The sequence below is a fragment of the Lycium barbarum genome, chromosome 7 (assembly GCF_019175385.1).
Source record: "Lycium barbarum isolate Lr01 chromosome 7, ASM1917538v2, whole genome shotgun sequence".
Taxonomy (NCBI): domain Eukaryota; kingdom Viridiplantae; phylum Streptophyta; class Magnoliopsida; order Solanales; family Solanaceae; genus Lycium; species Lycium barbarum.
In genome coordinates, this window is record NC_083343.1 from 16,221,719 (window position 1) to 16,286,035 (window position 64,317).

The 64,317-nt window shown below is 36.1% G+C and overlaps 4 protein-coding genes across 4 annotated transcripts; 3 read left to right on the forward strand and 1 right to left on the reverse strand.

Moving 5' to 3' along the window:
• Positions 1-15,812: 15,812 nt before the first annotated feature.
• On the reverse strand, positions 15,813-17,421 carry LOC132601327 (uncharacterized). The gene is made up of 2 exons (XM_060314426.1): positions 17,237-17,421; positions 15,813-16,773 (listed from the first exon to the last, which is right to left on the reverse strand). The coding sequence occupies exons 1-2, from the start codon at positions 17,419-17,421 to the stop codon at positions 15,813-15,815; spliced, it is 1,146 nt and encodes a 381-aa protein (XP_060170409.1).
• An 18,425-nt stretch (positions 17,422-35,846) lies between these two features.
• On the forward strand, positions 35,847-38,183 carry LOC132601328 (uncharacterized). The gene is made up of 4 exons (XM_060314427.1): positions 35,847-36,877; positions 36,952-37,260; positions 37,328-37,451; positions 37,542-38,183. Exons 1-4 carry the CDS (start codon positions 35,847-35,849, stop codon positions 38,181-38,183), a joined length of 2,106 nt encoding a protein of 701 aa, XP_060170410.1.
• A 256-nt stretch (positions 38,184-38,439) lies between these two features.
• On the forward strand, positions 38,440-42,769 carry LOC132602177 (uncharacterized). The gene is made up of 7 exons (XM_060315160.1): positions 38,440-38,845; positions 39,462-39,703; positions 40,140-40,364; positions 40,450-40,542; positions 40,638-40,739; positions 41,230-41,622; positions 42,466-42,769. Exons 1-7 carry the CDS (start codon positions 38,818-38,820, stop codon positions 42,547-42,549), a joined length of 1,167 nt encoding a protein of 388 aa, XP_060171143.1. The 5' UTR covers positions 38,440-38,817; the 3' UTR covers positions 42,550-42,769.
• A 616-nt stretch (positions 42,770-43,385) lies between these two features.
• Positions 43,386-48,992, forward strand: LOC132601329 (uncharacterized). The gene is made up of 14 exons (XM_060314428.1): positions 43,386-43,580; positions 43,622-43,714; positions 44,221-45,045; positions 45,227-45,682; positions 45,768-45,881; positions 45,975-46,100; positions 46,388-46,576; positions 46,888-47,073; positions 47,172-47,381; positions 47,503-47,663; positions 47,750-47,888; positions 47,983-48,281; positions 48,368-48,598; positions 48,770-48,992. Exons 1-14 carry the CDS (start codon positions 43,386-43,388, stop codon positions 48,990-48,992), a joined length of 3,447 nt encoding a protein of 1,148 aa, XP_060170411.1.
• Positions 48,993-64,317: the final 15,325 nt, after the last annotated feature.

Below are 64,317 nucleotides of genomic sequence, written 5' to 3' on the forward strand. Positions count from 1 at the left end.
ATCACCCGCTTATAGTCATGAGAGATTCATGTTCGCCTTAAGCTGACATTAGTCTATTCACGACGCAACAACATGAATTTGCCGAGGTGTAACACAACTGGAAAGGAAAACAAGGCTGAGGATAGTAATCATAATAGTGATGAGGGTATCATGTCAAAGAATCAAGATATAATGATCAGCACTAACAAGTTTGATGTCCTATCAATAATTAATGAGGAGGAAGAATCCAGCAAAGTGAATAATGCAACAGAAGTGTTTAATGCCAATGTGGAAAATGATATTCGAAAAAGTGGTGTGGATCAGGTAGTACAAACTCCTAAGTTAAGCACTAGGGATTGGGCGAAAAAGAACTTTAATTAGGTGGTAAGCATCTCTGAAAGATCACCAACTGGTACTGATGAACAGAAGAAAAGTGGAAGGGCTAATGAAAGCTCTTCATTTGATATAATTGCAGTGGTAAAGGAGGAGGCAACTAAAATTGTCTCAGGGGCAAGTGAGGAGGAGATTGGAAAGGATTTTCAAGAAGTTGAAGATATTGCTCATTTGGGGAGTAAGGATGATGAGGTTGAAGTATAAGTCAACTGCCAATACCAAAAGAAGTATCAGATGACATGATACTAATTTGCCAGGAGGATCAAGTGCCAGCATACGATGTTATGGAACCCTCAAGACTTGATCTAGTCCTATATCAAGAGAAAGAGAGTGAAGAAATGGGTAATGAGCTAGTGGTAATTGATGAATGCAAGATAGAAGTTCATGTTGTTAATGAAGGAAAAGAGATCATAGGACTGGAAAATAATACTCATGAGGATCATATTGTAGACTATGCCAGAGATGAAGAAACAACAGATGCAAAGAAGAAGAGCATTGTTAATACACATGATGCAGCAGAGAACTCTCAGGGAAGCGAAATTGATAAAGCCTTTTCTTAAGGTAGTTATCCACTTGACACATAAGGCAAAGTTTTGAAGGAGGATACTGAAATGCTGGTGATGAAGGAAAATAATCAAATGATGCATGTGACTAAAAAAGTATCTCCCACTAAAGAATTTCATGCTTTAGTGTCTCATGATCTTAGTAGTATGGGTAAAATTAATGAAGAAGAGCTATTGAAAAATCAATCAGGCAAGAATACAGACCTCAACAAGATGGAAGAAGAGGATATATTGCAGCACAAGAATGAAATATCTAAAGCTGCTGATTTGATTCATAAAGAAGTCAACAAGTCTAAGAAGATCAAGAAGACCAAGAATGGTGGTGAAATTGGATCTTCTAAGATCCAAGGTAAGAAGACTCAAACAAGATCCAAAGGTGATGGGGAGGTGCAACCAACTAGGATTCTCCAAAGAGAAATGTTACTAACAAATATAATTTCCAATGATGAAGTCCTTCTATTGGAATATTAGATCAGTGAATACTCAGAAGGCTTTCCATAGAGTTCAAATGCTGCACAAACATCATAAGTTTGTCCTCGTAGCTTTATTGGAGCCCTTTCAACAATCAAGGCAAATTGAAATATATAAAAGGAAATTGGGTATGCTATATGGTAAACATAATTGTAATAACAAGAATTGGTATTTTATTGCTGATGGAATTGATGTGGAAGTATTAATGGACGCTGAACAACAAGTGACTATTAAGCTTCTATTTCAGGAAAGTGGTAAGCAACTAATCTCCACAATGGCTTATGCAAAGTGTGATTCTGATGCAACATTAGAGTTCTGGGATAATATATACTCCTTAGCAAGCTCTATGAATTTACCATGGATGATTGCTGGGGATTTTAATGTTATTATGAATGAAGAAGAAAAAATAGGTGGTTTACCTATTTATCCATCAGAATAGGAAGACTTTGCTTTTTGTGTAAACTCTTGTGACTTAACTGAAGTAAAGTTTAGAAGGAGTCATTTTACTTGGTGGAATGGAAGAGCTAGGCCAGATTGCATATTCAAAAGATTGGATAGGCTTCTAGTTAATCAGCAGTATCAGGACTGGTTTACTAACTTGAGCATGGAATATCTATCAAGAACAGGTTCAGACCATGCTCCACTCTTGCTTTCAGCAGGAGAGTAGGCTCAACAGTTTCAGAAGCATTTTAGATTTTTGAAGTTCTGGTTGGATCATGAGTCTTTCATGGATGCAGTGGATCAACATTGGAGAACTGAGTTTATAGGAGATCCATTTATTACATTTAAGCTAAAAATGAAGAGTTTAAAGGCTGCTTTGTCTAGGTGGAGTAAAGAAACATTTGGAGACTTGTTCAAATAGCTGACAATTAGAGAAGATATTGTGAAGATCAAGGAGCAACCATTTGAGGAAGAACCATCAGAAGAGAATAGAATGGTGTTGCAGAGGTCACAGGCTGAATTCAAAAGGTATCTGCACTTTGAGAAAGAGTTTTGGAGATAAAAATCAGGTATCCAATGGCATTCAGATGGAGACAGGAATACAAGATATTTTCATTGTTTTGTAAAAGGAAGATGAAAGAGGTTGTTGCTTACAAGAATACAAAATGCAGATGGTGAATGGATGGACAATTTGGATGATATTGCTACTGAAGTCATTTCATTTTATCAAAATCAATTTTCTCAGGAAAGTGGTGGAGTTGATTCAAATTTATTGGATCACATTCCTGAGAGAATCTCATAGGAACAAAACAACTTTTTGTGTGCTAAACCAACTCTTGAAGAGGTGAAAAATGTTGTTTTTGCATTATCAGCTGATAGTGCTTGTGGACCAGATGGTTTTTCTGGAGTTTTCAAAGGTGTTGGAATATAGTTGGTGCTGATGTGTATAATGTGATCAGTAGTTTCTATGAGGGACAAACTCTACCAAAGTCAGTAACTCATACAAATCTGGTCCTCTTGCCTAAGAAAGAAATTATCAACACTTTCTCAAACCTGAGGCCAATCAGCCTCAGCAATTTCATAAACAAGATTATTTCTAGACTATTACATGATAAGCTAGAGGTGATTCTGCCATCTCTAATATCTACAAATCAGTCTGGATTTGTGAAGGGTAGAAATATCATTGAAAATGTGTTGCTTACTCAAGAATTGGTGGCTGATATCAGAAAGAGAGGGAAACCTGCTAATGTCATCATTAAGCTAGATATGGCAAAGGCTTATGATAGACTTTCTTGGAGGTTCCTTGTCCATGTTCTCAGAAATATGGGATTTGCAGAAGAGTATGTACACATGATATGGAGATTGATTGCTGATAACTGGTATTCCATTCTTATTAATGGACAATCTTTTGGTTTTTTCCATTCTACAAGATGGGTCAAACAGAGAGATCCTCTATCTCCTGCTCTTTTTATTCTAGCTGCTGAGGTACTGTCTATGGGTCTTAATTCATTATTTGAAAAAGACAGTTTTAGAAGATATGGTATGCCAAAGTGGAGTGCAAAGTTGAATCATCTGTCTTATGCATATGATACTATCATATTTGCATATGCTGATAAAACATCCTTGGAGATGATTATGTCCATTTTGCATGATTATGAAAGAGAATCTGGACAAAAAATTAATGCAGACAAGAGCTTTTTTTATATGCATAAGAAGGTGGCTAATGAGCTGAATCAGGAGGTACAACAAATAACAGGCTTCAATAAAGGTGACTTCCTATTTACTTATTTGGGATGTCCTATCTTTCATGCTAGAAGGCAGAAGTTGTTCTATAAAGATATGATGAATAAAGTGAAGGACATGTTGCAGGCTTGGAGAGGTAAACCACTGTTATTTGGAGGGAAAGCCGTATTGATCTCAAGTGTTTTACAAAGCATCCCCATTTAGCTAATGTCTTCTATGGTGCCCCCAAAATGTGTCATTAAGGATCTGCACAAGTTATTTAATAGATTCTTTTGAAAAACTAAGGAAGAAGGAAGAAGTAAGCAATGGTCAGCATGGGAAAATGTATGTTATCCTAAGAATGAGGGAGGATTAGGCTTCAGATCTTTACATGATATATCCAAAGCTTTGTTTGCTAAACTTTGGTGGAGATTCAGAACAAGCAGTACACTGTGGTCCAATTTCATGTGCAACAAATATTGTAAAAGGTTTAGGCCAACTGTGGTTCAGTGGAAAGAGGGATCTCAGACTTGGAAGATGATGCTGCAAGCTAGAGATGAAATGAAACATGGTATTTGGTGGGAACCCAAGAATGGATCTTCTTCAATCTAGTTTGATAATTGGTATAAATTAGGTGATTTTCATGATCTGATACCTAATCATTATCAGAATGAAGTTTTAGGAGATGAGCTTGAAGAGTTGATGAGTGAAAATCAATGGAACTATGCAAAGTAACAAGAGGTGTTACCAATAGATATTGTTGATCATGTTAGAATGGAACTGGGACATTTTGTGAGAACAAATGAGATAGATAAGCCATGGTGGATGTTCACAAGTTCTGGTAAGTTTACAGTTAAAAGTGCATGGGAGGAGTTGAGAAATAGAAAGCAGATATCAACTGTTTGTGACAACTTCTGGATTAAAGGCTTGCCATACAAAATCTCATTTTTCCTATGGAGAGTTTGGTATTGGAAGTTACCTATAGATGAAGTGTTGATGAGAATGAGAATCAGCATAGCCTCAAGGTGTTGGTGTTGTCAGAATCAGCAGGAAACCATGGATCATATTTTCATTATAGGTCCTTTTGCAACTATAATATGGCATTATTTCTCAACTACAACAGGTGTCCTAGGCCCTTTCCTATAGGTTAAGCTGACAATCTTGTGCTGGTGGAACTTTCAAACTACTGCAAGATTGAAGCCTCTATATCAAGCAATTTCTGCATTGGTTTTATGGCAAATTTGGAAGAGCAGGAACACTAGAAGGCATGGAGGGGCTGTTTCTCAGAACAAGGTCATACATTAGGTCAACAGAAACATATATATGCTAGCAAGGAAGAGACATCCTTGCCTGCAGAACATGCCTAAATGCTGGCCTAGGATAGTTGAATTACTAGAGAACTACAGGCTGCCATTAATATATAAACAAGTGAAGTGGACATTTCCAGATAGAGGATGCTTCAAATGCAACACTGATGGTGCTTCTAAAGGGAATCCAGGACCAAGTTCAGCAGCCTTTTGTGTTAGAGATAGTGCAGGAGAGTTTATATATGCTATGGCAAGGATATTAACTGAGACTACTAATCTAGTTGCTGAAGTTTTGGCCATTAAAGAGGGAATCAAGTACTGTGTTCTACATGAGTTATTGCTTGTTATAGTGGAAACTGATCCCCTTAAAATGCAAAAGGTTTTGGATGGTATTTGGGAGGTGCCATGGAACATTGCTTTGCCAGTGAGGAGTATACAAAGATGGAGGAAGGACACAGAGGTTTCAGTGGTGCATGTGTTCAGAGAAGGAAACAGTGTGGCAGATTATTTTACTAACCTAGTTTTTTATTTTGCAGGTACAATTCAATACAATCAGTTTCAAGATATTCCAACTCATGGAAGAAGATTGATCAATATGGACAAAAGCCAACTTCTAAACTTCAGAGTTAGATCAACAACAAAACAGGCTTCATACAGCAATCAGGACAACAGCAGCACAGGACATCAATAAAGATAGGGAAGGGGATACAACTGGAAATAACCTTGGTTTATTCTACCACAAAACACTGATATTACTAGTTGGGAATTCATCAATGTGGAATCAGATGCAACAAGTAATAAGCAGGAGGTTCATCAGCAGCTTCTGTGACTAATTTTAGAATATATGCTAGTTAAGATCATGCATCTATAAGACTGGAACTAAACTCTACTTCATCCAGGATGACCTGAAGATAAATTCAAGAGATTTGATTCATTCCACTTGTGAGACTTGAGAGTGTGAAAGATGGATACAAATCAAGGTCCCTGGTTTGCTTTAGTATGATGAAGGTTCCAGTAGTGTTAATGTGGTGATCATAGCTAGTTTTCAGCTTTCTAGATAGTTTCTTTTCTTTGCAATTCTTCTGTAAATATTTGCTGCAATAAATTCCTGCCATTTTAGGTGGTTTTTATAAAAAAAATAGAAAAGAAAAATCTAAGAGTGAATAAGTTAAAACCCTCTTCAAAAGCTACATGAACATGACTCTCCAAAAGCTCCTTCAAAGAGTTCCAAGTGCAGTACACTTGGAAAAAAGAAAGTGTGAATTAATCCCTCCCCCCCCCCCCCCCCCCCAAAAAAAAAAAAAAAACTATTACTTATAATTTAGTCAGTTTCATACCTAAACTATCGGGTATTCACAAATCTCCCTTCCGCCTGAACTTTCATGAACTTGAGTTGACTCTTTTTAAGACTGTTTTCATCTCTTCACGCGTCTCTCAACAAGATATACCAAATATTTTGCCATATATTCAACCTGGTAGGGGTGGGCATAGTACGGTGTTAAAAATTTCTATTTTCGATTTTTAAAAGTACTATACCATTACCATACCAAATTACATTAATTCGGTATAGTTCGGTTCAAAGTTCGATTTGGGTATTTTGCAGTACGGTAAATCGATAATCATAGTTTGTTCGACTACGACTTACGTATACTCACATAATAGAATTATGGCTTCAATTTTTCAAGGAACATTTAAATTATATCATAATAACACCATGCACCTGTAGAAATATTCAAAAGAAAGTACTATAAGCAATTTCCTTAGTTAATCAATTACACAACAAAGACATCTCAATCAAGATAGAGTAGTCAAAGTTCCAACGTCTAAACAACTAGTTTTGTACTAATACTATTTTATGCATTCGCCTTAATAAGTCGTAAAACACTATACATTTTCTAATTGAGGTTGATGCGTATAGTTAAATGAGATAACATATTTTATGTGGTTAATTTAACTACCTAGTGGACGTTGAGAGCACGGGCAAAAGTTTTTCCAGAATTCCAATCGAAAGTGTTTAATTGAAACACTTTATCATGGGTTCTGGTGCTCAACTGGAACAAGCAGTAGTTCGAATGTCTAAATGAAATTTGCTGACAAGTTTAAGGGGCTACCTACATATTAATTAAGTCATAAATAAAAGATACGTTTTACCTTCATTATAGAAATTAATACAAAGTTGGAAGAATCTTCCCTGAATCAAAGTAAGAACATAATTGTGCGTAAGTGTACCTAGATGATTTGATTTGGAACAATTCAAAGGTATTATCACTTCTCACAATTTATACTTTAGAAGAAGAACAAGTTGTTATCATGGCAATAAAAGCTTTTGGCAAGGCAAAAGCATTACTTTTGGCATCCATTAAGTGAGTGAAAATAGTTCTTGAATAGTAATCAATAATAATTAGAATACATTGATCTATCATATGTAGAAGAATGATAAAGACCCAGGTACTGAATCATATACAATTGTCAGAAAATGGTAATCTTGTCTATCTTGCCAAAGGGCGAAGAGAATAATTATTTGTGAGAAATTGATTCCAAATACATATATATCTGTTGTTTGCCCTTAAATTCGTAATTTAGAGTAACAATTAATTTGTTTAGTGGCTTATGGAAAAGCAGGTTAAGGCCAACCAATCATTGAAATAGATAGTGCTAACTCACTAAGTGGAAAACAATGTTAAATCAAAGGCCAATCTAGGATTCCTAGAGCATAGGGTGTACCACTAAAAGAAAGAAGGAAAAAATGTGTTTAGTGGTAATTAGTCCCTAGTAATCTAGGTAAGTAACTCAACATAGCCAAGTGCATCATATAGAGAGACCATGGGTTCACGCGCCCCGTGTAATACCTATAAATTCTCCCCTGTATAAAATAATATGCAAGTAATAATAAACAAAGTAATCGAACAAGGCAAAGTAAGTAATGGTTATTGAGATAACTCGGAGCTATTGACAGGCTCCGATATATAATCGCTAAACGAGCTTTAGAACTCGAGAGCTAGAGGACAACAATGGATCCAAATTGTAATAGTATTTAGTGATGAGAAATCAGATGAGATATAAGTGAGGGGAAGAGACGCTTTTATACCCTAAGCTTAAGTAATGTTCTCCCGCATTTACATGCCCTATTCCATTGAACAATATATATATATATATATATATATATATATATATATATATATGCACATCTCCCATGTAGTTGAGATCCTTTAGGGAGAATCTTGGATTCGTTGGGGTCGGTTATCACTAAGACTTATCTTGACCAGCCACTTTTGTGAAGTGGTCATGAATCTCCGAGTTCTGGCAAGCTTGCATTGTAGCTTCGGACCTTCAACAAGAATGGCCAGTCTCCTACGTCAAGTTCGTAAGTCGAGATCGAAATTGCTATTGCTGAGCCACGCACGGTATGCTTTTATCTTCCACGTGTCAACTCTGGTTCACAGAGCTGTTCAGTCTGATTTTCCTCATACAGATAGTTCCCCACTTTATGGGCACTCAATGAATTATATCCGGGAAATGAAAAAGTTTTCCTGCTTTTGGCAGCAAAAGGAACGAAAAGACCTCTGATGACTTTGAAGTTATACATGCATCAGTGTCATAATTACCATCCTCGAATTTTCAACGACATCCTTTCAATCATCAATTAAGGCATGTGTCATCCTGTGATTGCTTTCGAAAAGAGTCACTAGCCAATTGACTAGTCCTTATTTGGTTACAAAAGGAGTTCTGAGAGCATCTTTCCTTGAGTTACATTCTTTCCTATCAGAGTAAGCGGACCAGAAACACCATTTCTTCTTCACAACATTCTTCTTCCAAATCTCCACCAAATAGCCTACTATCGTCGCCTCCTGACGTGGAACGATTTGAGAAGGAAACCCCAACACTGGCACATCGAAGGGGAAAATCCCTATATGCAGACCTTCGTATGAGGTTGAAAAAAAAGTCCTTGTGGCCGATATCCTGTCACGACCCAACCCCGTGGGTCACGACTGGTACCCTAGCTGGGTACCCGTACATACCTACTTAACCGAATTTCGTATCATACAGATTTTTTTTTTCTTTTCAAACAGATGTTACAGAAGTAGGCCGATACAGATACGGCACGCGCGCAAACATATATATACTTGAACATACAGAAATTTACAGATAAGCCGATAAGGCTAACATACGAATAATGTCATACAATCGTACGTACCTACCTGAACAGATGTAACCCGTAACCCACACATCTATCTACAGGCCTCTAACATACATACAGAATCATATGACGGGACAGGGCCCTGCCGTACCCAGAATTTCCATACATACAGAACATACAGATACCAGAAGATGTATATACCGAAGTACATGCTCCGAATCAAAAGGAGCTCTTCAAGATAGCAGAACCTGTGCCCTAGACTGGCGGCGGGTCACCGAGTACGTCTGTACCTGCGGGCATGTAACGCAGCCCCCGAAGAACCGGGGGTCAGTACAAAAATGTACCGAGTATGTAAAGCAGAAATATATGAAACAAAATCATGATCTGGACCGGAAGCGTAGAAATATACTAGACGGGCTCATAAGCCGGACAGACAGGGTCATAGTCCCGACAGACGGACAGAATCATGGTCCAGACAGACAGAATCAGAATCCCTACCGATATACAGAATCAGAATCCATACGGACATACAGAATCGGAATCCATACGGACATACAGAATCGGAATCCATACGGACATACAGAATCATAACCAGTCGGACAGACAATCCGTACGGACAGACAGAGTCATAGCCAGTCGGACAGATAATCCGGACGGACAGACAGAATCATAACCAGTCGGACAGACAATCCGGACGGACAGACAGAATCATAACCAGTCGGACAGATAATCCGGACGGATAGATAGAATCATAGCCAGTCGGACAGATAATCCAGACGGACAGACAGAATCATAACCAGTCGGACAGACAATCCGGACGGACAGACAGAATCATAACCAGTCGGACAGATAATCCGGACGGACAGACAAAATCATAGCCAGTCGGACAGATAATCCGGACGGACAGACAGAATCATAACCAGTCGGACAGACAATCCGGACGGACAGACAGAGTCATAGCCAGTCGGACAGATAATCCGGACGGACAGACAGAAGCGTAACCCGTCGGTTAGATAATCCAGATGGACAGACAGAGTCATAGCCAGTCGGACAGATAATCCGGACGGACAGACAGGAGCGTAACCCGTCGGTCAGATAATCCAGACGGACAGACACAAGCGTAACCCGTCGGTCAGATAATCCTGACGGACAGACAGAATCATAAATCATACAGACAGACAGAATCACACATAGGGTACAGGAACGTGGTCGCCACTCCTGCCATTGGCACCACAATACGTCAGATATCAGAAATTATTCTCCGATCTCCGTCACACATCATAACATAACCACGGTACCCCTGGCGGACAGATAACACAGCACCCCGAGCCCGGACACATCATACTTCGTAATTTATCCTCGGTAACCAGGGACGTACATATAACACAGTACCCCGGAACCGGACACATCATACTTCGGAATTCACATATGGGGCTCGGCGGCCCATCCGCACGATATACATACCGGCCCGGGATCCGGTGAAAGGAATCATAGCACATGCACGAACTGATTAATGAAAAACCACATACGTACAGATCGTCGTACAGATTCAACGGAACAGAAATAGGCCAACTGGCAGATCGAATCAAAGTATTCAGATAGTTTTCAAACTACGCACCTACACGTCACTTGGGGAGGCACGACAGATCATAACCCGAACTAGATTTTCAGATATCAAAACCATATTGTGAGATTTATATAAAAACAGTCATATTGTGTTCAAAATGATAGTTCAGATGTTGCCTGTGAAAAACGGACGGAAATGAGGCAATTTATATCATTCACGGGGTATCGGGGCTCCGTGGGCCCACCTCGGACCAACTCGAGGCAAGATACATAAATTACTGATAAAAGACTTTATGAGGTCACCCATAATCATTCGGAAGTATTTCGACTCCGTTTAGGAAGGTTTCGTACAAAAGCATACTTTAAAGATATTTTATAAGGACATGGTTTCAATCTTACTGAAGGAATTGGAGCAGATTTCCATATCGAATTCCGAGGAACGGAGTCATATTTAAGGCTCGCGGCCGAGCCTATTATGTTCAGAACATGCCTAAGAATGAAGGGAAATGCTTTACATACCTTAGCTGCGTCTTACGCTTGTCCAAATTCAATTCCTGTTTCGCTTAAAATCTACAAATGGTAACATTTACCAATTGTCAATAGTAAGACTTTTAGCATTCTTTAATTCACTATTTGTCTACAGAAATTTGGGCAGCATCTCCCCTGCTTATATGCCTAGCCCGAATTTTTAATTCAGCAGTCAACAACAACAACAACAATACCAACATCAATTATAATGTTTTCAACTCCAAAATATCTCATAAAACAGCCCACACGCTGTTTTCCAACTTTCATAACTAATTAACTCAGTATACAATTATTTAATCGCGTATTCTTCGTAAATAAACTAGTATTAGCACAAATAGTAAGAGATTCATACCTTTCTCCCCTTAATATTGCTTAATCTCCACTTTTCCACGCTAAATTTAGGCCACCACACACTGTTATTTGATTCTGCACCAATAATTATACGCTACCCGGACTGAAATTTGGGATTTTATACCTGGTTTGGGCAAAATTTGGTTTGGGGAGTTGGGGAGAACTCACCAGATTTTTGGAGAGTTTTTGGGGTGTTTCCTTCGTGTTTTCAACTGAAAATGAGGGGGGGTTTCCCCCTTTTGATAACGTTTAGAAGCTGCCAGAAGCAGCTGGAAAAATACTCATCGCGATCGCGCCCCCTCTGGGCGCGTTCGCGCAGGGTTAAAATTTATGACTGGATGTTCGTTCAGTAAAACGGTCATAACTTTTGATCCCGATATCGTATGGGGGCCCACGACCTATGGATGGAAAGATAATTCAATTATCTACAACTTTTATTTCTGGGCGTTTTCCCAAATTACAAACTTATAATACCGGTTTTGCCCCTAGAAGTCAGATCATCCGAAAATGCTTCCTTAAATTGTCCTTTTGGAGGGCTTCCACTTTGATTTGGCCCAAGGGTCCTTCTTGAGTTGTGTTTAACTTCACATATGTGATTCATATAATTTGTCACATGTCCCAAAAAAAATCTTGACGTGTGGGCCCCACCTCAGCTTACAAATAATTCGACGTTCGAAAATGCAGGATATAACATATCCTTCCTTGGACCCTTTTTTTCTCCGATGATTTTCATGGCGAAAGTCATGGTAAGTTAATTGAGGAGTATAAATCTTTGATACAAAGAGCTCCTTGTGTTAGGCTGGACTGTTATTGGGATGATGATGTGGGCATTAGTGCTATGCTTGGAAGATCCAGGATTTTCACTGAGGGGGTTCGAAAAACAAAAATGTAGTGCCCGAGCTTTGGACTTGGAACTTTAAGATGAATTTTGAACACCCTAAACCACTTTACCAACCTCTTTTCTTGTTTTTAAGGTGTTTAAAATCTATATATGGAAATAAAAAATGAAAATATACCCCATATATATGGTGTAATTTTTTGCCAAGGGTGTTTGGGTGAACACCCTCGGCGGGCCCTAGATCTGCCCCTGTGCATGAAGGCACCCGGATTACCCATCACGTTATGGTTTCTAATTGATTTACACACACCCTATTACTATCGACTTTAAGCTTCCGGTTCCCAAAGTTATAAAGGTGTTTTGCAAGCGTTACCGAATTTTCTTGGCTCAGCTTGATCCTCAAGTTTGGCGATTGATAGTGTGCATCCAGTTTGATATTAGTTGTAAATTAATCCGGAACAATAGTTTGATATTTTACCAAGAAGTGTGCTTTTTTGTGCAGTAATGAAACACTTAGGGGTCGTTTGGTACTTTGGAAAAGCAATTTTGAGGACAAAAGTACTTTTTTTTAATTAATAAATAAAAATGAACCTCAATGAAAGAGTACAAGCAAGGGGGGCTAGGCCTTACCTTACAAATCCTAATGAGGTAACATACCTCTACTAATTAACAAGCGTGAAGAAAATAAGAGCTAGAAAAAACTAGGTATTCTATGATCAACACAGAGTTTATAATACACTCTATGATGATGTGACAAATGACGATATTGAAGTAATGCAAAAATATCAAAGTCAAGAATTAACTTGAGTTGTCAACCTCAAACTTCAATTTACATATGTATGAACTGAAAAAGATAGATTGCCCGTCTAAAGTAACCTATAGTATATTTCTTTTGTCTTCTTCGTCAAATCTGTCCAACAACACTTGATAGTTTATCAGTTCTTGCATTTATTGGATCTAGTTAAAGTTGTTGACATTGTCGTATGATTTTGTTTTGCTAATCGCATCGGTAGGTGCCTTGGAACAAATTCCTCAGTCACCTTACCGTCCCTACTATGTTGTCTTCCACATGTCTTCTTTTTGCTTTTGTTGCTTCAACTTCTTCGTTGCCTCGGTGAGAGATCCCCATCCTTGGCCACCTTATCAAAGCATATGTCCAGCATATCATCCTCATCGAATATGTCAGTGCCCAAGTCAATATCATAAGCTGTACTTGAACTACGTCCTGAACCTACAGCTCGTGGCTCTTTGCTAATACTCCCATATCCTTGGTGGTAATGTCCAAGCTCTTTTTAGAGTTATTAATCGCATCCAGTGTATCCATATCATGAGAAAGAAGAGAATGAAGTATATCTCTATTAGCCAAACTTACTTTTGTAGCATTTAAATTAGAAGAAGTATGATGAGTTATGAGTTTTGATGATCAACATATGCATTAGGGACCAGGTCCTTGATCAGGTCCCCTGGGCACTGTACGAATGTGATAACTGTAAAGTTGTGGCATTGTTCCGACTTGCAGAGACACAACAGGACATACGGATCATTGCAATGTCTCTATCTATGTCACATGCTCGTCACTTGGCCCCCTATATAAACAACATGTTAGCATTTGTTTGACCTAGCAACTCAAAACGCAAACTCAAAATAGATATGGCTCAGCCCAATAGAACTTCTGGACATCACTCAAGAACTTTTTCTTTTGGTGGAAATTCAAATCCTCAGGCATGATGTCACTAGCATGATAGTTTGTAAAGTCGACATACCATAGAATCATATCATATGACCCCGCCATCACTTGCTCATCCGGGAATGATTCATTTATTTTAAGACCATCCAATGGACGCCCACCCTCTTCAAAGGGAGACAAATGGCCCGCCACTTGATTTTCACAACCTTTTCTATCTTTGACTTTAAAGTCAAATTCTTACAAGAGAAGGACCCAACGTATCAACCTCGGTTTATCATCTTTCTTTGTCATGAGGTAACATAGAGCCGCATGGTCGGTGTGAACATCACATGGGTTCCTAACAAGTAAGCCTGAAACTTCTCGAAAGCAAACACGATAGCAAGCAACTCTTGCTTGGTGACCGTGTAATTCATTTGGGCACCATTTAGAGTCTTGCTTGCATAGTAAATAGGGTGGAAGATCTTATCACAATTTTGACCAAGCACAGGCCCCATGGAAAATCCGCTTGCATCACACATCAACTCAAAGGGTTGAGATCAATTCGGAGAAATGATGATAGGAGCCGATGTGAGTCTTTCTTTCAAGCCCTCAAATGCCTTCAAGCAAGCATCATCAAATATAAAATTTAACTCCTTCTCTAGCAACTTGCATAGAGGGTTGGCTATTTTTGAGAAATCCTTGAAGAATCTTCTATAAAAAACGGCATGCCTAAGGAAGCTACGAATGCCTTTTACGGAGATTGGGGGAGGAAGCTTGACAATAACCTCAATTTTAGCTTGACCAACCTCAAGCCCCTTTTCCGAAATCTTGTGCCCCAAGACAATCCCTTCTCTCACCATGAAGTGACACTTCTCCCAATTTAGAACCAAGTTCGTCTCTTCACATCTTTTCAATACTTGGGCAAGATTCTCCAAGCATTCATCAAAGGAGTGCCCCACTATGGAAAATTCGTCCATGAAGATTTCAATGGACTCGTCAACCATGTCGGAGAAAATAGACATCATGCAATGTTGAAAGGTTGCGGCTGCATTACATAGCCCAAAGGGCATCCTCTTAAAAGCAAAGGTCCCATAAGGACAAGTGAAAGTGGTTTTCTTTTGATCCTCGGGGGCAATGGTGATTTGGTTGTACCCGGAATAGCCATCAAGAAAGAAATAATAATCCCTTCCGCAAGCTTATCAAGCATTTGATTCATGAATGGCATTGGGAAGTGGTCCTTTTTTGTCCACTTGTTCAACTTCCGATAATCCATGCAAACCCGCCATCCGGTGACTGTGCGAGTGGGAATCAATTCATTTTTGGCATTTGCAACCACAGTGATTCCACCCTTTTTGGGCACGCATTGAACCGGACTAACCCAAAAGCTATCTGATATAGGGTAAACAACACCGGCATCTAACCACTTGATGATTTCAATCTTCACAATCTCTTGCATAGGTAGATTCAACCTCCTTTGATGTTCAAAACTTGGCTCACATTCTTCATCAAGTTAAATTTTATGAGTACAAATACCGGGCAGAATTCCTTGGATATCCGCAATGCACCAACCAATAGCTTTTCTCGTTGCTCATTCGTCAATCGGGCAGAAATAATCACGGGAAATATGTTGTTAGGACCAAGGAATTCATACCTCAAGTGTGAAGGAAGAGGTTTGAGTTCCAAAGTAGGAGGCTCAATAATAGAGGGCTTTGTGGGAGGAGTTGCTCGGTTTTCTAAATCAAGATCAAGCTTCTTTGGATTGTAGTGGTTGACCCCAACACAATCAATGCATTAACCGTCTCCTCGAACTCTTCTTCATCTTCCCCCTAATAGTTCATTATCACCACCGCTAATATATCACCCACATGCTCATGCTTAACGGTTGTATCCATGGCTCAATTGTATCAGTAACCGACACAACACTCATATCCGCTGGTTTTTTCATTGACTTGCAAATATAGATGGTGACTTCTTCATCATTTATTCTAAATTTTAGGTCACGCCTCTCCACATCTACAAGAGTACTCCCCATGGCCAAGAAAGGTCTCCCCAAGATTATGGGCACCTCGAAATCAACTTCACAATCTAAGATCACAAAATCGGTCGGAAAAATGAATCGATCAACTCTCACAAGCACATCATAGAGGATACCAACCGATCTCTTCACGGTTCTATCCGCCATTAGTAATCTCATTGTCATGGGTCGGGGAGTGCCCAAACCCAACTTGTTGAAAATAGCAAGTGGCATTAAGTTAATACTTGCTCCAAGATCACATAGTGCTTTGCCAAATTTATACATGCCAATTGTGCAAAAGATGGTGAAAGCTCCCGGATCTTCTTTCTTTTGAACCAAGGCCTTTGTCATAATAGAGCTACAATGATGTATAACTCCCACCGTTTCAAAACTAGCATGTCTCCTCTTAGTTACAAGATCCTTCATGAATTTGGCATAATCGGGCATTTGTTTAAGTACTTCCACCAAGGGCATGTTAATTGAAAGCCCTTTCAATCTCTCGATAAACTTGAGAAATTTTCCATCGTCTGTTTTCTTTGCCAATCGTTGAGGGAATGGAGGAGGAGGCTTCAGAATGAGCGGTGAAGTCCTTGGCACCTCCTCTACCGCTTCCTCGCCTTTTGAAGCTTCATTAATTTCCGGACCGTCTTCAATAATAATGGGCTTTTCAATACTAGCCTGCTTCTTCTTTGGAATCACTTTTTCTTCAACAACGATGGGTTCTTCAACCATTTTCTCATTATCAACCACCATATCATCTTTCACCAATGCCTCTTCCCCAATTGTCTTGCCACTCCTAGTAGTGATTACATTGCATTTATGAGCACCATCATTCCTTGGATTTCCAACCGTGTCACTAGGGAGTGTCCCTTTTTGCCTTTGGTTGAGGATAGCCAAGATTTGGCCAAATTGAGACTCCAATTGTTTAATGGAGGTGGAGTGAGAACTTACAACTTGCCCCTTTTATTTCACTTTATCTCTCATCTCCTTTCAAAAGATGTCGGTGGATTTCACTTTCTTCAACACTCTTGACAATATATCTTCGATTTTTTAACTAGCGGGGTCGCTAGTAGGCGGTTGACTAGAGTTTTGTTGATTCCCCTTTGGAGGGACATAAGGATTTGAACTCCGATGATTGTTGTAGTTGCTGTTGTAACCCCCTTAGTTGTTATCGCGATTATCTCTCCAACTTGAATTACCTTGATCCTTGTTCCAACCTTGATTCCCTTGACCTTGCCGCCAAGATCCTTGATTAGGACCTTGGTAGTTTAGTCGGGAACCCTCCCTTTGATTGTTTGATATAACTTGCCTCTTCCTCATACATTTGGAAACATTGCTCATCCGGAGAACCCCCTTCACAAGATCCTACTGCATTCACCGTTTTGCTTCCACCACTCATGACATGTTTTGTAAGAAGGTCCATTTGGGTGACAAGTTTTTCCATGGATTCATCTCTCTTCCTCTTCCTGAATCATCTCACGAGTGAGCATATTTTTGGAGGAACTTCCTCCACCTACTTCTAACTCCCTAGTATGCCATGCTTCATTAGTTTCGGTCAATTTATCCAACAATTCACAAACTGTGACATAAGAATTATCCATAATAGATCCTTTCGTAATGTTGTTTGCCACAGATTTGTTGACCGAGTCCAAAGACCTATAAAATGTTTATAGGAGCACACTATCGGGTAACCCATGCTTGGGACAGCCTTTGACTTTCTTTTTAAAACGAATCCAAGTTTTATGGAGGGCCTCATTAGGAAGTTGACGAAAGTTGTTGATTTCGTCACAGAGTTGCAACATCCGAGATGGAGGGAAGAACTTCTTGAGGAATACTTTGGTCAATTCCTCCCAAGTAGTGATGGACCCAGACGGAAGATCATCTAACCAAGCTGTGGCTTCCCCAGTTAGGGAGTATGGGAAGAGTCGTAGCTTGACTGCTTCAATTGAGACGCCCGGATGCACATTGGTAGAGCATACCCCAAGAAAGTTCTTAAGGTGCCTATTCGGGTCATCTTTGGGTAGAATGGCGAATAGACCCATAGTGTTGAGCAAGTGTAGCATGGTGTTGATCACATGGAAACTCGAGTTTCCAATTAGAGGCGGGGGTTGAATTGCGGCTGCATAGCCAGCCCCCGCCGCCTCCTCGACGGCTGCCACCGGAGGTGGAGGTTGAATAGGATCACCATTCTCATCCATATTGCCTGCACAACACACAACAACAAAAGAAAATAAGAAGAGAAATAAAGACTAAAAGTAAAGTTTTACACTAGTTAGTAAATTTCTAGACCGTACTCCCCGGCAACGGTGCCAAAATTTGATCCGCCCAAATTACACCTTTAAAATAGAAATAAGGGGTCGTTGTCAAATATAGAACCCAATCGAATCCCACAGAGAATATAATGAAGAAATAAACTCGTTAAGTGTAACGCTTGACTAATAGTCAATATTTCTAGGGACGGGAATGTACAAAGAGTTTGGTTTTAATATTTGTCATTATCATTGGTAAGAGAATGCTTGGTTTTAAATTAACAATAACTGAAGGCACTGAGGTTGTGGTTCCAATGGAAAGTAATACAACTGGGTATTAATCCAACTCCTTTATATGTGTAGATGTAATTAAATATGGGATACAAGAGCTTACAAAAGTTTCTCAACCAAATTGTTAAAGATCATTACTAAGCTTTCTCAAGCCTTAGAATGTAGAAAATATGAACACCCATTTTATCTCAAGTAACTCTCTTATCTCTAGCTCAAGTTATTAGATGAGGTTTATAAGCCTCAAATCCTTGCTATTTACTCTTTTCCTAACCTCCCCTTTCTTTCTCAAGCAAAGGAAAAGTAAATAGGCACAAATAATGTTGTACACAATTAAATGGCATTAAAGAATGAAGAGTGGATGGAAGAACATCATCACACATAAATGGAAGTTGAATGCAAAAACTCAATTACATAACTAACACATTTGGTCCCACAACCTTAGCTAAATGATTTAGCTACTCATACTCATTAAATAAAAGTAGTAGCAAAGAGAATATTCATTTAGCTTACAATAATGTTAATGAAGAAGATGATAAAAAGATGGAGAATCTTCTTAAAAACTCCCACAATAAATGATATTCAAAGCCTTCTCTATGCTAAAAGACAACTGAAAAGTGAAAAGTGAAAAGTGGAGAATATTCAATAATTTGCACAGAGCACTAGGTACAAGTATTTATAGAGGGAGGAAAAAAAGTCAAATTTTGGACAAAATCATGACTTGCGATCCGAATTTGCAATCGCAACTTAAGTTTGCGACCGCAGAACACTCAGCAAAGCTTCTTGGTCCTTCTGAAGATGCGGCCGCAACTTGATTTTGCTGTGCCGCATCTGCTTCGCAAGTTCAGGCATGAAGCTTGGCTTACTGGGAGTTCGGGCCTCCAAGATGCGACCGCAACTCCGAAGTTGCAGTGCCGCATCCTCATCGCAAGTTGATGATCCTTTCTTTGCTCACTATCATTTTTCTGGGCAAAAGATGCCGCCGTAAACTCAATTTGCGATGCCGCATATTTGCCGCAACTTTATACTCTTTTGTTCTTTTTGTTCCATTTTGTCCATCTTTTGTCCTTGACTCACAAAAACCTAAAAACACGTGAAAACACATGAAAACACGAACAAACACTTGAAAAGACTATTCAAAAAGTATAAGTAGTGCATGTAAAAAGCCCTAAAATCCATGACTTATCACTAATCCTACTTCTCTCCATAATGATAATACAAGTGTCATTCACATTGCAACTAATCCTATTTATCATGAGAGGACCAAACACATCCAAGTAGACTGTCAGTATATGCGAGAAGCTGTAGGTAATAGTGTCATTACTCTTCCACACGTTTCCAATGATCTTCAAATAGCTAATGCATTTACAAAATCCATAGCACGACGACGTCATCAATTTCTAGTAGGCAAATTGATGCTTCTTGATCCACCAGCATCAATTTGAGGGGGGATATTTAGCGTGATGGACATGATATTGTGAATATTGGAAACATAAATAGAGATACTCAAGATATATGAAAATTTACTTAGAGATATTTTATATTTATTGTAGAATATTGTGTAGCATTAACTAGAGAATATTACGTAGAATATTTGGCAGGATTTACATTAAGTGTAGGACATTTTACTTCCTTTTATATCTTATTCCTCTTGTGTATAAATACCTATGTAGTCTGATGTATTAGATCAACAAATTGAGATAGTCATTCTTCAGTTTCTCTCTTGTTTTCCTCTGTTCTTGACAATTCGAATTCTCACCAACAATGTGAAAGTTCAGATAGATAGCTAACTAACTGAGCTACTAAGATCCCTACTTATATTGAGTTTTGGTTTATGGGATACTTTAATTTTCATAAAGATTCTGCAGCAGGCAATCTCGCTAGCTCAAGTATTCAAAGAAAATTCTTTCCTTATTCCTTATTCTGTTCTATTGTAAAATACCCCTGTATGTAGTACATCACTGCACAGATGATGAACAAGGGGTTAATGGTCTCTGATCTTTACATTCTTTGTCACATAATATATGAATGCTCATTTTGCCTTCTTTGTGTAGCTTTCTACTTGGAATAAGTAATTCTATGTCTCAATTGACAGTTTATTGACTATATCAACCTTGAATTAAAGGGATACATCATTAATTATCTCACAATTTAAAAAGAAAGTATCATATTATTATAAAAGTGGAACTCCAAGTTGAATTACCAAAATGTCCTTATAATGTTCATGAACATTTGTGCCCTTCACAAACCACCAATTAAATACGTTAAAATGCAGAGATATTAAGAGTCTGTTTGGAAAGCCACCTGGTAATTGGAATTAGTGTAATTATGTCACAACCCAAATTCTCAAGTCGTTATGGCACTAGCCCTACCATGCTAGTAAGCCAACAGAAGCAATTACATGCCTTTATTAAGTGGAAAACTAAAAGCGGAAATAAATCATACAAGTCAATTTTCAAGTCTTAAACAATCTTAAATAACATACTTAGAAGTTATTACACTTATCCCCAAAATCTGATGCCACTCGCATACAAGGACTACTAAGGAGTACAAATAGTCTGAAATACATAAATGGAACTATCTGGAATGAGGAAGATAGAAAGTAAATGATAGAGGAGAGTCTGGAGTTGTCCAGAACCATGGTGCTCACCCCGATCTCTCAGCAAAGGCTCTAACGAGCAGCTTGGTAGTCACACACTCCATTAGTACCGGGGACCGAATCTGCACACAAAAAGGTGCAACAAGTATAGCGTGAGTACAATAATCAACGGGTACTCAACAACATCGTTGAGCGACCCAGTCCAGAACGGAGATGAGGGTTGGTTTACTATACCACAACCACACTAGTCTGCCATTAGTCCAAGATACATGATAATCATACTTTAACAGTTAAACTCACAAAGCAGGTAGAAATCAAGATAAGGCAAGTCAGATACAAATATTCACAACAACGACATAAAGAATGAATGAATGTGATGTAAATCATGCAATGCCTTTATTCCACTTCCCGATATAAACACGCTCGAATGTCAATGAATCGTGACCCATGGGGGGCTCATGAGGCCCATATACCACCGCTCCGAAAAGTCCTCGGATCACGATTTCCACATATCATGTCTCAATAACCTGTCTCTTAGCCGACCGAACCCATTTTTCAACGGAACGCGCTAAAGCATCATCACTCGTCCGAAACTAGATCCCTTCGGACTCACAATCATATCCTCAAATAGTATGCATAAAATACGTGTAAAGTATGAATATGGAATACATCAAGTCAAGAACAAGTATATAAGCATGAAATCCATTCTTAAGTTCTCAATATCATAAAGGCTTCACCTTTTTACTTCCCTTTCATTCCAACGAGGATATATGAGTGATATGCACACAAACTGATAAGACGGACAATAATAATGAGAGACATAAAATACGGGCATCAGACTCCAATCACAGATCCAAAGGATCGTACTAATCTATCAGCTAGTGCCCAAAGCATGGCATTCAGACCAACTATGCAATTGAAAGTGCGCAAATGCCCTTATCATGATGACCGATATCCGATATAGCTGTTCGTCACCTCACAAGTATCAGAACCCCCTTAATTAATCCATGACCCTCTTATAGATTTATTTTAGCCAACCACACGTTCAAGAAAGAGTGCAAGGTCTCAACTTGCCTGGAATGCCGAATCTCGAATCACAACACCCTTTTGCCGTTCCAAATGATCTCCGGATGATCAAAGTCAATTCAAGTATGAATTATACGTTAGAATACGAGTCCATTAATACCCATATTGCTACATAAATCCAAATCCCCAAATTAAGCCCTAAAATTAGGATTCCGAAGCCAAAAGGGCAAAACAGTAAATTGAACCTAGAATCATGTTTCACAAACTTAATATAACTCATAAACGAAAAATCATCCATTAATAATCACTAATTCATGCTCAATTACCAAAACCCCCAATTCTTAGGTTGGGTTCCGAAACCCCTCAATTTCCTCTTTAATTCAAGCAATCTAATCATGGGTTATGAATCTAAATTATGGGAATAATCAAAATATCAAGTTAGAGAACTTACCCAATGGTTTTCTCCTTGAAATCTCCTCAATCTCTGTAAAAAATGCTATCAAGACTTAAGGGTTTAAAATGGAATGCCTAGGGATGAAAGACACGAAAACATATTTTGTTCAGCGATTTCTCGCTCCTGCACACTAAACCTTGCACATGTGCACTCACTTCGATGGAAAAAACCTCGCCGAGGCGTGACCTCAATAAATATCTCAGGCCGCTGCAGTGGAACTTCCCTTGCAGCTGCGACCTGGCTCCTGCGGAAAAGCCTTCGCAGAACCAGGTCAAGTCACCCCAACCTCGCTCATGTGGGCCTCCTCTCGCTAGGGCTATTCCCCATAGGCGGAGCCCCCTTCGCCGAAGCGAATACACCAGAACCAGCAAAATCTGGTTTTGACTCTCATACCCCCAAAATCCCGAGACTCTCCTGGACCCTCTCCGATACAAACCAAATATGCAGACATAATCGCGCTACGAACTCACTCGCTCACTCGGAATTCCCAAAAGAGGTCTCGTTGACCAAGTCAACCCCGAACGACCAAAATTCAACTTTCCAACCAAATGATCAAAATGCGCCCGAGTCCCTCGGGAACCGACCCAGCCTATATTCGACATTCCGGAGCTGATGAAACTGACAAAATCCCCAAAATGACATAATTACCCCCCGATGATGCCTAAAGTCAACTTAACAATTAAAGATTCTTTAACTTAGCAAATTTTCCAACTTAAGGTAGTTCGACCACTGCGGGAATTATGCCAAGCACGCCCACTACACAACAAACTAGAAGAAGCAATGAGGCAGGTCCACAAGGTTAAAATAAGCAAAAATAGGAAAATAACCAAAACGACCTAATGGGTCGTTACAAATTACTAGGGTAGTAACTACGTAGCCTAGTAATTGCACAGTATTGTAATCAATGTTTTAAAAGGCGTTTTCGGGGCGAGCCCTAGGGTGGGGCATACCAAAAATGCCCCGGGGCGAAAGTCCCAAAAGGAGTACGCCCAGCAATTCGGGGCGTACGCCCGGGCGTTTGGGGCTAGTTTTTTTTATTGGGCCGTGTTGGGGTGTAAGCCCAGAAAACTTCTTCAAACTAAAATAAAATTTGTTAAATAAGTCCTTAGTATGATGCCCAAATTCTCAAAAGTCAACATGTAATTACTCAAATGTTTTAAGAAGGAACTGAAACATTAAATTTAAAAGTCAAGACCTTTTTTTATTGCTAGAATGCCTAATATATGCTCTTTTGCAATTATTTATCTTGTCTTCTACTATCTCAAAAAAGTAACGAGCAGTCACTTGTACTTGTAAGTAGCATATAATAAATTGTTCTAATTAGTTTCTTTTGTGGGGGTGGAGCATATATATCACTTATTTATAGTTTTCTTCAAATTTTTATGCTATTTCACCTATTTAAAAGTATTTATTATAATTATATCATTTTATAAAATACTAAAAATTAAAACCCCATGGGGCTTACGCCCCATGCCTTTTAAAACACTGATTGTAATTACAACGATCTATTTGTTTGTCATCACGTAATTACAGTGTAATTACAAGCGTACTGTTTGGTTGCACAAGTGTAATTACACAGTTAGTTTAATATAAAAAAATTAATTATCAGGACTTAAAAATTAATATTTGAAAAATATGTGCCTTTATGAATTATATTAAATATGTATGCAACAACAGATTATTTCTTAAAAATATATTAATTAATAATCATATAATTGTAACTAATATTGTAAAACATAATCGATATATATTTTTCAAATTAGTAATATTTTAGTTTTGATTAATTATAAAAATTACAAGCGGCCTTTCGTGAGAACATCATAGATTGAATGTTTACAAAAAATTTAATTTTTTAAAATATAATACCAAAACATTATTCAAATGTTTGACAAAAAAAATCTATCAATTGTAAGTGAAAAATAAACATCATGCAATGTGAAATTAAAAGTCATTAGTACTAAAGCAAATAAATTAAAATCGAAAATGTAATCTAAATTCAAAATCCAAAAAAAAAAAAAGTTTAACATAATACTCTTATGTCAAATTCAACGTTACATAAGTTCCAACGTTACTAAGTAAATACGATGTAAAAGAAAGGGAGAAAATATAAGTCTATAACCTCATTCACAACGAAAACTTACTTTAATAACATCACTCATTAAATGTCAAGTTTGTTAATGATTCATTCTTTCTAATACTAAGAGGCGTAGTTTTAAAAGTTAGGATAATAATACAGTTATGCTAAATGAATAAAAAAATAAAAAAATAAAAAAAAAATACGAGAAATTACATGGAATCACAAGAAGTAAAGGTTGGGAATGAGAAGAAAAGGAAATAAATGATCAATAATATAAAAAGAAAAATATATTTTAAAATTAAAATTTAAAATAGTATTAATAAAAATAAATTTAAAAAGAAAAGAAATTAAAATAAAATAAAAGAAAAAAGAAAGAAACTAAAAATAACCATGTAATTACGGGGTGTAATTACCCCCAATTCTCAGCCCCCGCCCCCCCCCCCCCCCCCCCCCCCCCCCCCAAAAAAAAAAAAAAAACCATGAGAATTGGAGAGTGTAATTACCCTCTCTCAATTACACTCAATTACCACCTAACCAAGTAATTACTTGGTCAAACAAACATGCTCAGCTGTGTAATTACACCCAATTACACTCAATTCCAATTACTTGGGTGACTTTCCAAACAGGCCTTAAGAATATGCCAAAAAAAAAAAAAAAAAAAAAACCGGATTCATCAGAATGCATATGAACAATCATTCTTCATTAATATACATTAATGATATAATACAGAATCTGTGAACCGTTAGGATTAATTAGCAAATTAAAGAGGATATGAAAGTTGATGTACTCTTCAAATTCTCTTTAGTTTTATACATCATTCTTCATTAATATACATTAATGATGTAATAAATAATCTATGAAACGTTAGGATTATTAGCAAATTAAAGAGGATATGAAAGTTGACGTTCTCTTCAAATTCTCTTTATTTTTAGGGATAATTTCGGAGACCTCCCCTCAGGTTTTGCTCCTTTTCACTCACCTCCCTTGTGGTTTACGATATTACAGTTGCCTCCCTTTTTTTTTTTTTTTTTTGTAACAATTCTATTAACCTATTTATTAAAAATGTTAAAAATTACAAACTGACTGGTTTGCCCTTCTATATACTTTCATTTAATTAATCTTGTATATTTATTTTATTTCAAAAATATTGTCAAACCTCATGTCTGTAATTTTAAGAAGTTTTTTTAAGTCAGATTAATGTCCCAAATACTCGAAAAAAAATCAAAGAAACGCCAATAAAGATTATCTATCAAATTTCTTCAACGATATCCCGTAGCCAGAAAAGAAGTATGAATTTTAATAGGGAAGACTTGCATACTCATGGCCATGGGCACTGCATTTGGAGTATACTTGTATCTAAACTATAACGTTCAAAACCTCAACAAACTCATTGATGTTACCTTTGTTAAGGCCAAAAATATTGAACAAACATATATCTTGCAAACCCAGTAATGTTACTTAACAAGATTTAGCTCTATGAAAATTAACTCAAGTGCAGATTCATGCAAAATCTATTGGGGAAATTCTAATACTTTCTTCTTTTCTTCTTTTTTTTCTTTATGCCTGTGGGTAAGGTGTTAGATTTTGGTTTGTTTAGAGTTATAATTTCTGTGGAATCGATATGATTTCTTCTTTTAATTAGTCCTAGTGTTGTTAAAATTAAACATTCAAGGATAATATTTTGACTTCGTCATTGATCAATTCGATTTCTCTAGAATTTTGTTTTGTGTAGAAGACTAAAAAGGAAGAAGAACATGGATGATGGAACTTTATGTTTGCGGGAAAAAATTGAGGAGGATTCTGGATTTCCAAAAGAAGGAAATTAGGTTTTACTCTTAAAAAATTGTGAAAAGAGATTCATTAAAACTAATTAATGTGAAGAGTTAAAGTTTAGAAAAGGGCACATCTGTCAATTTTTAATTTTTAACATTATTAATAAATAGGTTAATAGAATCGTTACAAAAAAAAAAAACAAAATAAGGGAGGTAACCGTAATATCGTAAACCACAAGGGAGGTGAGTGAAGCAGAGCAAAACCTGAGGGAGGTCTCCGAAATTATCCCTTATTTTTATATATAATTTCAGAAAGACAAATTAGTTTCTGCCAGATTTGAACTACGCCACTCAAACCACCTCGTCTACCGGCCTGCAGAAAGATATGTCAATCCACAGATGTTAATTGAATGATTTGGAGTTTTCGTTAGAGAATGCAAAAAGCTCCCTATTGGGATGAATCAAGAAAAAAGTGATGGGATTAACATATGTTTAGAGGTTAAATTTATTATTCCTTTCGGCAAATGAAATTGGCTTGTTGGTATAAAATTTGGTTGCATGCATTAATTATGTGGAAGGTATACAAGCCTTTCATCGATGACCCATATTGGTTATTCACAGAAACTTGTACTGTATTCTTTTATGTATAATCATTTATTCAAATCTTTATCTCCATTATATTAATATATATTATTTTACAAAATGGTAAACTACATAAGTCAATATACATGTGCAACGCACGTGCTGAGGAACTAGTAAAGAAACTAACATGGAATTTGATTGATCGATGACCTATACAAATTTTCCCTCCTTTCTCTATCCTCTACAGCCATTCAAGTGTTGAGGATGTTGGATCCTTTACTGCAACTGATAGTTTTGAACTGCTCAAGCATTATTCTGATTGTAAAATGAGTGTCAAACCGATCCTAAAGATTATGGAGTCGAGTAATCCATGTCTTGGCGCTCAGGAGAAGCTGATTGGAATGAGCCTTGAGAGTTTGGCATTTCAACAGTAAATACTAAATACAAATGTAATTGATTAGTGAATACTGTAAAAAAGGCGCTGCTAGGTAGTTTCCTTTTTATGGGCAATTTGCAGAATTGCCATATTTTTTGGGTGGTCTTTAAATTTTGTCCCTCATATTTGAAATCTTTAAATTTTGCCCTTCGGTTAAAATTCATGGGTTCCAGGTTCGAACCCCCATTCAATCAAAATTTTAAAATTTTTTTGCAAGGTAGAGTTTAAATTTCACTATGCCCCCACCGGCATACACTTGTTAAGGAATTACCAAAGTTATGTCGGACCCGGCATACTTATGCCAACTTATGAGCAAACTTTTAATGGGCAAACTTTTAGTTAAGCCTTAACTAAAAGTCTTTTCCCAGTTATACCTTATGGGGCAGACTTTTAGTTAAAGCATAACTAAAAGTATGCTCCATAAGGCATAACTTTTCCTTAAGACATAGACTTTGTCTTAGAAAGCAAATTTTTAGTTATGCCTTAAGGAAAAGTTCCGCCTTATGGGGCATACTGTTAGTTATGCCTTATGGGGCATACTTTTAGCTGTGCCTTAACTAAAAGTCTGCATCATAAGGCATAACTAAGAAAAGACTTTTAGTTAAGACTTAACTAAAAGTTTGCCCATAAGTATGCCCCACCGGCATAAACTTGTTAAGGAATTACCAAAGTTATGCCGGACCCGGCATACTTATGCCAAGTCTGCCCATAAGGCATGGGTATGCCGGGTCCGGCATAACTTTGGTAATTCCTTAACAAGTGTATGTCGGGTCCGGCATACACGCGACCCAAACCTTACCTTGCATTTTTTTTTTTAATTTATGCTTGAGCGGGGGTTCGAACCCAGAACCTTATGATTTCTGCGTAAACACTCAGGGTTGCAATGCGAAGGGAAAAAATTAAAGAACAACAATATGAGGGGCATAATTTAAAGACCGCAAATATGAGGGGCAAAATTTAAAGACCATCCCAAAAGAAGTGCAATCCGCGCAAAAAAATGCCTTTTTATTTCCTAAAGAAAATTAAGTTTCGCTATTTGGGCCGTGTGCATCAATGCAACATATAATTTTCTTGAGCCAATAGCATTTGATTAAAGATTTTAGTTATATACGTATATAGTCTAATATTTTGGCCTCTTTTTCCTAGCAACTCCCTCTGTTCACCACTTTTTTTCTTTGGTTTCCCACATTATGTAAGATATTCGCATGAAATTTTTACTCATTGTAGCTTCTTTTAAGACCTAATTATTAATATTAACTATCATTTTATTTAATTATATTTAGTAGCTAATTAACTTTTCTAAATTACAAATGGTAGTTATATCAAAAAAATACATACCCAAACACATATATCTTTCTTTTTTCTCAATCACTACCCATTTCAGATTTTTCATTTCTCAAAATCCTAAAAAATCTCTCTCCCCTTCTCTCAACCACCACCACCATGGCAGCACCGCCCCCTCTCTCTTCTCCCTCTCCCTCTGTGCTCACCCCTCTCTCTCTCCGCCGCCCCTCTCTCTCTTCTCCGTCTCCCTTACAATTTCTATTTAACATTAATGTGACAATATATGAGACGAAATTATGCAGTTCCTCATGCCCTAATGAAAACACGTTGGAACCTGCTCTTAGCAAACCAAAGTAAAATAATATTATAAAAAACACAACAAAAAAGAAAAATCTTTTACATAGGCCGTCAGCTCCAATGTAGTATATTTAAGGGATTCTATTGCACATTATGTTCTGAAAGAAAAAGACAATCTTTGTTGGGGTGTAAATATTAACACCCCTCTCTCTCTCTTTTCACTCTGAAGATCTGGCCGTGTGCATTGTTGGTGGCGGCGGTGATGGACTGATTTTGAGATGGCGGCGGAGAAGATGACGTAGAGGTGGAGAGATTAGGGTTTTGTTGGTGATGGAAAGATTAGGGTTTTTTGGTGGTGGTGGTGTCTCAGATTTGGGTTTTTGATGGTGGTGGTGTCTCAAATTAGGATTTTGGTGGTGTTGGAGAGATTAGGGTTTTTTGGTGGTGGTAGTGTCTCAGATCTGGCCATGTGTATTTGTTAAAAGCCAAATACAAATACATTCAAAAATCTACATCTCACAAATACACTGTTTTTTAATGTATTTGTCTTTGTATTTTTTAGTGTATTTTGTTAATAGCCAAACACATTATTTTTTTGAATGTATTTGTCATATATTTGAATTTTTTGGTCTTGTATCTGAATGTATATGTTGAAATCCATTCAAATACACGAAAATTTGAATATATTTGACTTCATAGTAGTTGGAATGTACACAATGTATTTGAAATACATCAAAAAAAGCCACTGAAATACATTAAAAAAAATCAGTAAAATACATAAAACAAAATCACTGAAATACATAAAAAAATAAAGACACGGAAATACATTATGGAAAAAAAAAATCACTGAAATACATCAAAAAAAAATCACTAAAATACATCAAAAAAATATATATTAATATCTAATTAATAGCTCCACCATTAAAGGCTAAAATCAAGGATCATGCTTTTTTTTTTTTTAACCTTGTTCTCATGTATTTGTTGGCAACAAATACACGTAAAAACATACACTATTTTGTCAAAATGTAGCTACAAATGGTAATATTTAAAAGGATAGCTATAAATGATAGGAAGCTACAATAAGGTAGTCATTTGAGTAAGTTTACCTATTCGCATTGGGTTCTCGACTAATTCGGATTCGCTCCACGTAAGACTAATTTAATGAGGAAGTGCTCCCTAACATGATTTTTTCTATAGCACAAACAACCATATCGGTGTAACCTATTAGCTTAATCTTAGCTTTGAGTATATCTTTGTCTTGGTATATAAATGTCTTAGAGACTTCAATTGAAGCCTATTATATATATATACATACAGATATATATAGACACACACATAATATATATATATATATATATATATATATATATATACACACATTGATGTTGCCTCATAATCGAAAAATTAAGGAAGAAGAAGTTATCAAGTCTTAAATACTTATTATCACTAGAAATGTCACGACATCCCCAAAATCTGGTCAAACGGTACAAGAGCGCTAAACATAGTCCGGAATACAAGTCTGGAAATATTCGAAGGCTACATATAGTCTGTCGAATATAAAAACAGAAATAAATAAAGGAGGTCCTTCAGGGGCCACGGATGACCAAGTAGCTCACCCTGAATGACTGGAAGATGTCACCCTCGCATATCAGCCACGGGGTGTAGAACTGGAGCCCGGATCGTACTCTGCACTCAGCAAAAGTGCAGCAAGAGTAGTATCAGTACAACACTAGTACCGGTAAGCATCATAGGCCGACAATGATTAGATAACACATGAAGAAGTGGAAACTAACAAGTAGCACATAGAGCAAACAGGTGTGGTCACATATCATATACAAGTAAAGTGTAAAGGAATCATGAAATCAACCAAGATAGATATAGTTCACCAATGATCAGTCAAATATGTGAGTGGATGAATGCAATGCAATGCAACCTTCACCTCTCTCACTCCACTCTCATACACACATGCTAAGGGCAGTGCCTCAAAGCCATGACCCATGGGGGACCAGCGAAGTCCATGTACCACTCGTGCTCTCCGGCAGAAACCTCGGAGGCTATCAATCACTCTCAATCTCCGGCAAGGACCTCGGAGTCTCTCTGTCTCTCTCAATCTCCGGCAAAGACCTCGGAGTCTCTCAATCACTCACCTCACCATCATCACAAGAATAATATGGAAAGCATGTCATGCATGATATCAGTCTTAACAATATCACCAATATACAATCAACAAGTACAAGTCATATCATTGTCCACTGTTCAATTATCAATATTACAACTCCTTTCCACGTGATGAGTGAGCTAGTATGTGACGGAGATACACACAGGTGATAATCACATAAAATAACACATATGGTGACAAGCCCACATAACAGCTGACAGAACCAACTTAATTGGAATTCACCTCCACTCCATGCCCGAAGGCCTAACATGCTATCCCCGTCAATTTCTACAACTACATATGATTTTCTAATCAGAGTCTAACTAAAGTAGACCGTAACCTACTTCAATGCCGAGCGGGTGCCACGAACAATCAAACAAATTCCTTCCCTTTGCGTAGAGCCTCTGAACGATTAAAATCTATAAAATATGCGATCTACGTTAGAATACGAATCTAAGGACACCCATATTGCTATATTTATATTCGAAACCCAAAAACGCACCCCAAAAGTGGCCTTGGGCCCACAAGGGCAAGATTGGAATTTTATTGAAAAATAATTTCACCCATTATCTAAGGATCATATATTTTTAAAATTGGTCAATTTCATCCATAAATGGACTCTCAAATCATTAATTCTCCTTTCTTAGGACTAGGACTCGAAACCTCTAATTTCCCCAAAATCTTAATTGCCAGGAATTTGGAGGCGTACATATAATTTAATACATCTAATATTCGACTTCATATACCCAATATATCAAAACTATAGCCAAAGCATCGAAGTCATAAAAGAAATTTTGAAACATGAAGAAATGGACGGACCAATAGCTTGGAATAAGCATTACACGTGAATTCATTAGAATTAGAAAACCTGTAGCTTAGAAACATATCCTCATTATTTTCCACAATTATTCATAATCATTACCCAATCAAAATGGTAAATTAGAACACTTCATGGAAATATTAAAGTTGCCCTATAGCACATGACGTAATTACAAAATGAAAAATTCTACCATGACTTAATACTATATTAATGGTTATATGAAAAGATAAATGGACAAGAAAGGGAGTTATCCAATTTGCCAAGAAAAGCTACGAACAAATGCTACAATTCTCCATATTCACAAAAAGCAAATTGAACCCACAATCATTACTAATATCATCTCTGACATGAACACTGTAACCTAACCACTAAACACATAGAGGATTAATTATATTACACCAAGAATCAATAATTCAAATGAGACTTACTTGATGCCCTTAAACTGTATGTACGAAAATTCCTTCAGTTATTGCGTTCTCCCATTCTTTTCTTTTCCTTGCCAAAGGTAAATATATTATTTTTAAGGAAAATTTACTTGTTATAGCTACTTTTACTACCTATTTAATGTTAATAACTACCTTTTATTAAAATTAATAATAATAGCTAATTAATTTTCTAAATTACCCATTGTAGATACAACAGTAACTTGCACTTATCAGTTCTCAAATACACCGTAAAAAAAGGTAAACACTATCCCAACTTCCCATTTTTGAAACTCACGTAATATACATTAGTTTCTCTCTCCCTTTCCATTAATTTGAGCCGTTTTTTTCTCCTCAGAATCTATCCATTACCATCAAGCACTACAAAAAAAGGCTAGATTTGTGGAGGTTTAATTGCGGGGGTTATTAGAGCCGCCACAAAATTATACTAATTGTGGAGTTTAGTGTAGGCCCTGCTATTTTTCATTAGATTTGCGGGGGTTTTAACCCCAACTAGACCTATTAAAAAAAAAGGGCGCCACAACTATATACCCAAAACCTCATTTTTTTAATTTTGCCCCTCATTTTTTGCCAACCTCGGCTCTCTTGGTCCACAACTATCTGAACACTCTCTCTCTCAAATTTCTCCACTCTCACACTCTCTCTCTCTCTAAAATTTCCCCAAATCGCTCATATTTTCAGATTTCTTAGAAAATCTAAGGTTGAAGATCCAAAATCAATGTTGAAAATCAAAAATCAATGTTGAAAATCAAAAATCAATGTTGAAAATATAAGATTTCTTCAAGTTTCTACTGATTTTCAGGTATTCTTCTTCCTTTTTTTTTTTTTTGATTTTTCTCTACAAATTGTTATTTAGTTTATTTTCATCTTGCATGTGGATTTTCTATGCATCAATGCTGGATTTTTGTATTTTTCCACAATTAAAGTTCACAGTTTGAAGGCATTGAACTATGGAATTGACAGTTTGAAGGCATACATAGTTGTTGTGACTTGGATTTTGGAACTTATGAACTCGTTATTTTGAATCGGAAATAAAATTGTGATTTAATTTAATTTGTAACCTGCATGTGGATTTTCTCTGCATAGTTGTGTTTTTTTTTCACTGATTCTACTGAAATTAACATGAATCAGTAGAATCGGTGGTGATAAACTTAGTATGTGAAATTAACATGAATTATTTGTGTTTTGTAAGTAATGTTCTTAATTTCGATATAATTACTTGCTAAACTCGTTGATTATCTGCAATTCTAACCTGTGTTTCAATTTATACAATTATTTGCCTTATTTTTATGTAAAGTTCTTGCTATTTGTGTTAAATTAATTTCTTATGCTTTGTGTTTAGCAAACACTGTAGTATAATCTCTTTTTTCATATGCATTTCTTCGTATTTCGCTTATCACTGATTTTGTGCTTTTGTATCAATCATTGAAATATGCATATTTCTTCTCAGCGAAATGTTAGATTTCATAGTGAATTGTAGCTTACTGAAAAAAATTAGGTATTTGTGTGAATCGAGTTAGATTTCAAATTCTAGCTTATTACGACTTAGGTAGTTGTGTTTATCTATGGAGAAATTGGAAATTTAGTTTAGATTTGTGTGTGAATCTACTTAGATAGTTGTGTTATTAGACAATGGAATTAACTGGACTAGTTTGTAAAGTTTTATTTCTGAAGTAAAGCAGCAAATTTTGGCTATCTCACGTATGCTTGTATAATTTTGGCTATCTCACGTATGCTTGTATAATTTTGGCTAGACAACTCATGATGATGACTAGTTCTAATCTCTGGTCAACCAAAAGATGATGACTAGTTTAAATTCTGCCTCTACTACTTGTTTGTTGTATACTTCCTACTTCTCAGTTATCAGCTTTTTGTTTCATTAATCGCTTCAAACCAAACAACAAACTTGTTTGTATTGGGTTTCTGATGTGCAATTCTGTCTCGACTAATACATGATAATTTATAAACAAGCACAAATATTGTTCTGTTATGCTATATCCATAAATTAGGTTACTAAACTGTTCTTTCGCATGAAATTCTGTAGGTTATATTCAACTCTTCTTCTCAAAAATCTGATTTTTGTTCATCAGTTTCACTTGTTGAAAGGTTATAAACCAGTACTCCCCGATAGATAAATCTTGGATTGGAATGCCTAGAACCACAACTAAATATTTTATTGGGTTGAATCAATTTCTAGATTTTTCATTTACGAACGGAGTTGTAAGAAATAAAATAAAATGTCCGTGTCCTAAATGTGGGAATGAGAAGTGGCAGACTAGAAATATAGTGTACAATCATTTGATCGACAAGCCATTCCCTCAAAATTATGTCACTTGGGTTATGCAAGGGGAAACAGATCTATTGCAAAACTCCAGAAATATGGAGATTATCCCAGATACATTGCCTCCTGAAAATCCTATAGAATTATTAATTAATGAAGCATTTCAGGGCTCAAGGCATAAGCACATTGATGTAGATCCATCACAAGTAGTTGGAGAAGAAGAAATGTTAAATGATACGCCTTCAAATAACAAAGATTTTTTTGAGTTGCTTAGAGATGGAAGTGAAGAATTATTTGAAGGGTCCAAGTACTCAAAGCTAGAGTTTTTGTTAAAGTTGTATCACATAAAGTGTTCGTCTGGGCTAAGTGACAAGGGAATGACTATGATTCTAGATCTACTTAGGGATGCATTTGAGTTTGCAAGGATCCCTAATTCTTTCTACGAGGCCAATAAAACCATAAAAAAGCTTTCTCTTGATTATATCAAGATAGATGCTTGTCCGAATGACTGCATGTTGTACTGGGAAGATGATGCTGATGAGGAAACATGTAAGCATTGTCACGTCTCTAGATGGAAGCCTAACAGGAAGAGCAACACTAATCATGTGCCTGCTAAAAAGAAGAAGCAAAAGAAAATGCCTGCAAAAATATTACGTTACTTTCCGCTAAAACCAAGATTGCAAAGATTGTTCATGTGCTCTAAGATTGCAGAGCAGATGCGATGGCATGCAAATAATAGTAATGGAGATGGAATCATGAGGCATCCTAGAGATGGTGAGGCGTGGAAGAGGTTTGATACTACTTTTCCTGAATTTGCTTCTGATCCTCGAAATGTTCGTTTAGGCCTGGCTAGTGATGGTTTTAATCCTTTTGGGACGATGAGTACTACTTATAGCATTTGGCCAGTGATTTTGATTCCATATAACTTGCCACCTTGGTTGTGTACGAAGCAACCAAATTTGATCCTATCAATGATCATTCCAGGTCCACGTACGGCAGGGAATAATATAGATGTATACCTATAACCCCTTGTTAAGGAGTTGAATGAGTTATGGTGTGAAGGTGTGGAAACTTTTGATTCATCAAAGAATGAAATGTTTAGAATGCGAGCAACTCTTATGTGGACAATCAGTGACTTTCCCGGACTTGATATTTTATCCGGTTGGAACACACATACTGGTTTTGCATGTCCGTCTTGCAATTTTGACACAAAACCTTGTCGACTTCGTCACAGTAAAAAATGGTGCTTTATAGGTCATCGCCGGTTTTTGGTAGGAAATCATAAATTTAGATTGATGAGACATCATTTTTTTGGCAATGTGGAGGAGAGGAACCCGCCAAGAAAGTTATCCGGATCAGACATTTTACAACAAGTGAAGGAAATTGATGTTACATTTGGAAGACCAGTAGAGTTGAATAATATAAGAAAAAGAAATAGACAAAGAAATGTTGGGGAAAATGTAACTCAACAATGGAGAAAAAAAAGCATATTCTTCAATCTTTCATATTGGGAATTCAACTTGTTACGCCATAATTTAGATGTTATGCACATTGAGAAGAATGTGTTTGACAATGTTATATACTCTTTGCTAAATGATAAACATAAATCAAAGGATCATGTTAATGCTCGAAAAGATCTACAAGATATGGGTATAAGGCGCGATCTATGGCCAGACGAGAATGAGAATTGTTGGCTTGCTGCATTTACCATTCCAGTTAATAAGAGACTTGCCTTTCTCAAAATTTTAAAGAATGTCTCTGTGCCGGATGGTTACTCAAGTAATATTTCTAGTGGTATTGATCTGGATAATAAGAGGATATTTGGATTAAAGACTCACGATTGTCACATAATTATGGAGCAATTATTGCCCATAGCAATTCTAAATGTGCTTCCAAACCAGGTTGTTGCAACCTTAGTAGAGCTTTCTTCATTTTTTAGACAACTTTGTTCGAAAACCTTGAGCCTCTCGGACCTTGAAAAGCTACAAGATCGGATTGTACTCACACTTTGCCACTTAGAGATATTGTTCCCTATATCCTTTTTTACTGTAATGGTTCATTTAACTGTCCATCTAGTGAATGAAGTAATGAAAGGTGGTCCGGTACATTATCGGTGGATGTATTTTGTTGAAAGGTAAATATTTGACATTCAAAATTCTTTCTTTCGAAGTAAATGCTTTTTCTAATATCTTCTTGCTTTGGTTATAGATTGTTAGGCCATTTCAAGTCCCTTGTAGGGAATAAATCACAACCAGAAGGTTCCATAGCTGAAGGTTACATAGTTGAAGAAGCTCTGACTCTTTATTCTCATTATTTTGAGGATATGGAGTCGAGAGTAAATAGGCCTAAACGTGTAAATGATGAACCAAATCATAACATGGATCCTGAGGAATCATCTTTGTTCCCTCCACAAGGTAAACCTGTCGGAGGCTCAAATTTCCCGTTGACTCAACTGGAGAAGACTCAAGCTCATCAATATGTGTTACTTAATTGTGCAGCAGTAAAGCCGTTTATTGAGTAAGAAATATAAATTTATTTGAATTCTGACAAAAACATTAGAGTAAAGTGATTTAAATTGATACAGTCAACTCCTTCGTAGTGAATTTAGAGATCACATAAGAAGGAGTTCAAGAGGTCGTCGAAAACTTTTGCCAACAGAAATAGAAAAGAGAGTTAATAAGGAGTTTCCTGATTGGTTTCTAAAGAGAGTAAGTGAATGGTAGTCAAATGTTTGTCTATTCTTAATTAAGTTTCTTGTCTGAATTTTTTATTTGACAAAACTAATTTTGTTTATTTAGATTATGAATCCGGATATAGCCAATACAATCTCTACTGATTTGGAGTTTTTAGCACGGGGTCCGATGACAAATGCAAGAAGGTTCACTGCTTATAACATTAATGGATTCAAATTTCGGACTTTGTCTAGAGAACAAGGATCGAAAACTCAAAACAGTGGAGTTTTCCTTACCTCTGGCACCTCGTGTATTGCATCTAATGCTGATAGATATGCGAGGCAAGCTGACTTGCCATATTATGGGAAGGTGGAAGATATTATTGAGCTTAATTATTATGGTCGATTCAGGGTTTGTCTCTTTAAATATCAATGGGCTGACACTACTCGGAGTAGAGGGTTCAAAAGAGATGCTTGGAATTTTAATTGTGTCAATTTTTCTAGATTGATTCACACTGGCGATCGTGAGGATCATGATCCTTATATTGAAGCATCTCAAGCAAATATGGTCTATTATGTTGATGATGAAACTGATGAAGGATGGAGTGTGGTTGTACATTTAAAGCCAAGAGATTTGTTTGACATGGGAGAGCTTGATGAAGGAGAAATGTACGAGAATGAGCCATACCAACAACAAGATTTTGATCAATTTTTTGATGTTGATTATGAAAATGTCCCAGTTGCAATAGAGGAGCATATGTCTGAATAGGAATTAAGCTCCTTAGTTCAATGCCAAATCAGTAGTAGTTTTTCAATTCGTTCCTTAGTTCTTATTGGTAATTTAGCTGCAATCTCCATTTATAAATCAGAAAATTGTCCCAAAAACCTTGCATTCTTTAATTTTTTTTTCCAGATCTTACCAAAATTTGCTGAATATCCTGGTCAGTATTTTTAACCCTGGATATGTTTTTGTTAATCAACTAGCTATGTGTGTGTTTCATCTACTTTTATTGCTTGCAGATATGCCGAAGCCCAAGCGTTACGAGAACGTACAGAACTCAGTTCACTCAGCATCTACTTCATGAGGTGCAGTACAATCTTCATCAGCAACTAAATCAGAACCTTCACATTTTCATGATACACCATTACCTCATCAACTACTGAATCAGAATCTTCGTCAACAACGGCCGACTTCATTTCTTCAACCGATACCACGGCGGACTCCTTCAGTTCAGGATTCAGCACAGCCAACTCCATCAGTTCAGACCACAACGCAGCCGATTCCATCAGGTCAAACCACAACGCAGCCGATTCCATCAGGTCAAACCACAACGCAGCCGATTCCATCAATTCAAACTGCGTCACAGTCGAAACCACCTAAAAAGTCTAGTGGACGTGAGTCTATGTCACATTGGACGGTAGATGCAATTGGTAATTTCTGCTTCTTACTTCTTCTTTCTTCCTCCTCCGCCTTATTCTTATTCTTTCTTCTTTCTTCTTCTCGCTGCTGTGGGGGTGGGACTGGCAAAATTGGTTATGCTGCAGATGGTTTAGCTTCCATGCTGTTGAAAATGACAGAAAATTGGACATTAGATGCATTATTACTCGTCCAAAGTAATAAAACAATTGTGGTAATTCTAGAATCACGAAGGTCCAAGATATTAGCAAGATACCTGTTAAAGTAGTGTAAGATGGATAACTACTCGGTCAATAAGAACCAAATCATTACAACAAGTCATTTCTGCTTTTGGTTAATGACGGTGGTGTTTGGATCAACTGTGTATATCTCGGCTAATCGTCAAGCAGATTGATACAGTCCACACGTATAGGTGGCGTGTTGGGTAAACCTACCACTAATGTTAATATTTCATTCAGTAAAGAGAACCTCTTTAGTTTAGTACAAATTAGATTGTGAGGTAAACATGCGCAATCTTGAAGCTTCTTTAAATGAGCTTGTCTTCTACTAAAGTTCTTGATGGTAAGAACAAATGATTACCCAAATGTTATTTGATTGTGATTTCTGAATTTCGGGTTTTTATCTTTTCAGATTCACAGAGAGCTATCAAGAAACTCAAACTGAAGAAAACGGACGTGTTCAATCTATCTAATGGAGAACGTATTGTGGTTGATTTTGACGACTTAGATTCTCCTATTGGCGAAGGACAAGGCATTTTTGCAGGTTTTTGTGGAATTTTAGCAAAAGACAGCTCCATATTTCCAGTTCACTTTGAAAAATGGTCGGATTTACCTGCAGCATACTTCAACAATTGCTTTGATCAATTTATAAAGGTATAGGCTATAATGAGGCTTAATTTCCTCTTTTCTTCTATTTAATCATAACTAATCACCCGTGATTTGGTTATTGCTTTAGGAATTGTTTGTGACATAGAAAAACCTAAATCCTTTTCTTTCTTTAACTCATAAGGGTGTTTTCAGAAGTTGCAATCTGAAGACCTCTTTAGTAATCCTCCTTACGATAATTCAACTAGAACAGGAATATTCATGAAGCACAGAAATTGATATTCCATGTACAGATGTAGGGGATAATATACTGAACAGTGTCCTCCTCCTAAAAGTCTGTAAGAGTAAACAATCACACATCTCATTCGGGGAAATCTCGACAGTTGATGTCTTTACAACAAATAATCACATTTAACAGAAAAGAAAAAGTGGACTGTATATTTGCATATAATAGATAAGCTAACCATTTCTTTTATTCTTGCAGCCGCGATTTTGTTTTAGGACCAGCGAGTCAAATGCAAGGCGATATGCATATAGTTCGATGTGTAAGAAGTGGGGTGCAAGAAGGCTAAAGTTGTTTAATGCAATTGATGACCCACTTAAGAGCAGAGATCAGATAAGAGCTGAGGCAATTAATAAAGTTCCAGATGGGATTCCACGGGATCAATGGATTTCTTATGTTGATTACCGCCTTAAAGAAAAAACAAGGGTATTTATTTAAATGCTTCAATTGGTATGTGTAATTATATGGCTATTTGTTTATATATCTTAACTTTTGAGTATCTTTTTGTAAGGAAATGTGCAAAAGAAATGCTGAAATTCGGAAGACACAAACCATTTCACACATCGGTGGCTCCAAACCCAACTCCAGAAGAAGGGCTGAAATGGTGAATGTTTTTTCTTCATTTTGGATTACTTGAGTGAAACTAGAATCTGTTCCTAGTTAGTTAAGTTATTGTGGCTTTGATTTTTCTATTTATAGATGGCTAATAGCGGACAAAATCCTGGACGAGGTCAACTTTATCTTGCTACTCATAGGAATGAAGATGGATCATATGTTAATGAGGCAGCAAAAGAGATATGTGTAAGTTTTTATGTAATTGTGGATTCAGTAAATTTCTTCAAATCATCTTTCAAGTGGATAGTTCTTACTGTAATCTATGTAGATATAGTTTGACATGATTCTTGACAATATGAGTACATTTATGAGGACCTTGTCCAAAAATGAATACATTTACAAGGACCTTAATGATATTAGAGTTTGGAAAACTGTCTGTTCTTGGTTTTAACCAGAATAGTTCCAAACTTTAGTTGAGTGTTAAAATGAGAAAATGTAGTAAGCTCATACCAGAATGCTTGCAACCATCATTAGGGTAAATGTTAAGATAGGGAAAATGGTTGGCAAAGCAGTGAGTAGAAGTGAGGAATTTTTTCTTTTTGATCAAGTAGAAGTGAGGAATTATGATGCAATAAGAAGGTTTGGAAAAACAAGGCCAGGGAGTCTAAAAAATCTCCTTTAATTTATTTTTATCTTGTCAACTGGTACTTGAGTTAATCGTGTGTGCTGTGTTTAGGAAAAAATTGAGCAAGCCATGACTCAAAGCACCACAAATGAGTCCGAGATTTCGCCAAATGATGTCGTCGGAAAGGTACTAGGAAAAGAGCATTCCGGACGGGTAAGGTGCTTGGGATTAGGAGCTGTCCCAAGTAGAGCTTTTAAACAAACAAGACCCCGTTATAGTGATTTGAGTGCTTCAAGTTACAATAATGGTTCATGTTCTTCTCAATGGCAAGAGAAGTACAATCAGATGTTGAGTGCTCACAACAAAAGCCAAGACAACCTCAATTTTCTGATGAATGCTCACACTGAAATGATGAGCGCTTTCAAGATGTATATGATAAGGAAAGAAGGGAGAATACCTGAAGAATTTGCTGGGATCTTTGTTTCTACTACTCCTCCTTCAACGGTAAGATTGTTAACTTTGAAATGTAACTTACTCACATCCTAGATTAATCTCAAACTATAATCCCTTCATTGTAGACTTGTTGGAACCTGAAATAGTTACTTCTATGTACCTTTTTCTGTTAAGATGATAATGTCAGTAGTTATGCTCTATTTTTATTGTCATTCTTCAAGAATGGATACCTAGGGAATCTGGATCTAGACAACAAATATAAAGGTACATTTTTTGATAGCTACTTTATTGATGGATGATACTCTGTGTCCCTTCAATAATAGGACAAAGATTTTGTTGATATGGACATCCTTTTTATTGTTTTAGATGGTTTGAATTTTGGACAAGATTTGAAGGTTAAGTAGACACCGCACCGCCTCAGGAAATCAGCCAAAAACTGGACCCATTTTTCAACCCCATAATTTGATTCTCTTAATTAATTTCTCTTCACCTGTGAAAATTAACATGGACTAAAAATGGATAGTATATAGTTAAGGTTACAAAAGATTCAGAGGGGTTTTGTAGAAATTAGGAGGAAAGTTAAGATTTACTATATATATTTGGGAACTTTGCAGAAGTTGGCAGAAGTTGAAAGGGAAATGAGCTTAATGAGGACAGTTGTGTCTCAAATATATGTAGTGTGTATTTGTCATGGAAGATTATAGATTATTGTAATGCCCTTATACTTTGTAAAATATCACTTGAATCAGTGCCAAGAAAAATAATGCTCTCTTTTTATCAATGAATCAGGAGGACTGTCTGTTAGAGCTATTGATTCAAACATAAGTAGCATGAACAATTATATCTCTGATTATGAGGATTTGATCATTAGTTATTTTAAATTCTTTTTTGTAGTCAAGTGATGCAGCTAGTGGACACGCTTCACCCACGGACGTAAGAAGATCATTTGGTGGCAGTAATCGTAATGGCAACCAATGAAGTTCCGTGCAATTGTATTAGACAATTAAGTATGGTAGTTGATTGAATGGACGTAGCAGATCCTTTATGATTAGTGGTCTGAGTGGATGTGTTTAATGTTAGTTTTTGAGACTAATGAGGATACTGATGTTGGAGTGAATGTGTTTAATATTAGGTTTGAGACTAATGATAATACTTGCTTTATGTTAATGTCAATATGGCTTAATAATACATTGATGTTACTTGATTTTAGTTAACAATTTGAATAATAAATTGATGCTTCATTATATTGATATATTCTCAATCAGTTTTGGAGTAATAATTGTCCCAAAAAAAAGGTATCAGAATAGCATTGCTAACAATGGCTAGCTGGTGAAATGTATTCAAGCTTTCAGAGGTTGTAACCCCTGCTAAATAAATGAATTGTGGGGGTTTTAACCCCCAGAACATTTTTTAATAAACAAATTAAATAGCAATTGTGGAGGTCATAACCGCCGCTAAATACATCACACAACCGCCGTAATTGTGTTGCAGCGGCCAGGAAAACAACCTCCGCAAAATGTTTGCGGCGACCAGAATTGGGGGGCTTTTGTGGACCACTGCTACAGCGGATAGCGGGGGTTAACAACCGCCGCAATGTGTGAATTTAACCCCCGCAAATGGAGCCTTTTTTTGTAGTGAAGCACGATTCCACTACAATTTATTGTGCCGAGATTCGTGGGTGGCTATGTATTTGTGTAAATTTTCATTATTTTGTGTATTTTGGTCAATTTAATTCAATATTATTGACTTTTTTCAAAAAATTTAACTTTCAATGCTTAGGGTTTCCTATTTTGAGTAGTGAAAAACATCAATTAATGGCGGATGAAAGCATATCTGGTAGGGTTACAAGAGGTATCCCACATACTCTTCAAAATTTAGATTCCCCTTCTTTTGATTTGGGTATTTCTCAGCAACAATATGATGTTGATGCAGCTTCTGCTGAGAAATTGGTTGCTGAAAGGAGATCTAAGAAAATCCATGATCCTGCTAGAATAAAAAATCCTTCAACTGTTAATTTGAAAAAAAAAATGATTTTGATACTGCCACAAAGAGGAGAAAAACATCTGATGTTGCTTATAGTAGCAAAGGGAAGAATGTTGTAGAGACAGATACCGGAGAACAACAATTAACTATGAACAAGCAGGTATTTTTTCATTATATATATATATATTTGTGAATAAAATTGTATTTTACATGTTGCCCAAATTCGGTTAATGATTCATGTATTTTTGACCGCATCCGTAAGTATAGTTTCATGTATTTATTGATCTGAACAATTCATTAATAGAGGGGATAGCGTTCGTATGTATTTTTGTATTGTTTGAATTAGTTTTGTATATGAAAAATACATACAACTGTGTCATGTATTTCACTAACCATTTTTGTTATCAAAATATCAATCTATGTATCATGTATTTGTAATTCCTCACATTTGTGTATTTTTTCAAATTAATAACAGGTTATGTATGTTTTAAAAAGCAGGAATGTGTATGTGTCAGATAAAAGGTGTATTTGTTCAACTTTTGTCGGCTAAACATCTTAATAACTGTTTTTTGTTTGCATGTATTTATTGATATGAACAATTCATATGGGATAGCATTCGTATGTATTTTTGTATCTCATGTGTTGCCATTATATTCAAACTTTCAGGCCTCCAAATTCCTGGTTAAACGTCCCCCCACTCTACCGATACGTTATGCTTCATATATGAACCATAACATTAAAGATGAGTTGAAGGACAAACTGACTGATAGACAACTCAAGCTATTTTCCAAAACTGTTTTTGGACAATATATGCAGATGCAAGTTGACACCGAGGTGCAGGGTCAGTTATTTAGGTGTTTTATGGTTAGGGAGTTGAAGCGTGGTAATAGAGATGCGTTTGTTATCGATATTAATGGGACGGAATTGACATTCGGTCTTTTTGAATTTGCTTTAATTACTGGTTTGAAGTGTTACGGGGATGAAGTTGTTTTTGACGAGGGTCCTAACAGATTGTTGGATGAATATTTCGGTGGTTCTGGTAATAGTGTTTTAAAGATGACTTTAAATAAGTGCTTTGAAGACAAGGATTGGGGTGTTGGTGATAACGCAGATGAAGATGGTGTAAAGATTGCGATCCTGTATTTCATTCATAATTACATACTTTCAAGTGAAAAGAGGAACGTCACAGTCCCAAGACATCATTTTGACTTGGTGGAGAGTGAACAGTACAATGAATATACATGGGGTAAGGAAGCATTTGATGATTTGATTAAGAGTATTCACCACAAGATGGACAAGCCGAAGCAGTTTTATTGTCTACGGGGTTTCCCTTTTGCTATGCAAGTGTGGATATATGAGTGCTGCTATAATGTTGACCCTAATTTAATGGTTAAAACCGGAAGCCGAATCCCAAGAATGTTTAATTGGAGAACAGTGAACCAAAAGCCATTTGTTAACCACTTGATGTTGGGCATGTTTAAGAACGGTGAGGTAAAATACTTACATTAAATATATGCCTATCAACTAGTTTTTTACACGTGCATTTTGTGTATTTTTAGCTGCTGTGTATTTGTAAAATACAGAGAGGTATTTTTCAGGACTTTCGGTCTCCTGTGTATTTGTAAAATACAGAGAGGTTCTAAACTGACAGTTCACAATATATTATGTGCAGGACATTTGTTGTAAATTCAACAACATTGTTCCGACCATGTTAGAGGTTGAGAAGCTTGGTCTGCGTGCATACCTGGTCAACAGACTTGCACCACCACCCCAAACACACCAAGAGGAGGAAAATGAATATGCAGATTTTACCACAACACCTCCCCATGTTGCCGCTGCCAAGAAAACTCAAAAGAACGATGCTTCAAAATCTCCATCGCACAAGAAGCCTAGGAAGATGTCGACGGCAGCATTGCTTGTTCAAAAGTCACCAACCACAATCCCAAAAAAATCTACAGTTGGACAATCATCTAAAAAATCTGCTTCGGTGGTAGATAAGCCGGTTCAATCAAAGGAAAAAGAAAAAGCTGCTCCAAGTGTCCACCGCGTTTCTGTTGACGACGTATCCACCAGCAAATCAGTTGACTTCACAAGTTTGAGACAAGAACTTAAACAATTTAAGCAGGAAGTAAGTTTTTTAATTTTATTTTGATATTCATCAAACTACAACAAATGAAGATTTTTACAATGAATTTGTTGTTTTTACCATTTAGGTGCTTGCTGAATTCAAGGTTGTTTTTACTGAGCTCAAGGATCTTCGCAAAATTATTGATAAAAATTTCGAAAAGGTTTTGGAACATGTCAAAGGGAAACAAAACTCAGAAAAGGTAAAACAAAATCAATAAATACATATTCAAATGATTGCCTTCAGTGTGAATTAGGAATCATATATATCTAACAAATACATCATTTTTTTTTAGGATGATGACAGTGAAACTCATGTTCCTTTACATGATGGCAACATACATCAACAAGATGATGATTACATGGACCATGGCGACGATATTCACATGGAGACTGATACGGGTGATGTGCGTCCAACAGAGGTATATTTTTTTTTAATGTATTTATCATTTTTTACACATTTTTATATGTTATTTTTAATAAAAGATAATGCAGACATGATGAAAATTTGGGATCTACTGGACTTTAAAATATTATGTATTTGATATTGATATGAAAAACAGTAGTGTCATGTATTTTTTGGGTACTGTTTGTTTGACAGCATGACTGTTCACTGTTTTCCTTATGTATTTGTTTGCTGATGTTGGACATCTTCAACAAATAGTTTCTCATGTATTTATGTATTTAATATTATTTTTTTATCTATTAGATTCATGTAATTTTATATACTTTGGCTTGTGTTTTTTATAAGGAGAAGGGTCTTGCACCGGATATTCAAATCGGCATTGGCAATGACAGCGGCGATATGCTGAAAGCTTCAACCGAAGAGATTGCGGAAGGAGGTGATCTTTCAGGAGAACCGAAGACTTCGGTTGAACGTCCGGCTGATCCAACAGAGGTATATTTTTACTCATTTTTATATGTTATTTTAAAAAAAATATAATTCAGGTATGATGAAAATTTGGGATCTACTGGACTTTAAAACATTATGTATTTGATATTAATATGAAAACAGTAGTGTCATGTATTTTTTTGTGTACTGTTTGTTTGACAGCATGACTGTTCACTGTTTTCCTTATGTTTTTGTTTACTGCTTTTGGACATCATCAACAAATATTTTCTCATGTATTTATGTATTTAATATAGTTTTTTATCTATTAGATTCATGTATTTTTATAGGCTTTTGGCCTGTTTTTTTTTTTTTTTAAGGAAAAGGGTCTTGCACCGGATATTCAAGTTGATATTGGCAAAGAGAGCGGCGATACGATGGAAGCTTCAACCGAAGAGATTGCAGAAGGAGGTGATCTTTCAGGAGAACCAAAGACTTCGGTTGAACGCTCGGGGAAACATACTGTGGAAGAGCAAAAATGTTCTGATGATTCAAATAATTTCGAGGTTCGAAATAAACGAATTCTGATTCAACCATTTTTTCTTTTTTAAAATGTATCATACAAGTGATTGAATAATGTTTCTTTTTGTATTTTTTTGAGTAGATGATCGCACAGGTGCTAGCAAATATAGCAGAATCAGAAATGACTAACGAACAAGTTCATGAGGAAAAAACTAAGGAAAACACCAGCTCAACTGTCTTAGAGGAACCCCAGGCAGCAGTTTGTAACGCGCAGCCGTTGTCTCAGTGGTTGTTGCCTGATGAGTATTTACCAAGCCAAACCCCAGGGAAAGAAATCATGTTACATCCATCAGTCACACGAGCTACACGCCCCAGTAAATACAAGTCTTCACCGTTTGTGACAGATTTTGGTATATATCTAATTTTTAATTTACTTGTTTGTTTTTTTAATACGCAACTGTTAATGTTTAAAGACCAAATACACAAGTAGTAGTTCGGGAAAGGATCATGTTCATGTGTTTGATAAAAAATATCCATTCCAGCAAGATCCCATTACTGGTCCACTTGATGTACAGATGGTGGATGAATACCGTATTTGGCTTCGAAACGGTCTGCTTGTGAGGCACGATAGCAAGTATGTTTTTATCCCAGTATTACATATAGTGACCCCGCATGATTTTTGTGAATAAGTTGATGTATTTGTTTGCTTTGTTGCCGCAGAAAGAACTACGAAGACCATTACAAAAAAAAAATGGCAGTTTTTGACAATGGAGTCAAATTCAATTTTGGCATCACAATTGTCAATGATAAGAACTGGTTTTACCTGTTATCGATGGATGGTCAGCTTTGGAATGACGAGGTGATTTTTATCAGCAATGAAATCCACATTTTGTTACGAAAATGTTTTTATGTATTTGAATGTGATCTAATTGATGTATTTTTGACAATTCTAGCACATTGACGTCATTTTCTATTACTTTCGGAAGAAAGGAAAGTATGATAAAAGGAACAATTTCAGCTTCACCACTGTTGACTGCCTATTCAAGCAGAGAATTGATGTGGTCCACCACGCATATCGCAATGTTGAAACCCAGACAAATGTGGCAAATGAAGAGCAAGTATTGATTGAGTATGTTAAGGGCCACAGACTTATTGCCAATGTCCCGTGGCATACGGTTGACAACGTGCTAATACCGATGAATATACAAGAAGAAAATCATTGGTTATTGGTAATCCTTTCATTCAAGGACAGGTATTTTTAATGATGAATTAAATATTTTATCATTAGTGTTTCATTCATTATTTTACCGCTGAATTCCTTTTTTTTTAAATGTACAGGCGTCTGTATGTTTACAACTCGTATCAATCAGCTGGGCACAACGCAGTTGTTAGGAATGAAATAAAAAAGCTTGCTACACTTCTGTCACATTTCCTACATCTGGCTAGATTCTATGTAAATCAAAAAAGCATAGATTTGGTGAAAGACCCAACATATGCGGATAAGGGACAGATCGATATCCTTGAAGTTGTCTATGTTGATAATCTGCCGCATCAAACTGCTGGTAGCACGTAAGTTGTAGACATATATTTTTAAAAATATCATAGTGTATCAAATACATGATATATCATATCAATTTATTATTCTTCTAAAATACACGAGTTGTTTGAACTTGAGATACCTTATTTAGAACTTGAAACATATATTTTCTAATATAAGTTCTTATCTGTTTTTTTTTTTAGGGACTGTGGTGTCTTCGTGGCAGCGTATGCTGAGTATTTGACATCGGGTGAAAGGATTCCAGATGTCATTGATGCACACATGCAACGTATGAGATACGGTGCACTCTTATGGGACTACACTGAAGGCAAGGTTGCTGACAAAACAGAGAGTGATAATGAAGTTCCACCAAGACCGATTAGGCCAGCAATCGATTACGACACTGTAGATGCAATTGATGTTTGATAAATACTATTTGTGCATTCAATGTTTTTTGTCCTTTTTTTCATTACAGCAAACAATCTGATGTTTTTAGATGTATTTTGACTTATGTTGGATAATTATCATTTAACCAAAGAAATCTCAGGGGTTTTATGTTCCATATGTTTGATGTACTTAGTTCCATATATTGTCAAATAAATCTGAAGTTTGGAAAAAATACAGTAAAATGTGACATCATGAATCCACAAATACATTTATTCACCGAGTTCACAAAATATGTATGTTTAATTCACCAGGTTCACAAAATACGTATGTTTTAGTAAAGTTTATTCATTTTTGTTTAAGCTTAATAAACACATCTTGCGTATTTGACATGACCAGCACAACTATATGATTTCAATAAAAAAAATTACAAAAAATAAACCATCTTCATCAGTTTCGGAAACAATACGTACGTTTTTATACCACATATGCTGTGTTATCAGGTTGAATAGACAACACCATTTTCTAACCAGAACATGGGTTGCCTTTTTTTTTTTGTGTGTTAAAAATACATGAACATTACCGTGTAATTTCATACACCAAGATCACAAAACCATGTATGTTCTATTACAGTTTATACAATTTTCAGAAGGCCAATAAATACATAATGTTCAGTTGACATTACCAGCACAACTACGAGCCTCCAATCCAAAAAAAATCCAAAATAAAAACAACTTTATCTTTTTTACAGATATAATATGTATGTTATTTTACCAAGTACGCAATATTTTTTGAAGTTAAAAAAAACACCATACGTATCGGGAAAAAAAATCAATTAAGATCATTTTGAATGGGACATTCATTTCATTGCAAAATTTCTATAATACTACAACATGTGTCAATAGAAGTTTTTGACCCAAGTGTTCAAATACTTAAACAACCAATCTTTCTTCGCTAATAAAGTTAAATGGATAGGAACACAAGAAAAATTCACTTCCTCAGAGGCTCAAAACTACATGAACGTCTGTTGTGCCCAAGTTGTCCACAAGTACTACAAGCATGTCTACTCTTTCCAAACAACAATTCACTTAAAGGCTTATCACGTCTCTTCTTTGACCTACCAGGTAGTCTCTTGTATCTTGGTGGCAAAAACACATCCTCTAAGATGTTTTTGGGAATATTCCATTCACGCTCGTCGGGTAGAGGATCCACAGGTACATCATATGTCTTCAACACGGTCTCCGGTTTGAACAAATTAGAGCAATAATCCTCAGCAACCAGATTTTTCTTTTTAATGACAGCCCATGCATGCGGGCAGGGGATTTTATCTAGTTGAAACATACGAAAACTACAAGTTTTGCTATTCAAATTAAGAATGAATCGCCGTCCTCCATCATGTACTGTGTACACGAATTCGGTTGACGGTTCCACCTGAAAAAATAAATATTACATGTATTTGTTATTGAACCAATCAGAATTTTAAAATAAATGAACAAACCATTAAACAAATACATATCAATTTTCAAAGATTCATATAATTTGCATTAATACTAACTGTTCATGGATACCAAATACTCATCTATATAATGTGTAGAAACACCAGATTAGTACAAGTACAAGTTTGTCAAATAAATTATAACAAGCATTAAACTGAAACATACCGTCATTCGTAGACATAGATACTCGTTGATTGATAGAATCTCCTGAAACTTTTTACCGAGTGTAGTGAGCGTGTATGTTCCATTTCTCCGGTTATTGTAATTCCATCTCCCAATGTCGGTTAATGCACTCTGCTATGTTAGAAGTCATTGTCCAGCCTCGGTTAACAGATGCATACAATCTAGCCCACTTGTCTCTACCAGCCGATTCCAAATACTCTGCCACGCGCATATCTACCTTTTGAACCTTTCCCATCAACTCATCGAAATCATCCTGCGTGTATGCCTTTGCCATGGAATAAAAAACAGGACTCAGCACATCATGGCTCTTCTTGTATTTTTTACATACATTACCCCACAGATGCCAAATACATGCATAATGTGCAACTTCTGGATAAATTCTACAAACAGCCTTGTTTATACTTTCATGCCTATCTGATACGATACACATATTCTCTCTGATTCCATATAATTCTCTGAAACGCCCAAAAAACCACGTCCATGATCTGTCATTCTCAGAATCAATCACACCATATGCTAAGGGAAGTATGTTGCCTGGAGATACAGTTAAGAAGAAAAAAAAATACATTTTGTATTTGTCCAAAACATATAAAATATATATTGAGGTAATAAATTAATATGTATTTTTTTGACATACCTGCACCGTCTAATGTGCTTGCCGAGACAAATGTTCCATTGTATGGTGTTTTTAAGTGGCTTCCATCAACCACCACAATTGGCCGACAATAATCAAAGCCTTTAATAAATGCATATAGTGCTATAAAAACATACAGAAATTCATTTTCGCGGGTTTTACGCATTCTGATATGTGAACTCGGGTAAGTCTTATCCAATATGTATAGATATCCAGGTAGTCTTTTATAAGATTCAGTCGGTTCACCCATTAAATCGTTCATCGCCCTTTCTTTGGCCCGCTAAGCAACCATGTACGACACATCCATTCCAAAATCATTTTTGACGTCCTCCGCAATGTCTTTAGGCGTATATTTCCTCTTATGATTTGATATTTTTGGTTTGACAATCCCACTTATCAACCGACTTGTAGCTTGGTATTGGGAATAAACCTTTTCCTTTAATGGACATGTATGTTTGTCTGGAAACTCCCTAACTCTAAACATTCCTGACTTACCGACACTTGACGCCCTGAATTTCCAATCACACTCTCCTGATACGCACACAAGAGTGTAGCTACAACAAAAAAAACAAAAGAAATAAATAAAAAAAAACACATTAATGTAAAATACATCAGTAATGTATTTATTCTTGTTTTATTAATACAAAGGACAAATGAGTAATTTTACCATATGTAAATAAGTTAATCAAATGCAACCCAGACCAAATACATTATTTATGAGTACAAATACACACAAATCAGTTTTGATTCTACTTTATAATAAACATACACATGTTGAGAAATACTTCCACTCGTACAAATTAACAAACATACACTGTCACGGTTCAAATACATAACAACACACAGTTGCAAATACATAAACAAATGCACATTTAGTACCTTATTGCATTGCTCCTTTCTGTCTGATAGTTGAACCTTTAATGTATCTTTATCCTTGTATACTTGATCGACGACAACTAATTTTTGGTTCTTGTCATCAATAACCATACCCTTGTTGTTTTCGAATAACAAATCAGCCTTTCCACAACTTGATGATGCAAAATCACGGGAACCAACTGTTTGATTCGTGTATCCGATTTGCAAATAATCACCTTCAACACAACTCTCATCCGATATACATATCTCCATGCTTCTATCAGTTGTAATGATACATAATGGGTACATTGGTAATGCTTTGTTCTCTTTCTTCAGTTCCACATACACCCTAACACCCATGTCATTGTGAATTTCCATTGGAATATAATCACCTTCAACCATGTATTTTATGCTTATGTTTTTCATTTTCTTGTCCAAATTCAATTGGGTTGCAACTGTTTGTAACAATTCCTCATACGTCGAATACTCCTTGAAAGTCACAGCATTGATTTTGTAATTGACATATTTATTCTCGTCATTCCAAATACCAGAGTGTCTAATCAACGATGAAATATTGGCCATTATATATATATATAAAAAATCCTTGAATCACCGTGTCAACATAAAACCTGTAATATGTATGCCCTACATAAGATTCACGTTCAAATTTGAACAATTTATACAAATTAGAATTACTCACTAATAATTCAAATACAACATACACATATTGAATTACACTTCAGAAATACATAGTTTAGCATAAATTGCAACTGATATGAAAAATAGTTCAGAAATACAGAGTTTAGATAGTTCAGAAATACATAGTTTAGAAATACATAGTTTAGATAGTTCAGTTTACATTGTTCAGAAATACATGGTTTAGATATTGAATTACACTTCAGAAATACATAGTTTAGATTCAGAAACAAAAAAGATATGAACTGGATCTTCGCAAAGTTATTGATGAAAACTTCGAAAAGTTATTGGAACATGTAAAAGAGAAAACATATTGAAATATAACATACACATATTGTTACACTTCAGAAATACATATTTTAGCATAAATTGCAACTGATATGAAAAATAGTTCAGAAATACATAGTTTAGCTTCAGAAAAATAAAAGAAATGAACTGGATTTTTTTTTTTTATTCCTAACCATTCATGTGCATTAACATACTTTCAACCGAAATTTTCAAGAGCATTATTCATTCATTGACACGCTTACAATGAGATTACATCATTATTTTTTAATATCAGTTATGAAGACAGAAATAAAAAAAAAAAATCAGAAGAATAAAACAACTTTGACATTATGATCCAAGAAAAAAATTGAAATCACATAAATACAAATTGAATAGACGAAATTTGTGAAATAAAAAATGGTGTTTTTGCACGAATTACCTGATGATTGACGTGTTTGTGTTTGTTAATGTATTTTCAGATGTGTTGAAGATTTAATTTGAAATTTGAATTTTTACGATTTGAATGTTGAAGAATGCATGGAAGAAGAGATGCGTGTAAGGAAAGGGAATATTACAGCTGATTTTGTGGAAAAGAAGGTAAAAAATATATTAATTTCTCATTTAATACCACCACGGTTACATGCTAAAATAAAGGAACCTGTTCCTTTTTTTTACCGTATGCTCATGTATTTGCTGACAACAAATACATCCGAAAACATACACAAATCAGCTGATTTTTAGCTACGAATGGTAATATTAAAAAGCGTAGCTACAAATGGTAGGAAGCTACAATAAGGTAGTCATTTGAGAAATTTTTCCTATTTTTAAACCCTAGGCTTTTAAGATATATGGGTTAAGCCCCATAACTTAGCCCAATAATTTCTACAATTTACTTACTCACTTAACCATTGTAGTAAATATAGTCATCCCGTCAAATACTTTATTTACCAACTTATACCTTATATGTGTGAAACTCATATTCCTATAAATAAACTATTCACACACATTAAATAAAATGTATTTCAAAAAGTATCAGCTAATTAAATCACCGTGCCACCAATTCCCGTAAGTCAAGAATACCTTTTAAAACTACGGAAAAGATATTTTAGCGAAAAATGCTTTCGAAAGTACTAAACGACCAAACGAGTCGTTACATATATGTATGTAGAGATTTCAGATCCATTGCCTTAAAGATAGGGGAGGCTAAGATTTCAAATATCGATTTGTTTGGTTTCACTTAACTGATACAACAGTTTTGACTACTATACAGCTAAGTGATTGTGATTGAAAGCTAGACTAGACATGATGAAAGAATTTTTTTGACTAAATAGGCTTCACATGATTGATATCAAAAACTAGATCAGTTTCATAAGTTAGTCATAAGCTAAGGAGGCAACATCAAGTCTATTAATTACCCAGAAAAAGAATTCTGAAATGTGCAATGCATCTATCAAAGAAGTGATTAACACCACAATGTATCTCAGTAGTATAGTATTCACGCCACTGTACATATTATGTACAAAGATTAAACCGTTGACAAAAATACCACAACTATTTCAACCACTATGATCTGAAACAGCCAAAGGTCACATTTCTATACATGCAATGCAGCTAACTGTAAGATAGCAACCAACCAGATATTTGAATTGCATCCGACATTTTCTAAACCTTTGGCTGTTCTCATCACGCAAATGCTCTTTATGGTTCACACTATTATAGAAGGCTTTGGACCTACAGAAACAAATGGAAACATAAATAAAAAATCAACTATCCACATAACAATACAATTAAATTTCCATGTACTCAGACCATCGATACCGCTTGGAATTTTTTTTTTTTCCCTCCATCTAGAATTACAAAGCCGATCATCTTGTTGAGTATTTCATGTGGCATGTCTACAAACAGTGGTACTATTCCGTAAGCATCTAAATAAAAATAAAAAGGAGGGATATACTGCAATAGACCACGACATGTGTATTGAATAAAAAGAAAGATTGACGGTGTAGTGTAATTATAAGACAAATTACTGACTCTGATTACCTCACTTTACTGTAAAATTCTACAAAAGTTGCAGTTCCTATCCACATGAATCTTAACCCTCATGAAACTAGTAACGGATTGTATTCCATGAATAAAGTAATGAAAATTGGTGAAATTATACATGATAATAAGTAATCAAAAAGAGAGAATGTTTTACAATTACTGTAGTTGCAAAGCTTCTTATGTATCACAAATAAATCAAGTTGAGTCAATAACGATAACACCAAGTGGTTGAGGCAATCTTTCATCTATCCCAATCAATAGCGATAACAAAACATCTCAATAAGATTACTTTACGTAGCTTGAACTCTAGATTACCTTTTATTCTTTGTTGTTTTCTTTTGTTTTTTTCCTCAATTTGCACAATATGTATATGGGACCTTTTTGTATAAATTTTCGGTCCATTTCCCTCCATACATTTCTGCTATCCTTTTTAAGTCGCACAAAGGCTAGTTCTTACAACTTCAAGAATAGACATATAGCTTTAATATGACTCGGAATAATTGTTGCTATTCATGATACATACTACACCATCTTCACTTTGCCTCCAAATTCTCTCCTGTCCACTTATTTAAGAGCATTTTGGTGTACCCAAAAAGATATAGATATGGACTTGACAATTTATCCCTCCCTCAGAAATCACTAGGCGTACGTAGATATGGAATAAACGCAATCAGCAGGATACATATATCGTTTATAGGTTCATACTCAACAGTCCAACAGATTAATTCAGAAGCACTACATTAGCAACAAAAAAAAAAAAAAAAAAAAAGAGAGAGAGAGAGAGAGAAGAAATGTATGTTGGAATCACATGTAGGTATAGCCGAAAAAACAAAATCTTACTGATTACTAATTGAGAAGCAATAAGACCAGTTGGTTCAGAAAAACACCAGATACCAGTATATGTAATCACATCCCATGATTAATTAAGTTCATTTGTGTGAGAAATAATTCACTAACCCGAAGAACCAACGTAAGGCTATAAGCCACAACCAGCGAAGACTGTGGGGATGGCAAGTGGTGCGGTTGTGGTAAACAAGCGAAGACTTCAACCCACCCCGCCCGGCATAAACCCACGACCTGCACTGTTTAACTTTTTTTAATTGTTTCCTATTTTAAATATATGATACTCCCTCCGTCCCAAAAAGATTGTCTTAGTTTGACTTAGCACAAAGTTTAAAAAATAAAGGAAGACTTTTAAAATATGTGGTCCAAAATAAGCTTTAGATATTTGTATGGCTGTAAATTATCTCATAAAGTTGAATTGTTTCTAAATATAAAAAGGTGTCAATCTTTTAGGACAGACTAAAAAGGAAAGGAACACAATCTTCCGTGAAATTTCTAAAAAAAAAGAGGTTATTTTCTTGCAAGTGTAGTTAATTTGAAATTAACTTTGGTTATTCTTTTTTTTTTTTTTTTTACTTTTGGCTATTCATTGCTTAACTTCTTTAGAAAAAGCCAAATAAATATACTTTTAGTCCATTGATAAAACTTTTCATGAACAACGTTGGCATAACAAATAAACAGGAAAAGGAGAAGAAATAAACTAAATATTAGAGCTACATATTCTACTTGTTATGCCAGTGGCCCAGTGTTATGAATGACTCAGATTCTTTCTTTTACGCCTTGAACTTGGCTGCAATTTTATCATAATCTTGGAGCTTAGGATGGACGTACATAGCTTTTCAAAGATGATTCTTGAATTGGAAATGAACTTGATCGATCGAATGAAGTTGTCCGCACGGTTATAATCTTTAGGCCTTTCAGGTGGCATAGTCATTGTCCTCAAATAAAGTTGCTGATTTTCTTTTCTTGGCCTTAAATCAGTCATTTATGATGATGAGAAAGTAAAAGAACAACATTCTTGACTTTCCAAATGATCCCTCAATGATGCATCCTGTCAGAGCTTGTCCTAAATTTCCTATCTTATTTGGATTCTACCATAATTCTATTTTACTTCAAAAAGAATTTCTTGGTAGAAAAGGTTTTTCTTGTGGAAAAGGACTCTACTATATCTATCCTATTTCTTGGAGCAGAAGTTTTGGACTTCTATAAATAGAAAATTTGTTCTTCCCATACATAACACAATAGGAGAGTTTTCTTTAAGGGGAGATTTTTCTCTCAATAGGATCTTATGCACTCCTTTTTTGTAGTTTTCTCATATGTTGGTCACTTCACCAAATCATATTATAATATTATGTTGTTTTAGTATAGCTCTTTGTTGTTTGATTTATCGCCTTCAAGATTTACAATTATTAGCTTCCATATGATACTCTGTTATTTCAATCCCAACACATCCTTCGTAGCAATGAATCTTGTCTTTTGTACAGCAAAAATATTTCATATTCCTATCAGTATCCATCATTAACATTAAGGAAAGAGAGGTGCTTTGAACATTAATAGCCTCTGATCTTGGAAATTCAAACCTTATGCTCAAAATAGACTCAAACTCCTCAATATCATCCAAGTATATCATCTCCTCAATATCAGTATCTATCTTTGACATCTGCTCATCGTTTTCCAAACAATGAACTGAATCTATAGAAGTATGCTCAATTATTGATGAATGATCAACAGATACAACATTTGCTTTCGATGTGATGCTGGAATTATTCAATCTTTTTGCATATCTTAATCTATATATAATATAAAGCTATACATATATAAGGTGATGTGACACCTCTCTATTGTGAAGAAATAAAGTTGATTTTTTGGAGGTTTAAAAAATCCTAGATATTTAGTAAAGGTTCTAGAATGACCTATTGAAGTATCTTGGATATTTAACTTAAAGATATGTTTAGAAGTTCTAGATTCTTTTTAGATATTCGTTGTAAGAAATGTGTAGATATTCTAGAGTCTTGGATATTTGTAGAAGAGTATAGAATTGTCTAGATGTTTTTTATTTAGGACTATGTCTAGAATCACCCCTACACAAATATAAATAGGGGTGAACTTAGTCATTTGTAACCAAGCCAAGTTAACCCCAAACAACTCAATTCAATACCATTCAAGTCAATTCAAGTAAACATTCTTCCTTTGCATAGCTTTCTCATCTTTAGTTGAATCTTCTGATCTTAGTAATGATCTTGGGCTAGCAGAAGGTCTCCCCCCGATTTACTTTTTCTTCTGCTATATTTCTCTATATAGTATCAGAGCCATAGTCATAGATTGACTTCTGGGTTTTATTTCAAGATCGGGTCAATGGTGTATTCAACTGGTTTTTCTAAATGAATTTGAGTGGCCGTATCAATAGACTGGGGATAGAGTTGTTGAATCAATCCAATTACAAGGTTGGAAGACATGCATGGAGTCATACCTTGTTGGTGAGGATTTGTGGGATGTTGTTAATGGGAGTAACACAACTCCTCCTGCCGACGGACCGAAAAAGGGCGACACATGCAAGAAGTGGAAGCAGATTAATGCAAAGGCGGAATTCATCCTAAAGAGGTCCATTTCACACAACTTGTTTGATCATATTATAAGGTGCAAATCAGCTCATGAGATTTGGAAGACCCTCGATCGATTGTTCAACAAGAAGGATGACGTCGACTACAGATATTGGAGATTGAATTAGCGAACACCACTCAAGGTAATCTTTCTATTGCCGAGTACGTTTTGAGGATTATGAAATTATGTTCAGAAATATTTTTATTAAATGCGGACGAGGCTATCTCTGAAGCACTGTCACGCACCGAACCACGACCTGGGCGAAACACGGCACTCGGTGCCTTGCTGCATGTGACCGAGCGAACCACATGGCTTGCTGAATCATCATGAGGAATAACATGAGCGGAATATAACGTGAATGCATGATGAGCCTTTATAAAACGTAGTAAGTCATAATACTTAATAAAAATACTTGTTTAAACATGAGTGCAAAAATAACATGAATGAGCCAAAATGGCTATACGACTCCGAATGTCTGACATAACATAACTGACTTGTCTAGTCTATGAAACCTCTATCATGAGTCTGACTGGAAAACATACTTACTGGGACACGGCCCCCAACATACCTTAGATGCATAACTAATCATAAAACAAAAGTTGACTAAACCCCGAATGAGATGGGGCTCACCAATAAGCTGATACGAATGTTATCCTACTGAGCAGATGTGTCGTCCTGTATATCAGTACCTGCATCGTGAAATGCAGGCCCCCGGGCAATAAAAAGGGGACGTCAGCACATTGAATGTACTGGTATGTAAAGCAACTGAAAGAAATAACATGGGACATGGAATAATATGATAAGAACTGAAACTGAAAACCTGGACATGAACATGAGCATGAGCATGAGCACACACACGCGCGCACACACACACACACACACACACACACACATATATATATATATATATATATATATATATATATATATATATATATATATATATATATATATATATGATATAAGTAAAACATGATAAGTAGGGAGAGCATTTCATAAACCGACATGTGATATCACCACGTGGGTACGTGGAGTCTGGTCCTCGCCGCGGCCAGCAGAGCCCTCATACCTTGCCAGGGTATAAGATGGTATCATGCCTGATGGTTCCATTCAGTGTAAAATTAAGGTATCGTCCTATCTGGGCGGAGCGATCCTTGTCCTATGGTCAGTGGCGGACGTAGATAGAGCCGAGGGGGTTCATCCGAACCCCCTTCGGCGAAAAATTACACTGTATATATAAGGTGAAAATTATTTTTTATGTATATATAGTAGACGTTGAACCCCCTTAGCTTCTTCATTTATGACTTCTTTATATTTTTGAACCCCCTTGACATAAATCCTGGCTCCGCCACTGCCTATGGTGGCTACATAGTTTCAGGCTATCTGAGCCTTCTCAGTAATTCGTGCAACTCCCAAAAACATGAACATAATATAATTGGCTAAGAAGCCCATGGTTTTCATGAATTAACTTATACCTTTCTTGTAATCATAATTTCACGAAATAACTTGTAAACATGGTTTCATGAAATAACTTGTAAATATGGTTTCGTGAAATAACTTGTATTTAGTATGTATGTATCTTGTACCATAGCATGAAAGTAATTATATAATATAGTTGCATGAAAACTTGTAGACATGTAGGATATTCATGAAATAATCATTCTTAGTTAAAAACATGCATGCAAGAACCCATGGAATACAAGATATGTGTTTTCATGGATTAGGGACTGATTCTCAATAATCTTATGGACTTATTAAGAACACAATGATAGAATAATAGCAATTCATACATAATATAATCGTGGACATGGACCTAGGGTTATCATGAGCATGGTATAGAAATCCTAGTTTTAGTAGAGAATCAGAAATATTATGGATTATGAGGCGTGGGGAAGAACAATGATGTTCCCACACGTAGATAGTAACTCTACATACCTTAGTCGCTCCAAAACTTAAATTAAAGACTTGAGCTTTGAAGAAGATTTCCAAAATCTTGAATTCTTGAACCTTGAGATGGGTTTTCAAGAAAACCCTAGTTTCAGAATGATAATTTCTTGTTTAGATTACAAGGATAGGTATTAGAATTGAGTTGGAATAATTAGAGTAGGCTTACCTTGGTGTTCTTGATGATGGAAGAGGGTAGGAAGTCGTTCTAGGGCTTGAAGGAATGAAAAATAATGATTTGAAATGATATGGACGAATATATACTGTTCTGGAAAAATTAATTTTTCGGCCCAGGTAAATACTTGCCGTATTTCAAAATACGGGCCGTATTTCAAAATACGGGCCGTATTTTGAAATACTGGCCGTATTTTCAAATACGGACAGCACTGTCTCGCTTCAGTAAAATGGTCATAACTCTTTGCACAGATGTCCGTTTGACCCCTATAATATACCGTTGGAAAGGTAATTCAAAGATCTACAACTTCCATGAAGGAAGTTTTCCCAAATTCCAAATACGTTTTGAAATACGGGCTGTATTTTTAAATATGGTCCGTATTTAACCATTTGACATCAAATTGCCAAATTCCAGAATGCTCAGAAATCCTTGGTTTCAGTTTACGATTTGATTTACGGCCCGTATAGTGAAATATGATCACTGTTCATGGGCGTAAACTCCCATCCTACAACGGAACAGGGAAATTTCAATTCCCACATTCTTTATCTAATTTATAAGTCTAGATCATGGTTAAAGCTTAGGTTAGAGGTACGGGGTGTTACAATATCTCCCCCTTGGGATCAGTCGTCCTCGAATGATGGATCATGGTTAAGAATATGGCTGGAATGGCTTGAAATCATGAACATGAAAGAAACATGATGTAAAACATAAGAGCTTGACATGGTTATGTAGGAACATGGTCATGGATCATGAGAACTGAATACGTGATTACATGGAAACATGTACATGGGGAACATGAAACTGAGTAGCACCTACATGACCTAGAATCATGAAGCCATTGTCCTCGATTCATAATAATGATTAAGAGTTACTACTAACTCTAGAATTTATGAAAATTATGGCAGGACTTCCTTCGTAATTCGGACTCTCATGACATTTCTCAAATGCCTGCCAGCTAACTAAAGTATCAACATAAACCTCACAGGGTATCTTAATACGTATGATGCGGCATAATCTTACTTACTGAATCTTGAATGTGGCTAACATGAATACTGAGCTGGCCTGAACACATGATTATTGGCTGAATGATTACATGATTACTATACATGGGGTTTGGGAGAGAATTTATAGGCATGAATGACATGAGTACTGGAAAATAGGCACGAACATGACATGATTACCTAGACGTGAGGAGCGTGACATGGGACATAAATACATGAAGACTGGCTGGCATGTAAACATGAGTGCTAAACTTTTATAAGATACAAACACGTGTAAACATGGACATCAACATGAGATCTGGATGTCGAAAACATGATTGTTACAACATAAGGGTTGAATACTGAGCGCAAGTAGGATCTGAACACTTAGAGACTTGATCATAGATGTTCATGTGTTACCACGATAGACATACGAGATAAGAGTACGACTTAGGCTCTGAATGTAATTGCAACTCCGTGCGAATGAGATAGAGTTGAGTCATATACTAGGAATATGATTCTAACATAGGTATTCATAAAGCTCTAGCGTAGGCATGACATGATACATCAAATCTGAGTAGAATACTTTTGAGATAAGTACCATAGAATACCTGAAGGGATCACACTATGAACTTGAAACATACCTTACTTTGAACCTTACCTTGTTCGCTCTGAAGCATAGATATGAATATCTTGGCTTACCTTTCTTATTATTGTAAGCGGATCATTAAGGAGTGAGAGAAAGGGATCATTCATACGAATCAGAAGCTTCATCTTCGAAGATAAACGTGGCATGGGTACATTAGACTGAAGAACATAACATAGAACTAATATGGCATAAGATATGAATACATGCATAGCATGACATGGGGCATGAGAGACACGACGTTTACATAAGTACTTCGAAGCTACATACCTTGACATTTGGACATTAGGTCATGGATATTGAGTGTGAATAAGACATAAGTGTGACTTAAATGGAGTATAAGTTGTAGGCTTCACTCTTGAGTACTTAGAGACATAGGGATGGATAAGATATCACTTTTGGAACTTAGCTATACTTACAGAATGGGACATGGTTCAACATAGTTTACTCTTATTACTGTAAGTCGACACCCTCATTATAAAAATAAGACTCATGAAGGAAAGGATCATAGGCATGAATGATTCGTTCATCAAGTACCTAAGGCAGAAGTAGAAAGTCACCTTGAACTTAAACATTGCATAGGTACTTCGGAAAAGAAAATGGCATCCTTTGTGCCAAGCTATGAGCTGCTTTAAAACAGTAGCCAGAGGAACATAAGCATGAGTTACGTAGAAATGTGGGTAGGACATCCATCTTGTCTTACTCTTATCATTATCTACCAACCCCACTGTTATACTATTTCTATATGTGGATTCTTCAAGAAGTCGGTTGTAGGCATGAGTACGTGAGAACATAGGTAGCATATCTTTGGAGTTGAAATAAATCATTTACCTAAGGCATTTTTCCCTTGTTCAAGGACCATGTGGGCATTCCATAGGATTCTTAATCTTTAAACTATTGTGTTACCTTCTCCTCAATCATTATCAAAATCAATATCATATTCAGAAAGCACTTAGAAGCTAGAACGTGGTCATGGGTATAAAATCACGATAGATACGTGAGACATGAATGCGGTCTTTAACCTTGGACATGAGTACAACCTGATGTAAGAAACATGAAAGAGCATTCCCTTGCATAGCCTACTATCGTATGGAGTCTTAATTCTTGTATCTTAAACATGGAGTGTAAAGCTTTAACAAGGGCATAAGATAGGTATGCTATGCATGTGTAGAGTACGTTTGGGCATTGGTACTACATAGTGCATGAATTATTTTGGAATTGGAAACATTACACTCTTAAACCTTTTATTCTCCCTAAAACTTGATCTCAGTGACATGACAAAAGACGAATTCCACACACTTTATCTTAGCTACATGAAACTATGATCCTCTGACATTATCCTCTGACGCCTATCAACTTACGAAACACAACATCTATATCGACACCTTATCATATTATCTCCCTCTTAGTTCAAAAGCAGACGTCTAAAGCCTGTGGATCCCTTAAGTTAGCGATAAGTGGTCATCTAGTGGTTTCGCTAATTTCCTCTAAAATACTGACGACTCATTTATTTAGCTTACTTCAAGCAAGTCTTACTTAGTGAGAAAATTGGATTACTTAAATGAATGGGTTTCTAAGGGAAAACTTTTTTCTGATAATTATTAAAGGCTCTTCTTCTGTAGCTTGCTCTCTTACTGCTTAGATGGTTTTCTTCTTTCACCAATTTCTATACCTCAAATTTAACTTAAACCGTTTGGGTTATAACACGCCTTCGGTGTATTCAGACAGTTATCCACTTAGTAGTTCTAACTTGACTAAGTAACTCAAATTGTACTTCTACTAACTCTATTGAAAATTTCGAATTCACTGTATCTATTCAAATTTACTTATTATGCTTGTGTTAACCACTTGCTAGCATCATATCCTCTAATTCTTCTCTGAGAACTAAAGTGAAGCATAAGATTATTTCTAACTTTTCCTTCTTATCTGACTCTATTCTAGGGTTGTATACTATCTTTCTGAACTCACACTTAGGGAAATTTCATCTGTCTCAAACAAGGAATT

Excerpts from the sequence above, each read along its gene's own strand:
- LOC132601327 (XM_060314426.1), bottom strand. The coding sequence starts at position 17,421 with ATGGAAAAACTTGTCACCCAAATGGACCTTCTTACAAAACATGTCATG. Across the intron at positions 16,774-17,236 it reads TTCCCGACTAAACTACCAAG|GAGTGGCAAGACAATTGGGG; the intron begins GTCCTAATCAAG and ends AATCACTACTAG.
- LOC132601328 (XM_060314427.1), top strand. The coding sequence starts at position 35,847 with ATGCGAGCAACTCTTATGTGGACAATCAGTGACTTTCCCGGACTTGAT. Across the intron at positions 37,261-37,327 it reads GCAGTAAAGCCGTTTATTGA|TCAACTCCTTCGTAGTGAAT; the intron begins GTAAGAAATATA and ends AAATTGATACAG. Across the intron at positions 37,452-37,541 it reads CTGATTGGTTTCTAAAGAGA|ATTATGAATCCGGATATAGC; the intron begins GTAAGTGAATGG and ends TTGTTTATTTAG.
- LOC132601329 (XM_060314428.1), top strand. The coding sequence starts at position 43,386 with ATGGCGGATGAAAGCATATCTGGTAGGGTTACAAGAGGTATCCCACAT. Across the intron at positions 45,683-45,767 it reads TTAAACAATTTAAGCAGGAA|GTGCTTGCTGAATTCAAGGT; the intron begins GTAAGTTTTTTA and ends TTTACCATTTAG. Across the intron at positions 47,889-47,982 it reads GTCAGCTTTGGAATGACGAG|CACATTGACGTCATTTTCTA; the intron begins GTGATTTTTATC and ends TGACAATTCTAG.
- LOC132602177 (XM_060315160.1), top strand. The coding sequence starts at position 38,818 with ATGTCACATTGGACGGTAGATGCAATTG. Across the intron at positions 38,846-39,461 it reads TTGGACGGTAGATGCAATTG|ATTCACAGAGAGCTATCAAG; the intron begins GTAATTTCTGCT and ends TTATCTTTTCAG. Across the intron at positions 40,543-40,637 it reads CCAGAAGAAGGGCTGAAATG|ATGGCTAATAGCGGACAAAA; the intron begins GTGAATGTTTTT and ends TTCTATTTATAG.